At 44.3% G+C, this 72089-nt stretch overlaps 1 protein-coding gene and 1 long non-coding RNA gene across 7 annotated transcripts; one reads left to right on the top strand and one right to left on the bottom strand.

Annotated features, from left to right (window-relative positions):
- Nucleotides 1–30196: 30196 nt before the first annotated feature.
- LRATD2 (LRAT domain containing 2) lies at nucleotides 30197–37404 on the bottom strand. Of its 3 annotated transcripts, none has more exons than XM_055704720.1 (2): nucleotides 37266–37404; nucleotides 30197–36426 (listed from the first exon to the last, which is right to left on the bottom strand). In XM_055704720.1, exon 2 carries the CDS (start codon nucleotides 36419–36421, stop codon nucleotides 35519–35521), a length of 903 nt encoding a protein of 300 aa, XP_055560695.1. In that variant the 5' UTR covers nucleotides 36422–36426; nucleotides 37266–37404; the 3' UTR covers nucleotides 30197–35518. The 3 variants fall into 3 exon arrangements, with proteins under 3 accessions (XP_055560695.1, XP_055560693.1, XP_055560694.1); XM_055704718.1 differs by lacking the exon at nucleotides 37266–37404 and adding an exon at nucleotides 36939–37201; XM_055704719.1 differs by lacking the exon at nucleotides 37266–37404 and adding an exon at nucleotides 36628–36890.
- A 194-nt stretch (nucleotides 37405–37598) lies between these two features.
- On the top strand, nucleotides 37599–71531 carry LOC129735579 (uncharacterized). Of its 4 annotated transcripts, XR_008731336.1 has the most exons (7): nucleotides 37599–38052; nucleotides 38749–38832; nucleotides 40313–40445; nucleotides 44396–44537; nucleotides 49616–56637; nucleotides 65979–66079; nucleotides 66184–71531. It is a non-coding gene; the product is annotated as an uncharacterized LOC129735579 (long non-coding RNA). The 4 variants fall into 4 exon arrangements; XR_008731338.1 differs by lacking the exon at nucleotides 44396–44537; XR_008731339.1 differs by lacking the exons at nucleotides 40313–40445; nucleotides 44396–44537 and having other exon boundaries at nucleotides 37599–37828.
- Nucleotides 71532–72089: the final 558 nt, after the last annotated feature.

The following is a 72089-nucleotide window of genomic DNA, read 5'->3' as shown; positions in this document are numbered from 1 at the left end:
TGTATGTCCTTCTTGCATGAGAGTAAAATGAAGGGAACATAAATATATCTGACAAAGTCATCAGGGATTAGAAAACAGAATCCAGCAATAAATATGGTAATTAGGCAATTTGAGACTTAAAGCACAGGGTTCTTTGAAAATGCAATTTCAGGACTGAGAACCAGCACTGAAATTTTTACCATTAAGGAGAATTATGATAGAACTGAAACTTTTTAATGACATTTAAACATTTTTTATTGGGAATTTAATAACTTTTCTGCCCATGCTAGGGAAATTTTAATGATGAAGCTATGTATAGAGAGTTTTCTGTGCATACCAGTCCTCCCTAGTCTGTCTGATCTCCAGCAGCTGAATTTGGACTCCTCCAACATTCTTCTTTCTATTGCAATATGATAATGGGGGGCTACTTAGCAATGAGAATGTGGAGTTTCTTGATTAAAAGTGATTTTGGAAAGATAACACTATAACTAGTTTAATGGATTTGATAACTTTAAAAGTTTTGCCATTTTACAGTATTATGTTCCTCATTAATATCTGTACATATTTTTGTGGTTGGGGTTTTCCATTATGATAAAATGTTAATAAAGCTAATAGTTTGAGGATTTGTAAGTAGATTTTTCCTATTAAAGAAGGTATGATGACTTTTTGAAACAGAGGTTGAATGCCCAAAGATGCCTAATCTAAATGCATGATAACATCAAAAGTTTCTTTTCGTTCATGACACTTTTCTGCCATGTCGCTGTATTCCCTCCCATCCTCCAGACTACCGTCAGCTGCAGAACTGCTCCTCAGACCACAGGGAAATCTCTTGTTTTTTCAAGCAATGGCAAAACTCAAATAGGAAACCTGTGCATGGCACCTTTGGGGAATGTATGATGGCAATTTGGTCTTGCTGATGAACCATAAATTCTCTGGCACACTTGTGGGGACCATACCAAGTATAATTGCAGACTTACACCCCTTCAATACTCCAGAGCATGAAGGGGCAGCAGAGCCTTTTTCAACAGTGTCTGCAGAAGTGTTATGTTTAATTAGGACCCATTACAGATGATTAATAAAAGCATAGCTAAGCAAGCCTTACCATAACTTGCAAAATTATTAAAATGAGCCTTGAAAGCTGAGGCAGAGGGAGAATTGGTGGGCAATGATCTGTGCCATTCATCAGCTGGGAATGGGCAATGATCTGTGCCATTCATCAGCCAGGGAAAATCGTCAGTTTTCCCTGGCTTTGGCTAAACATAATGCAAGGTGCTTCAGCCTGGGGAACACTTGCACTCATCTTGGCAGGGCAACCGTATTCCCACAACACCACCTTACTTTTTGCAGGAACTGGTATCATATGCTAATGCAGGGGTTATGGTGTGAAATGTATGTATGTGCAGGTGAGGTGTGCTGTGCTGATTTTGAAACTGTGCAATTTAAGACAAACATTCTAAACTGCTACCTAGGCCCTAAATCTGTATCCAGAAAATATGCAGGTACTCAAGCAAATAGTTCAGGCAGTTTTGAACCCTTTTGCCAGTGACAGAATAATCAATATATCTGTCTCCCCCAAATACCTTTTCCTCCCATCTGGTTGCAGCGCAGGAGATGGGATGGAGAGAATGATGTGCTGGTAACAGTTAATGAATACTTTGTGTATGCCTCAGAGAACAGACCCCTATGATTTTTAAATCTCTTCTGTGTCACTTCAACTCCCCAGACTGATCAGTATCTCTCAGACAAGGCTTTGTCATCGGATTGCGGCCAAAGCATATTTTGGCGTACACAATACTAACAATCTGCTACTCTGTGGATAAATAAACATTTGCATCATTGTGTGTTTAAAAACTAATCCTGAAAGGCATTAGCTTGTATTTGCAAATGTCCTCAGTGCCAGTCTGGGTATTCCCAATGTCCTCGAGACAGTTATACACTTGAGCTCTGTTTCTTGGAATTTCACAGCGTGCCTGATTTCTTTCTGAGCACTGTATGACATTCTTCTTTTGCCTTTCTTTTTACATAAAAAAAGTCCAAACTGAACCACGACTGTGTAACTCAGCTACTTTCGCTGTCACCATTTTTGTGCAAAGTCAACACCAAGTTAATCATGATTTCAATGGGACAGCAAATCTACAGTCCACCAGATATTTCTGGATTGCTCTTTTGCATTACGGTGCAACCCACAGCAGGTGGAACAATGCAGTGACAAGAGAAATGTTTTTGTTGTGTATGTATCTTGTACCATTACAATTTCCAAAGGGGTAAACTGGTCTTTTCCATTAAAAGGCATCATTGACCCTGACACCTCAAAACCTTCTAAAACCCTAGACAAACCAATATACATTTCCAGCCTAAGTTGATCCATGAGTATTCCCTTGAAATCATGGTGCCTTGTTTTGATGTTTATAGGTAAATGTTTTACAGTAAGGGTAATGAACCCAGAAAGGAGGGAAGCAACATCAATCCCAGAGCACATTCAGCTTCCAGGAATAGATACTTATAAGCTGGTAGCACCGGGATCTTGTGTTGCTTTTTGTCCCTCAATATTCGCAGCATTGCAGTTTGGATTGCCATATCCTACTGTCTCTGTGGGATTGCAGGTTCATAAACCAGTGAATGAATTATATTCACCCATTTGTTTAGTTTTATCGTCTGTGGCAGATATGATAAGGAAAATAACTTTGTGTAATAAGGAAGCTGTGACTGATGTGGTGTAAGCTGGAAATCGTATAAGTCATGGCTGGTCCTCTGTGTGTAACAGAGCCCAGTTTGGTGTAAAGAATTCATACAAATGCACCTGATTTGTGGCATTTCTGCAGCCCAGAACCACAGTCAGGTTTTATGACTGTTTCCATGTTCTCGGTGCTTCCTAACTGCTTCCCCCACTTCTCTGATGCTGCTGGTTCCTACTTACCCTCTGACCACACGTCTGCATCTGCTTCCTGGATGTAGGTGAGGGCAGGAGCTGGTGCAGGACCCAAGCGTGCATGTCCCCAGCCAAGTGCCTCTTGCCCCAGCTTTCCTGTGGAGATGGATCCAAGAGCAAATGCCTTGTCCATGAGTAACTACACTTCTCTTGTGTTTTTCAGAAAGGGTTCTGCAGTGGCTCTGTGGTGCAGCAGGAATGGTCACAACTCATCCCTAGAAAGACTCTGCAACCGGGGGGAGCCCCAGGCCGCAGCTGGGGGCTCTTTCCTGCAGGAGCTGCGGCCCTGGAGAGCCCAGGTGGGATCAGGGTGTCCCTGAAGGGCTGCAGCCCGGGGCAGGGCTCATGCTGCAGCTATCTTCCCTGCTGCGCACCACAGATTACTTTTGTGTGTAGAGTGCCCTGAGAATAATCAGTGGTAACCAGTGACTGTAGAGACCGTGACATCTCCAGCAAGCAGCCCTAGTGGCATTTGGGACAGCTGTTTCTCTTCCTGATCACTCTCAACACACTGACATATCACACTAGTGAAAGAGAAAATATAGTATTTTAGAGAATGGTATGAGATTTGGGAAAATCTTGGGGGTATTTTGAAGGTTTTAGTGTCCCTTTGCGACATTTTCCTTCTAGTTAAAATTACTTAATTTCCTAACAACGGTCTTTCCATCATAGAGACCAACTGAGCCATGACAAGACAAGAAAATACACAAAGGTCTGAAAGTGAGGTCGGGAGTTTGGCCATTATACATTGTGAAAGGTAAGTGCATTGGGGGCATTTGGACTACCTTGTTTACATAGTTTTGACTCCCTGCATGGGATTTAATGTGAAGACAGGGTGAATGGTTCCTATTTGGCCCTGGACTTGAAAGGAAGTTGTAATGAAGTCAATGTTGGTCTCCTCTCCCAAGAAACAAGTGAAAGGATGAGAGGAAATGGCCTCATGTTGCACCAGGGGAGGTTTGTATTGGGTACGAGGTAAAAATTTTTATATAGCCTGTTAGAAAAAAATTTATAGTCTCTTAGAAAAAACAGGCTGCTCAGGGAAATGGTGGAGTCTCCATCCCTGGAGATGCTTAAAAGACGTATAGATATGGTGCGCAGGGACATGGTTTAGTGATGGACTTGGCAGTGTTAGGTCAATGGTTGGGCTCAATGATCTTAAGGGTCTTTTCCAGCCTAAATGATTCTGTTATTCTATTCTATGATCCTATGATTCTACGACATTGTGCCATGACTTTTCTGTTGAGGACTGGCTCAGTGCTGGAAAGTCAAACCTAAAACTCTAGTACTCAGGCTCTAAAGATATGAAAAATTTATAGGCTAATACAGTGTATTTTACAGCAGTTCTTGGAATATGAGAGCTTGGAAGCATGGTAGCCTGCCTGGAGGCCAGTATCCTTTTTAGTTCATATAATATAATTAATCTTGTGCATTTTGCCTGGTCTCTGGGAATTGCCTTAGCTGTTTATCATGAGGAGAATAACACTATCCCTTTTGATCAAGCTCAAATCGTCCAAGATTTTATAGGCTAAGACCAACACCTCGGTTTCTAACTACAAAGTAAATGGCAAGCAATGAGGACTGTGGATTTCTAATCTTACTGTGTCCCAAGCGAACCACTACATTTAATAATCAAGCTGCATTCTGCCTTCGCTCCAGTGCCTCAGTAGTCCCAGAGCAGGGCCCCACATGGAGCGTATTTCAGCAATCTCACTAATTTAGTTAAATTGGTGGAGGAGCTGGTCAGTTAAAAAAAAAAAGCACACAAAGCCCACAACACATACTGCTGTGTATGATTTGGATGTTAAGGATGGGATTAGAATTTACAACAGCTAAGACTCTTCAATACATTTACATATGTTATGTAAATGTCCTTGAAAATATATTGACATGTATTAAACATGTGAACTCTGTAATTTGTGGTACAGTCTCTCAGATGGGGAGAGTTTCCATATGGAAGCTAGTTAAGTTTAGCTTGAAAATGTGCATGGTAAATGTTTATTTAATTAGCCAGACACACAAACTGCGAGACTAATTATTTTAATTGATTAATTTCAGTTAGGTAGACCGATTCTTAGAGTAATTACTTGACAAATCTTAATAGACTAGTTTACTTTTTTTGAAGGCGTTATTAAAGCTGCCATCCCCTGGAGGGTTCTTCATTTGCAAGAGAAATATATATCATATATAGCTAATGTCCCAGGCACTGTCGCAGTGCATGCTGTTCAGGGACAATGCGCTGCCAGCCCAGGGACGCTTTCTCACCAGCCAGTATTAAAGGTGTTCAGCCAAACAGTGTGGAAAACAGCTGCTCCTGCAGTGAGTAATTCTCAAACCTCCAAGTGCCCATCTGGGCCTGGAAGTGGCTGAGCAAAGAGCAGGAGCTGCTGCCACATGGGTATGTGTGCAGAGGATGTGGTAGCAGGGAAGGCAAAAGCTGTATTTTCTGCGTAGGAGCAGCCTGAGCTGCATAACTTAAGATGTAAGGTTGTGGGGAGCTTCACCAAGGAAACTACTTTCCCCAGCAAAGTCAACAGGAAAATATTCCAACTATTTCAGTGGTGGTAGCATTTTGTGTGAAATCTTTGGGTCATGGCTGCATATCTTTATAAAATAAGGCTGTATATCTGCTTCGTGAGTATTTCTGTGTTTGTGCATATATACTAGCTAAAACTTCCAAAGGCAGGATATTAAAGTGTCTGGTTTATGTTTTCTGTGGTCATATTAGTTCCAAATTATTTTATGTCTTTTAATGTTCTAAAAGCATAGAGCTCAAAAGCCAGTGCTACACAGGAAGTTTCACGCTTTGTTCACAGTGGTTTTATTGTTTGTGAGATTGGCTCATGGATTAAAAGTTGTGAACCTGTTAGTTTAACTCGCTCCACCACAACCTTCTTACCAAAATGCAACACACTCCTGTCCCAAATGCAAAGTCCTTACATAAAGGAAATTAACATTAGGAAATATATCTATTTCTTTTGATTCTCAGAAGTATCAGAATAATTTGCGCTGAAAATCTGGGAGAAAAAAAAATCAGTCCGAGGCAAGAAGCAAGCATGAAATGCTTTAACCCAAGTGGACAAAATGAGATATAAGCAACTGAAAAAAGAGACTTATCATGGAAAACGTTAAGCAACCTTATCTTTCTCTGTTGCTAGCAGCTTCATCTGATATAAAGAGTAAAAATACTGAAACCAGAAAAGCAAACACAGCAACAATCAACTTTATTTATTGAAATAAAGATGCATAAAACAACACTTCTATATCAAAATGTCCTAGAGGAAGAAAACAAATCTTACCAGGCAAGGTTTCCCAGTACTGAAAGAACTATGAAGGGAATTGCTGGAGGCAAAGAGCTGCAGTTTTGTAGGAAGTGATACACCCTGAGATAGGGAGGATAGAAGGCTCTTTAACACAACAGAGGCTTCCTATAAAATATTCCAGTTTATATTTTCTATAGCAGTATTAGAGACCCTGGTGATTATATTCTTTTTTCTTGAAACAAGCTGTTCTGAAAGTATACTGGTCAAAACGATTTGCCCTTTCCCTAGGAGATTATGAAGTGGGAATCTGTTTTGATGGTTAATCATTAAATGGAGTCCCTTCCATTTTCAGGAACAGAACGTTTCCTAAAAGAAATGGTGACTGAAATGAAATGCTATGTATTCAAGCAACCTTGGTTTGCAAATAAGCTGACAATTATGCAAGCAATGGCACATGTGAATCAGGTAATGTCTGAATAAGCAGCTGGAACCATTTTGTTCACAAATAGTGAATTGGCACCAGTGGCACCTTACGAAACAGGAGACTGCTGTTGTGCAGGATATTATCATCTGAGTTACCTAAAGTATGTTTTCTGCTGTGATTGTTGCAGGTGACCACATTTTTTTGTTCTATGCACTCCTAGACAACTTACCTAAATTGGAACTCTGCTTACGATGTCAGTAATCATTCAAAAGTATAATTTTTTGTTTTCCTGGAAAGAAGAAGTCAACATTCTAGTTGAACAGACTGATTCAGCTCCCTGCTCCAGCATTGTTGAAATGAGGCTGCAGAAACTGTCATAAGCAAAGCATTGATACTTCCATTTGCACCATCTATTGCAGATTCTCTAAATCAAGGATTTAAATTAAATCAAAACTTTTCCCAAAGCAAAAAGCAATCCTACAGAGACAAATACATCATTGCATTTGATCCAGGCAACTGTCCATCTTCTGATAAAATATGAAAAACATCTTCCTGCTAACCAGTTCCTTTCTCACCCAGAGATTATCGGTGCTTTTATAAAATACTGTACATAGTTATGCTAAATTTTATAGCCATCTGCTTAGATGTAGCAGATTATGTATTTTTTGTGGAATTATACACCCAAAGAAATGTGTATGACTTAAATGTTTGCAGGACTGGTGCTCACATGCCGATGCTGGCATCCTTGTCCAGAAAGCTTTCAAAAAGAGCCCCTGAGATGATCTGAGTTCCAGTGAAACACACCAGAATATGCTGAATTAATTAGTTACATCACTAAGTGTGGTTGGTGTGTGTGGATATGTATGTGTTTGTAGGGAGCAATTTCTGTTAAATTAAAACCAGGAAATAACAAGGCTCCACCAAACAGCTGTCTAACCCTGATAAACCTGGTGATGACTCTGCTAAGTTTCAATGTAGAACCCAGGTGCAATCTTGCAGTCAAGGATCAGCTCCCCACACCCGTGGGATGTGTTTCTGAAGACACTCCGTGCTTCCACTAGTCTTCTGGCGCTGACTCATGGTCATCAAGACTCAAATACTATGTTGTGAATGAACTCCAACCTGATTTCCCTGTAATGTGATCATAGCTTGAAGAGGGTATAAAGCTACCTCAATGCTCATAAACAAAACAGTGTCATGGCACAGGGCTGTGCTCTGTTCTGCAGATACCCACAGTGTTAAATGATTAGCATGCTCCTTAGCATGGTTTTGGCCTACACCAATTAGTGGTTGCCCACAGATTGCTCTGGCATGGTTTGAGGCCAACATAGAGCAGCTGTTGTGAGCTTAAACATCTTGTGCTGGGGCCAGGGGCTTGGAGTGGAGGAATTAGCTGTACGGATATAAACTCCATAATACCACTTACTCTACTTACTAGGACCAGAGAATGGTCTCTAGACTGTTTTATTTAGAGACAAGATCTGAAAGATGTGAGGCCAGCTTTCATACATGCAGCTTCTGCATCACTAAGCCTTGAAACTTTAAAACCCACTTTAAACAAGAAAACCAGGGGTTTGCTCCCATAATATTACTCCTCCTCACCAGCGTGAATAAATCCAAAGGAACTCTTACCTTCCTTCACACCAACACTTGGGCTGGGCTCCCTTCCGTCATAATTCAAAGAACTGTTCTGTATTTTGGAATGAACACAGCTAATGAACTATCTCTCTTGCCAGGTTTTTGTTAATAATTCTCAGCTCTAGGAAGATACTGGAAAATGTGGGTGTGCCATGCTGCTCAAAAAAATTTTATGCTCACAGACTGCTCATGTCAAGTACCATGGTTGGTCTCAAGCAGCAAAGATCTGTCTGAGTGTGCACAGGTCATGGAGGTTGTTAAAACCATCACCTTGTCTCCCCGTTTCAAATGTGAAAGCACATTTTTTTTCATGTCTGCCTTTTATGCCTGAGCTCTACAGATAATCCTGTTGCCCTGACTTTAAGAGTTCGGATTATTTGTTTGATTTTTTTTTTTGTTTTCTTTTCCCAGCCATTATTGATGCCTGCTCACCATAAGAGAGAGAATCAAAGTTTTCCTGTGGGATTGGTGCTCCATGTAAATCTAGGAGTTCATTTGATTGAACGATTTACATAATTTCCTGCATCCACCTATGTATAGCCCACTCCAGTTTCATAGGGATTGGTTTAAACTTGCCTTGTGCATCCATATCAGAGGGAAATATTCCTTCAGATGTTGATGAAACTGTGGTGATAATTTAATATAAGTAACTGCTGTGGTGGGAGTGAGGTAGGCAGACAACTGAGGCTTGTGACTTTGCCCCCTTGTTGAACCTGTAGTGAGGTGCTTGGGGGGAAACATCTCCAGTGCTGAAAAGTGCACAGGATCCTGTCTGTCTGTAATGATAATAATCTCAAGTAAAATTTTAATGAATCTTTCCTTTTTCAGGGGTAAATTTCAGGTTCTTACAATTCCCCAGTGGTATGAATCCCACTTAGCATTTGCACAAGCAGGCTTCCTCAGCCCAGTTACCACATCCACTAAACTACATTATCAGAATTTTTAGCATTTACCTTTCATTTCCAGGAAACCTTCAATCTGGGGACGGCACTGTTTATCAGATTTATGGACCTTTTATTACCTTTGTCATTCTCACAGAGGTAGATGGTCTTGAGTTGCTCCAGGCTTGGTGCATGGAAAAGGATTGTAAATGGGTTTCTTCCTTTTCCACTGGGTTTAAATTTGATTTCTTGACGACACAATTAAAAGATACAGTATGATATTGGCTTTTCTGTCGTGATGGGATGAACACCAACACTTTTGCATGGAGAGCTTTCACCTGGGTAGGAACAAGTCTGTCTCTATAGCTGCCTGGTTCAATTTGGTGCTGCTGATATGAACATTTACTGGTGAGAGAAACTGCAGCTTCTTTAGAGCCCCAGTTAGATCTAATTTGTTCCACCACTGCTTTGCTGGTTGCAGATGCTTTTATGTACAATATAGGATACACTGACCCCTCTGCCTTCCCTCTTCACAAAAAAACCCTTGACTTTTTTCCTTTCCCTGTGTTCTCTAAGGGTGGAGACAACCCTCAAGGCAGATGCTAGTTAATATTTACCAACTATGGTCCTGCTCTTGACATCGATGTGATACTTGCAGATAATTTCCATCTACAAGTTCATATAAAATGAACTCTTAAACTAGAGACAGAAGAACCCAGACCAGGACTTATCATCTTCAGAGCTGGTTTTATGTTTTCCTTTGTTTAATGAGTCAGTCTGTGTGTCCCTGAATTCTGACTACTGCTTCTGGCATTGCTAACCCAACATCTTTTAGACCTTTAAAGGTCCAAAATTTTCAGTGGTAAATTTCAGGTTCTTATGATTCCCCAGTGGCATGAATCCCACTTAGCATTTGCACAAGCAGATGCTGTCACATAAAGCCTTTGAAGTCTTTCATCACTAATACCGTACAGCTGCACTGAAGCATGGTCTCCAAGACATTTCTAAATACACGTTCATTTTGCTTTTTAGCTGTGGTATTAATCTTCTGTTTAACTTCCTCATTCTATTACAGAATTTGGAGATGTCTACAATGTTGCCTAGCTTTGGGTATGCAATACTCTGCTGAGATCTTTTACAGGTCTTGTAGACGCATGGTTCCTGGTATCTGAGATTGCAACAAGGCACTTCATAGGATGTTGACTTTTACTGCCACAGACAGCAAGGAAAATTGCTTTCTGTTTATAATCTTATTTGTGAGAAAATAGTGGTGCAACCTTTTTAACCTTCTGAACTTCTGTGTGCTTTCAGGCAGCTGCTATGTTTCACTGTCTTTCTTTTTTCTAATCAACCTGTTCATGAAGTCTTACCTTCTGTTCCCAAACAGAATTTCATTCCTCAAATTATTGTCACTGTATCCAGAATAGATAATATTTAGTCTCTGTCTGTATGAGTAACAAACAGAGTATTCATCTACCACTGATCAGAGTGAGTGCTAAATATGCAACATGAGGGTCTCTTGTAAACAATGGATCTAGTTTGGGGAATGTGAAATATCTGTTATTTTCTTTTCACTCTGAACTTCTGCCTGGGGTCATGGTAAGTCAATCGACTTCATAGATTTAATGATGGAGACATCAGTAAAAATGCAAAAAAAAATTAGGCTTTACACAGAATTTACAGTAGGCTATAGTTAGGCTAAATTTTTTTAGTGTCCAGCTTTCATTAACCTGTTTTGCCACTCTGTTTATATAGTTATACATAAAATATTAACTAATGCTGTACTATGCTATTGTATGCTTGTGTACATCATAGTATATCACAGGCTAGATGCTCTACAGATGTACATCAGAAGAGATTCAGTGGCATTTACAGAGTATTATTGGTTTATTAATCAATATATCAACAGGAGATCTGTCACTTTATATGTAGAATTGTGTTCATACAGAAAAGAACTATAGATAACCCTAATATCTTAAATATCTGTGGTCATTGAGTAGTTCCTTACACTTGAAAAGGAGAGTTCAATATGAGGTGTGATGAGTGTCCAGGTAATTGGGTGGAACGCTGCTTTTATTTTGCAATTGACAGCACAGATCAAAGAAATTCAACCAAGACCTTGCTCCACAAAAAGTTCAATCCTGACAAGGTGTGTGTGTATATATATATAATATTATATGTGTGTATGTGTGCACATGCATGCACACAAATGTGTCTTTAGAGTGATGGTACGCATACATGTACATACATGTCATGCAATATATACATAATATCAATGAGAGTATCAGTTTCCCATACAGCAGAACTGGGAACGCGAACAGGAGCAGGAAAATGTGTGAAAACAGCTGTCTCCAAAGAATCCCTTGCCTCTCCTGACTGCAGGTTGCCAGTGTTTCCTAGAGACTGCACAAGCTACAAGTTTGTGCATTATTAAAGAGGAAGGCACATAAATCCCTCATGAGGATTCAGCACGAATGTGCTTTTTAAAGAGAGAGGTTGATGATGCCTGTGCTTGAATGTGTTATAAAACTGCGCATGTGTTGAAATCTGGCACTTTTCTGTGCCAGCACAGTACACGCACTGAGCAGTCATTCGATGCCTCAAAAACATCTGTGGCAAGATACCTCATTCAATTTAATCCTTCACCTTGCCAGGATTTTTGCAAAGCATTTCATATTAAATACAATGTGCCCTTCAGCTTCCTTCCTGAAACCCTCAGCCAACTCTACTGAATACTCCACTGCCCATATTGACTGGAAGGTACCAGCTATAATGCAGAATACATGAAAAAAAATACTAGAATACTGATCATCCACATAAAGCAAATGGGGACTTGGTCTGTTAGGAATCTTTAGCATCTGCCATATGCAGGGATATTCATGGTATCCCCCCAGGCAGTGTATGGAGGTGGAGGAGGTGAGATTGGGGCACCAGATTTAAAGATGCCTAGCAAAGCATGTTCACCACAGCCTGTTACAGACACAGCTATAGCTTAGCAGCCCTCTTTTATGGTGCTGTTTAACATGCTGATGAGAAAATTGCATAGCCATTCTGGGTCTGCTAAAACCCAAACTTTACCTTCAGGGACAAGAAGTTGCTTGACTTACAGGATCTCTTTGTAGCTAGTGTCATTGCTCCATAAGATGTGCAGCTGCAGTTATAAAGGTGTTTTCTGCCCCACAGTTACCAAGACAGTGGTTCCGCTGACTAATCAGTGAGTTTCTGGAATTGTGGTTTTTTTGTACATTTTCTGCTTGGAGATTAAGCTGAGCAGAATGACAGCCCTTGTTCTGCTCTCTGTTCAATATGAGGGAGGCAAATTAACACAGACGTGGGTGGAAAAATCAAGAACTGAAGTCTAAATCAAGAGGAAAGGCAGGTTTTGAGATAGGCTGATAAGAAGTGATACAGCAGGTTATGAGCAGTTAATGAAGGAGGATGAAGTAGCACAAGAAAAGCCATCTCACATCGGTTGGTGAGCACATACATGGTGGGGATTTTTTTTATTTTGGCTTGTTATGACCACCCCTTGCTGCTGCCTTGCTAGGACATCCCAGAACAGACATCCAGTTCAGTGTCTCCACCACTAGATTTCATGTCTTAAAGCCACCAAGCACCACCACAGGTCGTATCATGTTTATGTGCTGGACTAAACATCTCTGCGCCCTCTAGAAACTGATTTACCTGCAGAGGGAGGAGAAAAAAATGTCATTGCAAAGGTGCTAAAGGACTTCAGGAATAAATTAATATCAGTTGAGTGGAAGTGGATCAAGTCTGGACAAGCTGAAATGCTCCAGCAATGAGTTTGAAACATTAATGAAGACAGAGGGAAATGCACGAAACCAGCTGGAGTGAGGGAGTTAACAGAGAAGTAACTCACTAGTGACACAGAGATAAGCCACTTAGGCTGTCAGCTCATTCATCAAGCCATCTCAGCTTCGATATGCTCAGTAAACCGTTACCTTCTTAGAGCTTTTACCATCTCTGCAGTCTGTTTTGGCTGTTTTTTCAGCTCCTCCTGATTTCAGAGGAATCAGAGAGAAGAATCTACTCCAGTCTGTGACCTGGCTATTTATTTTGTAGCTAGAGGTCATCTTTATACCTGAAAAGCATCCTTATCAAGCTAAATGCTCTTTTTTTTCCTCAGGCATCAAAGCTTTGGCATGATAAGACAGCCTGAGTTGAAAGTTCATATTGAGGAGAATAACATAATGGGCAGTATACAAGCAGGAAAAATACATTGCATCTATTTTTTTCCCCATGATTAGAACCCCATTTTGTTTATGGTCACTGGAAGTAACCAGCACCACTCAGTGGTAATAGTAGTGATGTCTCTTCAAACATCCAAGTGCAGCTACTAGAGAGTAATACACACACCAGGGTGAAAATTGTTGTGGTGTCTATAGGTTTCCATAGCAGATATAGGCTTACCCTGCAGTAAAGCAAAGCGAATATATAGTTACTTAATAACCTAGAGCTGTCTCCTTCTGCTGGAGTGTATTAAAAGGATGAGGAGAACTGCAGCTACAATTAGTGGCAATAGTATTTACCCATGCTCCAATATTTACTCTTCGCTCTTTAGGTGACGCTCTGAATAGATGGTTGGACATAATCTCTGAGGCCCAGCAGTCATGTTCGTATGAAAGGATGAGGGGGTTGATTCTGGCAAGTGCTGCTGTGGCTTTTTTATATTCTGCCTCTCTGTTACAGTTACCCAGTGACAGTAAAAATAGTCAGAGCTGCTTAAAAATCACTGGCTGCCACATGAAAGCTAGGGACTGCGGTCAGGATGTGGAGATGACACTTTAGGGATATATGTGTCACCTAAAGTTAGGTGCTCTCCTTTAGCCAGCCTGCTTTGGATTTTTAGCTAGAACATGAGGGGAGGACAGCAATCACTCTAATGTAATATTAACCAGCCTTATTGCAATAAAATGTTGTGCAGCTACAGAGCTTTTTACTCAAGCCATCACCAGGAATTCCTTTAAAACCTGTGAGCTTCATTAGGTAACTGGATAAGTATTTGCAGTAAGATAAGCCTGGCATTGTTGGTGTTCATGGTATTTCTTATGCAGGGAAGAACTGCAGTCACAGAGTTTACCTGTTTATCTCTGGTTATATTTGGCAATCTTGACAGATCATGGAACTCAATGATAACAGTCACACTATGGTAACCATAATGTTACTACAAGGTAGCAAAACAAGGTTTTGTGTTTATCTGATTGAGATGGAGTGGCTCCAGCCCAAGCTTGTCTGTAATTAGCATTCAGCAGGATATATATTTACTTTCTGTCATAACTCTTGCAATGACCACCAAACAAGAGTCAAAATATTGTTCTCTGGCTGGTGAGAAACCAAGTCTTCTTCCCTGAGCACTGAGCAGGATGGCATGTGGCTCAGTAACATTCATGCATTTTACATCAGTAACAGCGGCGTTCTGTTTCCCCATGCGCTCAGAACAGAGCTGAAATGCAGCCACCTCTGGGCTGGAGAGGAGCAATGTGCCAGGGCACAGCCCATCCTGGAGGAAGAGACCTGTCTGGTCTAAGGGCCCTGCAGAAGAAAACCCCATGCAAAATGGTCCCACAGGAGCATGCAGGGAGATCCAAATGCTGACCAAGGGAGGCTCTGGCTGGTCCCTCAACTGGTCTGGAGGGTCCTGGTCTTGGGAGCTGTGTTAATTCACACGAACTGACTACATATCTCCCAGGTATGACATTTAGTTTGCTGAACCATGTCTTAACTCTTTAACTTCCAACTTCTATTTAAAGCCATAAAAATATTATTCTGATGTGCTTTATTCTTAAAACCTTACTCTGATATGAACTAAATCAATGTAAGTCAGAAGAAACTCCTTTATGCAACATAGTTGTAAAAACAATGAAAGGGCAGAATCATAATCTGCTCTGTCAAACTGCCACACTTGGATTTATCCCCTCTAAGTGTGGGTGAGGGTCCTGGGTTCACAGTGCACCTTGCTGGGAACAGTTAGCACATGCACACATGCTTGCATACACACATAAATGTGTGTGTAACCTGTCTACTCACAGAGACATATGTGTGTATATACATATAAATCTTTCCTGTGTGCCTGTGTTTATTTGTGTCTGTGTATGCAAACATATTTATTTAGAGAGAAAGAAAGAGATTGAGTACAGCTGAAAAAATAATACAGTTATCCTAAGATCTGAAATGCCCTCTGCATGTGCTCGCCTCTCTTTAAGTACAGAGGAAACCTAGGGAGACTGAAAAAATGCTATTTTTAGTAATAAATTTCCTAGCTTGTGCTGCTAATGCCATTATAACTTATTACACTGAAAGGTATTTGGAATTTAATTAACTTGGCTTTTAATCCTGATTGTTTGCTTTGTTCTTTTTTCCAATGCGAGCAACAAAAATGAGCTGTGTACTTTCACCTTTATTACCAATCAGTGCCCAATCACTTTCACTTTTACATTCTCAGACACGTACACAGTGTTGCTGTGTGAGAATACAGACATTTCTCCTGAAGTCAACAACTCTTTTTGTTAGCAGAAAGAAATTAGTAAATAAAAATTCAGGGAACCTTTTTGCTTCGTGAAATAATATATTTTTATACTATCTCTGTAGATCACAATCGATCTATTCCAGTTCAGTTCTGCCTTTGAAACTTGTTGTGTAAGATATCCCTGGACTTAACCTGGGGGAGAGGCTAGCCTAAGGCCCATGCGGAATACTTTGTAACTTTTCCAGTAAAATGGTTCTCATGACTGTGGCTCAGTGCTGCAAGCTGGAGCCAAACAAGCACATTCACACCACCCAAACCTCCTTTCAACTCCAGACTCTCCAGACTGCTTTTTGCACACTTTGGCAAACCCCAAAAGCAAAAGAACATGGCTTGTCTTTCCACAACAGGTACAGTGACCCTGGGTACACAATGGGGCGCCTTTTAAATGGCTCCTTCTAGTTTCCCAATTGTTAACATTTTCTTCTCTTAATTTAAAGTCTGCATCTGAGACAACTGCTTCTTCGAGAAGGAGGAACATTTTCCCAGTCCTTCCAACCTGTGCTGTTACTTAAAATAGGAAGGTTTGTATTGATAACATTGCCTAAACCAATGGCAGTGCATGCCTGTTGATAAAGCTTTTGTGGTAGTTTATTAAATATAAATAATAAATTTAATTTTTTTTTAAAAAATAAAGATTTTGGTAGTATATTGCCTTAAAAGAAAAGGAAAAGCATAATTGCATTTGGTGACTAACTGAAACATGAAAATAAGGGGGTTTAGTTGCCCCCTTTGCCTGGTCCCTGAAGGAGGGCAGAATCTCTGAGGGCTACCTACAGCCACAGGAGTTCAGAGCAAGGGGCTGAAGAAAGTGCTTACCTCTCTGCTCCTTATTCATAGCACTCAGCTTGTTATTCAGAACCTGGTATGTTTGTAAAAATACCTGTTGGTGATCGTTTCAGTTCTGTTGAGTTTTAGTCAGGTAAATTGTCTTGAATTTTACAGCTGTTAATGTAAAAGATGTACAGAGACAGCCCAATTCCTCCCAAATCTGAGTGTTAGAATTGCTTCTTAAGTGATTTCTATGTATGAATGGCACAATGCTGCTCACATTACCTGTGGAGACACTTCCAGGCAGCCACTGGCCTGCTGTGGAGGGCAGGCCTCACATTTCCTCAAGCCAAAATTCTATTTCTGTGTACAGTTCTGCCTCTTATTTGCTCCCCATTCCACTTTCCAATTTGCAGATGCTCCTTCTGCAAGGAACTGGAAAGAAGAAAACATCAGCTTCAAGACTGCACTGGATTTAGTTCACAAAGAGATGAAATAGTAAGCGCTGTTATACATAAATAATCATATATTCCAAGCACCCATTCCTTGTAGCGGTAGCTTCCACTTGGCCCCTGTTAGAACATACCACTTGTGTTTGGCTGTGGCGTATTTTCAGAGATACTGAAGTGTACTTTAGTGCTTGAATAGAAATCCCACTCAGCGTTATTTGAAAAATACTCTGTTTGTTAACTAAACAGTCTGTACTAGTTATCACAGAGTCTAAAAGGATATCAGACTTCTGAAAATTTATCTAAGGCAAAAAATGGCTGCTTGAGATCAATGTCCAGATCACAGACTTCATTCATTTTGTTTTTACGTACCAGGGATAATGACTCATACTTTCTATCTCCGTTTCTTTGCATGCATGTCAGTAAGATGGCTCATTTGCAGCCAAAAGACAATAAAGACCAATGAATGGTAAATTAAATTCTTGCAATTCAGTTTCATCATCCTTTCCTCAAATTTGCAAAACATTTTTGCTAACACAGCACTTTTAATTTTACAATATACATTGCAGCCCATTTGTAGGCAGGCTTCTTTATTAAATCACAAAACCCTAACTACAGTATCCTATAACGACAGTCCTAAGAGTGGCAGGGAAATTACTGTAATTTCCCTCTTTGAAAAAACAGGCAAAACCACCACTTATTGGCATTACAGATCTTGTTTTTCAGGAGCTATGTAATATTATAGTTTAAAAATATGAACCACGAGTTTTGTATAAATTTATTAATTTCTCTCTACTAGAACTACATTTCATAATACAATGCGATTGATCGCCCTGTTTTCATATTTCAAAGCAACATTGCAGCCTGCCTCAGCATTAGCCTGTATGAAATATATAGGACATCAGCAGAGCTGCCAAGCTGCTGGGGCCACGCTTCCTCAGTCTGCTTCCTTACTCTTTAAATGTTAACATTGCTTTAACCTTCACGCTTCTGCAAAAGTGCATGAGGGATTTGTAACTTCTCACACCCTCCACAACCACATCATGTCAACGCACTGAAGTCTCTGCTTTTCTGGTTATCAAGCTAATGCAAGAGGAAAGAGGGAGTGAAGAGCGGGTAAATGAGCCCTCTGCTCAGATTTGGATAACAAGGAAGAGGAAAATGCCTTGCCTTCGGAAGAGTTGATCTTGCCTAGCCTAGCATGACTGACTGTGTCATGGTGACTTCCTGTGCAGGACTGAAAAGTTCGACACCACTGTTTGTTTAGGGTTGCGTCCAAAAGCACAGTCACACCCTGTCAGGAGCTGCAAGTATCGACAGCCTTCCCTCAGTGCCGGCTCTGGCTGCAGCCCCTAGGGACCAACAGGGAGCCCAATACCCTGGTAAAGCAGAGATGGAGCAACAGCAAACACTGAGACGAGGCTTTATCACTTAATTGTTCATTTATAGACTTGATTTAGGAGCTTTGTTTTAAGGTGTAGGCTTACAGAGGAGCAGTAACTTCTGCAAAATGTTAAAGGGTGTTGCTTTCAAGTGTGTTTCCTTCTTTAACAAGCTTACAAATTTCCTGTCAGGTTGCTGCTTACTTAGCTCTGGAATTTGTTTTACTGTAACAAAGTGGAAAAATTAAATTTGCCTAAAACACAGCGCTTCCAGGCCTATCCACATTTTTAAGTAAGACCTTGATACTGTAGAGCCATGACTCCACTACTGCTGTTGCACTTTATCTTTACGTGCATGTTTCAGTGTTTGCTGAGCCAAGTTCTGTGTCGACAAGCGACCTGTTTTTCAAAGGCATGCCACGGAGACAAAGGTTGACACCCAAATCACTTCACAGCAGTCTGCAAGTCTGCCTCTCTCTTCAGAAGTTGTAAACGTGTCTAAGAAAAAAGTAACAGTTCTCCTATCTGTAAGTAATGGGTTTGGGTGAAATAGCTCAAATACCTGAAAAAAATCCTTGTTTAAAAGAGAGAAGGAAACTCTGGTTCTGGGCACCAGCCTGGAATACTTCAGGACCAGATTAGTATGCAGGAAGTAAAGAAATGAAAAGGCAAACCATGGCTTAAAAATGTCATTGCACAAACTTGCATGCATATTCTCTCAGGCCCTGCCTGGTGGTTCAGTAATGCAGCAGGCAACGATAATGATACAATTTCATAGCTCCACTAATGCCAGGGGATGCACAAAATGCTTGACAAACTGATGTTCTATATAAGCAATAGTCTGGGCCTTTCCTTCTCATCTGTAAGAGGAGCAGAAGAGATTACAGTACAAATATAGCAAATTCTATTTTATAAGCTCAGAAGCAAGTAGAAGCATAATATATTCTTTTCAATGAGCACATTAAAATTTGTGTTAATAAAGAAATTCAGACAACTTGACACTTAATTAGCAGACAAGCTAGAATTGTTCTATTTTGTTTGGGGCAGGGGGGGTGGGGGCGTGGAGCAGAGAGGTGTAATAGGAAACAGAAATAACCTAGTAGACACATAGGCCATTTGTGTGCATAAATCCCTAATTCAGAGGAGAATATGGACGTCTCTGATCTCATTATAAGGGAAAGAGAGAAAAATCCAGCCCTGGCAAACTTCATTTATGAACCTTGTTACTGAGCTCTAATTTCCCCTACTGTTGTCTTTGCTTTTTGCAGTTTGCTTATGATTTTATGAGTAGATGTGATCCTAGTTTATTAAGTGACACCAAGTTAGAATCATGTAAACATTTTTCTGAGTAAGGCGTCACCATGTCTGAGCAATGGGTTTTATTTGGGTGGAGAGCTGAGGCCTAGCAAACTAGGTGTTGTTCCTGGTTGAAGCCTCTCAACCATGTTCCTGGTTGGCTTTGAGAGGGCCTTGTTTGGGTGACTGGGTTCGTTCTAAGAGAAGTCTGTCCTTTTTCATAGATAGGGAACCCTGTCAGACCAGGTGTATCATTTGCCTGCCAAACATTAGGCTCACAAAATACTCTCCTACAACGAAAATGACCAAATTCAGTTAGCTTCTTGATTTGTATTAGAAAAATCTTAATTTTTAGTACAATGTAAAGTTGCATGTTACCAAGCCAAAAGTAGTGTTCACAAGCTTAATACATTGAGATATGTCAGCTGCTTAAAGAGAAGAACAAAAGATTATTTAATAGACCATCAAAAGCTTGCAGAAAACTTCCTTCCACCCCTTACCATCTTTGGAACAAAACAGTCCAAAAGCCCAAGACAGGACATCTTGTGCTTTCAAGACCTTGACGCAAGATGACACAGCTGCTTTGCAATGTTATCATCTGTTGTTTCCCTGTGGCATATTTCTGCAAGTACCTTCAAGAGGTGTTTATAATGTCAATGATAATTTCTTTTGAGAAAGAAAGAACTCTTAAAGTGTCCCTCATGGTCACATTAACTATAGTCTATTCCAGGAATATGAAGCAGCAGCTAACAAGCATCGCTATTCACACAGGAAGGATGCAGGAGTGGAGTGGTGGCACAGATCCCCATGCCCAGGGAATGGTATCTATGCAGAGGAACCTGCAAGACTGTGAGGCAGAGAGTGCCCAGTTCAGCAGTGAGCAAGGTAAGTGCTTGTGCTGGGTGGTGATTCCTCATCTAGCCCTCTCCCAAATGCAGAGCTGAAATCCCAGCAGAGCACACACACAATAGCAGCTCCACTCGTCAGGGTGGCTTAGCTTCATACCTCTAAAAATCAGGCTAAAAAGATGCATCATAGCAGTACCTGTGACAGTTCCAATGTCATGGATTATTCAAGGTCTATCAGATTGCAAAGGGACAGATGCTGTGGGCATCTGCAGCATTCACAAACTGTTCATCAATGTTACGAATTTATGTATCTCCTGCAGGTTCTGCCACCAATTGTATTCCCGGCTGGTTAAATGGGTCAGACAAGGAAGTGCAGTCACTAAAGGAACTGCAGTTTCCTAGACTTCAGAAACTTAAGCTCCAGAGGAAATACCCTATATTGATTTAATGTGGTTCAAAAAGGTGGCAGGGTGAGGACTTTGAGCTTTATAGCAAAACCAGCTTGACTCAGAAGAGGGGCTGTGTGCTGTGGATTCAAGACTCTTATGGGTGAAAAAGCCCTAAAGAACAGCAAAGAAATATGCTTGGCCTCCATATAGAGGTTGTTAAAGGTGTATAGAATGAGACATTCTGATAATCTCTTTATTATTTGGAGAACCATTTTTTCCATAATGCTTTTATTCCAGCAACAATTCTACTGTTCCAATAGCTCTGTCAGAGCTACTGAGCTGAGAGTTAACCCTGCTGTTGCCTCAAGAGAAGGTGGAAGCTGCTGAGCTAAAGGAAGGCCTGTGGATAGACCTTTTCAAGCTGCAGAAACCACCAGCTCAGGAGAGAGGAACTGACTGGAAAAGGAGTCTAACTGAGACCTAATAATGATTCCCTGAGGAAAACTGGTGGTCAGAGCAATTAGCTATGAATCTAGGAAAAGCCATAATTGAAAGGAGAATGAGGGTTTATTTTAATTCCTTGGTGTCTAGGAGCACTTTGGATGGGAGCTGAAGGAATACTTTTCCTTTCTAAGCAGATTCTTGGAAAGATCAAACCCCAGGATATTGGGGCTACTTGGCGGCCAGGGCCACCTCCCAGCTCCAGATCTTCGTTCCTCATTATGGCACATTATGGGACAACTGGAACATTAAACGCATTATGTTCATTGTGGAGCTAGGATCTATAAATGTGACTGCGTGAGATATCTGGTTTCTAACACAGGCTGTGAAGGGATGTCCCTTTTTACCATGATCAGGGAGGAGATGATGGTCTCATCAGAGACTTCAAAAAACCTCAGCCTTTCAGTTCGGAAGAAGTCCGGTGCTCTCATGTACCAAATTTGTTATAAGGGGAATGCCATGCAATATTGCTCAGAGTAGTTATAAGGCATTAGCTGACATCTGATTTCAAAAAAGTCACTCATTTCTCTGCTGCAGTTCACCAATGATCAGCTACACACAATACGTCCCCGATTAACTGTCAATGGAAAGTCTTCTTTTGATTTCACTGGGCTTTAAATTTAGCTTGTGAGAGGCCAGACCAGTTAATAATGTGCTTTAAAATGAAATGAGATCATTAGTGACTATTTTCCTCCTTTGAAATCAGCAGAGGACTTTACTTAATTCTTTGTCCTTTAATCAAAGCAGTAAAGTGTTTCAGCAATCTGTAAAGCTGGCCATATAGAGCTACAAAACAGGGAAAATTCACCATAGTGTCATTTTTCTTTGCAACTCCTTTAGCTCAGTGAAAGATTTTTAAGCAAACCTGTCACAAAACATACTGCTGTACAATGATGTATAAATTGACCAATGCTCCTGTTAGGAATTCTTGCCATAAGTTTCACATCAGGGGTGAAGGGCAGAGCAGAACCGTGTTGAAAAGCACTGGCATTGCTGGTTAAAAAATCACTGCTCCTTTTTAAAACCCCATCTTGTGTCTTTACTACACTGTACCATGAGACATGTACAAGCTGTGTTATATTAAAATGTTTAATTAGAAATGTGAGTTATGCCTTGCATGGTAACAGGAAACCACCATAAAATATCAAATAATGTATACTCTTGATAGTCTCAGACTATCAGAGCAGTCATGCATAAGTTCAAATCGCTTTTCAGTGGGACATTGATTAAATTCTTTGATGAATCTAGGCCCATGCATTCAGCAGCTTCTTCCCCTCAGCATGGGTTTAGTTATGTGAAGCCCGAAATGGCCTTTGTCTGTTTAGACTTCGGAAGCACATTGAGCTGGAATTTAGCCTTGCACCTAGGGCTAGTCCTCTGCAATAATTTAACTCTGCTTGCTCTGGCTCTGAGCAAAGACAAGCAGGGCTACAAAGTTACTCACTACAAGCTGAGGAATCAGCTTTCCATGTAGCGTTACCTTCCCACCCTCCTTCCCACAGGAGCCCTGCAATGCAAGTTAAGCTTGTACCTTTGCCATTATCTTGCTCTAGTGGCTCGGTTCCAACACACGGCTGTGTACCGCCTCATTATTTATATCCTGCTAGCATCTTATTTAGTACCTCAGCTTCCATCACAAACGTATTGGGATAACTGCTTTTTCCTGGATAAGAGACTCATTATAATTACAGCTTCTCTGCAGGGGTCAGCACCTCCTCCCCATGAATATGATAAGGTGCTCCAAGTGCCACCTCACCTGCAAATGGTGTTTTTCCCTGCAGAGTCACTTCCCATGGGCTACAAGCTGCTATTGAATTTCTGAAGTAATATTTTAATTTAATAACTTAATTTAAGATTTAACGGCTTTCTTTCCTGTGCTTGTAGTATAATTAATTCATGTGATGGGAACTCATTAGACTTGGGAACCTGAGATGCATCTGGGCATGCAAGGTCTGTAAACATGTAAACCTGCGTTAAGGCCTATTGAAGATGGGAAAATGCAGAGCTGTGCATGGAAAAAGTAAGCTATTTTGTTCTTAGGGATAACCAGAAAATACTTTGTTAATAGTTGGGTATGTCTTTTAATCATATCTGTAGTTTGTAGTAGTAATAATAATGGTAAAACCAACAAAAGTCTGGTCCACTAGCATTTAAGGTGGCTAAGTCCCAGGCTTTCTGGGCTAGAAGATCTGGCCCAACGCCTACAAACATCATCTTGGATGTATGTGTGCATGTCCAGGAGCTGTGGGCACTTCTGCCTCTTGAAAACGTAGCTCCAGCAGATACTAGAGACCCTTTGAGCCTGACACTGAACACTCCACCATAGGACTTGGTCTCCTTGGCTTACTCAGAGCTGTGGTGCTGTGCATATCACATGGAAGAGATAAGGGCTGTCACTGTCATTGAAAACCCTTAATTGCTGGAATAGCTGAAGCCTTGGTGCCCCACTCCTCCAGAGAACACTGTAACTGCAAGACTGCCAGCTACTTGAAGGTGCAGGTTCCTTGTTCCCTGCTGGTAGTGCTCTTCTGCTTTGATAGGATAGGTCAAATACTCACTGATCCAGAGAATGGCTCTGACCCCAGTGCTGGTTGGAGCATCTGCTCAAGTTCTGTGTTCAAGGCCATGCTCTGGATTAGGCAGAGCAGAGGTTTGAAACTGCTTTCTAGGGAAACACCTGAGCTGCCCACTTATCCACAAGTCTGGGTGCGGGTATCTCATATCTTCTGTTTGCAGTGAGGGCTGAAGAACCCAGCTCCAGGAGACAGGTTGTAGTGCAGAACACCATCGCTACGTGTGCACACCAGTCTTCCCCACAATTGTACGTTTCCTTCTTCTGCAAAGCTTTTTCATAGGTGTGTTGCTTTCTTGATGAGCTAAGGAACAAGAGCACAGAAAACACAAAGAGGAAAAAGCACAGCATCAAAGGTGTTTCTATAGAGTGACACCTTTGGGTCTCAAGGACATGTTCCTCACTGTCTACACGGTGCTGAGGTTCTCAGCAGAGCACCTTTTCCCCATTGGAAATGACCACCAGCTCTAGTGAAAGCTTTGTAAAGAAGAGTGCTGCCAGCTGCCTTCTATGAGAGCTGGACGAGTTGTGTATGGAGACCTGTTCTCCAAAGACATGATTTATATAAGCACTGCACACATTTCTCTGTGTGCTGTCAGGGTACCTTGATCCTTCCCTCTAGAGGCTCATCTTCCTCTGTACAATTTATGTGGTGAGCCAGGTACACTTGTGTACCTGTTTTGCTCAATTAAACATTTTCCAGGGATGTGAGTCATCGATTTCATGGTCCAGAACATCCTCATTTCATTTCCTCTGCCCTCTGGTGATTGACTTGATTAATACTGTGTAAACACCTTGAGACCTCATTGCACTAACTACTGTATCGAAAGAGCAGAGCTTGTCCCAAAGTGCTTGTTCTGAATAGGGCAAGATGGTAGGAGCTCAGGAGCGAGGAAAAATTAGAGTCCAGTCTTTCATATGATCCTCAGGTAACTTGGTTCTTAAAAGTCCCAGTTAATTTCTGCTGATTAAATTGACATGAGCAACAAATTCTGGTTCCAACACAGGGACTGACTACAGTCCTTAGTGACCCAGAGTGAGACGAGTCTCATTGAACATTTGACGTAAGTTTCCAACAAGCTCCAAAACCTTCCAACAAGCCCTGCCAGCTCTTCCTGATCAAAGGGTGTTTCCAGGTCGTCACTTCCCTCTAACTCCTGTTCAGAAGGGTTGAGCACCCTCTCAGCACATGTTAGGGAGAGGCCTACGTACCTGCTGCCCTGGCACAGAGCTAGTGGCATGGCCCACAGAGGCAGCAGTTTGCACAAACGGGGCCAGAAACTGCTGAGAACAACACAGGGAGCGGTGACATGCCACAGGGCATGGTCCCCACACCCACTGGAGCAACTCTCCCTGCAATATCAGGGCATCTCTCAGCCTGGGCTCCTCAGGGACTGTACAGGGTGTCCATGCCCAGGCAGTAGGGCTGGGGGGCGGCCTGGGGAAGGGGAGGGGGGGAGGGGAGCAGGGCTGCGGCCCACCCCCACAGGGCACAGCTTTGCCCCTCAGCCGAGCCGGGGGCGCCGGGGAGGGGGAAACAGGTTTGGGCAAGGGCCAGAAGCGGCCCAGGCAGAGGAGGAGGCAGCCGAGGGGGGAGCAGCAGCAGAGGCAGCCCCAGGCCGCAGCAGGAGGAGGGCAGGAGGTGCCGCAGGCCCGGAGCAGGGCTCCCCTGCAGCCCTGGCGAGCCCCCGCCGGGGCAGAGCCCCAGCCCGCAGCCCGGGGAGGGCCCCAGGCCGCAGCTGGGGGCTCTTTCCTGCAGGAGCTGCGGCCCTGGCGAGCCCCGGCGGGAGCAGGGGGTCCCTGAAGGGCTGCAGCCCGGGGCAGGGCCCGCGCTGGCGCAGGGCGACGGGGCAGGAGGCGGGAGCGGGGCTGAGGGGCTCACACGGCTGGCACACGGCCCACACCGGCACCAGCCCAAGCCCCACACTGCTCACTGCGCGGCAGGCAGTGAGGGGAAAGTGTTTTCTTAATTGTTGTCTGTCTTCCTCACCATTCAAATCTATTTTAATTGACGATAAACGTGATTCTCCCCAAGATGAGCCTGGTTTGCCCATGACAGTAGTTGGTAAGCAATCTCCCTGTCTTTATCTCAACCCACGAGCTTTGCCACCTTGTTTTCTCCTTCAGTAGGACTGAGAGAATGGCTGGGGGGGTCGGGCCCTTAGCCAGGTCACCACAGGGAGGATGCAGCTCTGCAGGTCTCAGGGTGCAGGGAGTTCCTGGGGCATTTTCCTGGGGCTAGGGGAGATGGGCTCCTTGTCTGCAGGTGTGTGCTGGGGAAGGACCCGTGTCACCAGGTAGAGGAACTGCTGCAGGAGGTCAGCAGACTGAACAGCATCAGAGGTGATGAAAAGGAGATTGACTGGACCCTCACTGGTACTTCGACACAAGGGGAGCCTGACCCTCCAGGTGTACTGAAGGAGCAGCAGGCGCAGTCTGGGCTTACTGGATTGGAAAATGGTGACTCCAGTGATGGTGAAGGCTGGAAACTTGTCACTCTTGGAACTGGGAGGAAGGCTGCTGCTTTTCCTGAATACACGGAATAGGTTTAGTGCCCTGGTGGCAGATGAGTGGCTGGAAGCGCTGTGCAATGAAGCACCTCAGCCTGGAGCCATGTGGCAGCATCAGGAGGGAGCAGTGAGTAACAACAGAGGGGGACTCCCTGCTGCTGGGGACACAGGCTCCCATCTGCCAACCTCACCTGCTGTCTGGCAAGGTTTGCTGCTCACTAGGGGTTCAGATCTGGGACACAAAGAGGCTCCCAGGCCTCATCCATCCCTCAGACTATTAACCCCTGCTGCTTTTCAACATGGGCACCAGTGACACTGCTGGGGAGGTCTGGAGCATAGCACAAATGACACATAACTGGTGGCCAAGAGCATGGGAGCCCACGTGTTTTTTCTCCTTGATCCTGCTGGTTGGAGGAAAAGGCTTGAGATGGACTGAACAGATCCTGCTGGTCAATGACTGGCTGTGCAGCTGGTGTCGGCAAAAGGGATATTTGGTTTCTATGACTGTGGGACCCTCTCTGAGGGTCAAGGACTTCTTGATGGGAAAGATGGGATCCACCAGACCAAGTGGGGAAGAAATCTTTGCCAGCAGGTGGTCAGCCTGGTGGAGGAGTGCTTTAACCCAGCAATGACGAGGCAGGGAGATGAAGACCCACAGTGAAGTGGCAAACTAAGTGGCTAAGCAAAGGGTGCAGACTGATGTGGATGAGAGAGGCCTTAAGAACAGCAGAAGCAGGCTGAAGGGCGCCCACCCAACACATACGTAGAGGAATACAGAAGTGCCAACGGGATAGCTCTGTAGGGGAAGCTCTTTGGGAAATCAGCATGCTAGGGGCCTCTCTGCAGTGCTTCTACATTAATGCACGCAGCATGTAGACTACAGGAATTGCAGGTTTGCATGCAGTTGCAGGGCTACAATCTCACCAGGATCACAGAGGTTAGAGGGATAACTCACATAACTGGAAGGCTGCCATGGATGGATACAGGCTCTGTAGGAAGTATAGACTGGGGTGATGAGGAGGTGAACTTGTCATTTACATAAAAGCAGCAGGAATACACAGAGCTCTGCCTGGGAATGGGTGATAAGCCTCCTGAGAGCTAATGTGTCAGGGTTAGCAGGGAGACCAATGTGGGCAGTGTTATGGTGGGTGGCTGCTACATACTGTCTGACTGGAAAAAAGTAGATGAGACCTTCTTCAGTGGAAAAGTGGAAGAAGCCTCATGACTGGGGGCCCTGCTCCTCATGGGGGCCCTGAACCACCCCAGTACTTGTTGGAGGGGCAACACACCAGGGCACAAGCAATCCAGGAGGTTTATGGAGCACGTTGATGACAACTTCCTGACACAGGATCAAGGAGCCAATGAGTGGAGATGCTCTTTGGAGCACACTTACAAGGAAGAACTGTTGGGAATGGGAAGGTTGGGGCAGCCTTAGCTGCATTTACCATAAGGTAGTGTGGTTCATGATTTTCAGCGGCAAAAACAGGCAAATAGTAGGGTCATAACCTGGACTTCAGGAGAGCGGACTTTGGCCTGCTCAGGGACCTGCTTTGCAGAATTCCATGGATGCAATCCTGCAGAAGAGGTCTGTAACACCTGTTGATATTCATCAAAAACCTCCTCCAAGCTCTAGTCTTGGTCTATCCCTACATGCGAGAAGTCAAGCAAAGGGGCCATGGATGATCAAGGAGTTCTTGACAAAATTCAAACATTAAAAAGAAAGCATGCAAAAGGTGGAAGGTTGCTTTGAGAGATCATTTCTCTCCATCATCGGAGTTACTAAAAATCCAGCCGGACACAGCCCTGAGCAACCTGCTACAATTGCACATGCTTTGAGCAAAGGGGTAGATTAGATGATCTCCAGAGGTTCCTCACACCTTTAAGGAATTTCCGTGATTCTGTGAGTCTGCTGTTCGCCCACACCCCACTCCCGCCCCTAGTGCCTGGGCACCTTACTTTTGGCTAACATGAACTCCCTCCTGCCACAGTGCACAGCTCTTAGGAAGAAAGTACAAGGCAACCACTCTTGCAAATTAAAATTTAGGCTGCCTCCCTTTACAAAGGCAAAGGGGGGTTAAGTGGTGGGCAGCCTTCCTTCACGCAGGATCCTAGAGATGTGAGCATAGTTTCGCATGGAGGAAGACTGAAAATTGATTTCTTCTTCTGCCTAGGGATCACAGGGATTCAACTTTCCTATCACTTCCAGACTTTTGTCAGGTGAGGACTTTCAGGAGTGCTCTGCTGGAAGTGAACCACAGTGCAGAAAATAGGGAACTGAAGAGAAAACCTCTTTGCAGAAGTCCAGTCACTCAGAGCAGCCAGCCAGGAGTGCAGAGACCTCATCACAGCCCATGTCCCTGTAAATGCATTTTACATTAACCTATTTCTAGCTCAGGTGTGTTCTGAAATAAAAAGACCGTGCAAATGCCCTTTTTAAGAAGCTCCTCTTTGGTATCTGAGGTCACACATGTTCTAGGAACAGCCACTAGGATGTGAGGCGGGATCCTGCTTGCTGGATCTCCCTCCCTGTGGGTACAGGCTGGGAGAGAAGTCACAATCTGCTTTATGTGCTTGAAGAAACTTCCCAGTGAGAAAAAGGCCCAGAACCTCAACATTCTGGATATGCTATGGTAAATAAATAAATAATAATAATAATCAAGCTTCAGAGTTTAGCAGCCTCCAGTGCTGGGTGGCAGCTGATCAGGGATGTTCAGATATTGATTCAGTCACCCAACTCACATTTTTACTTCTTCATGTTCTTTTTCAGATCGAGTATCAGACACCTGAAAATTCAGGCACTCTTGCAGTCACATTGAGCACAGCTGGGTGCCTCATACAGCTTGTTCAAAGTCACCTAAGTCCATGCCAGAGCTAGAAATCAAATGTTATGGTGGAATCCCACCTGCGGCCCTGAGTCTTAAAAGCTGCTGTCTCTGTTAGAAGATTTTTTCTCACTGTCACACCCGTGAGAAAGCTGTCAAGGATAGCTGCAACCCACGGATGAGCTAAGATCTCCACCAGTACTTTCAGCAGAAGACATATCTTGTTACAGCTAAATTTCCTCAGGACAGTTTCACTCAAAGTTTTCTTGCTTGAGCTGACTCGGTGCTTTTGCATGAGATTTAAATCACTCTTTCTGGTCAGGATGTCAGGGAGAAGCAGAGATTGTTGTATTGCTGTTTTTGTCATTGTGGATGTGCACACAATGGACGGCTTTGGTGAATTAAGAACTGTTACCCTATGGATATAAGGACCCTCATCACCTTCACTAAGAAATGTCCCTGCATCTGGTGCGGGTAGAACATAGATCCCACTCCATCCCTGCACCTTTCATGAGTCAAAACATCACACAAGCTGAACAGTTGTACAGATTTTCTATAAACTCCCCATGAGTTCTGATGTTATCTCATGTCTCTCTCTTGCAGACACTACATCTGTTCCTTTAGCAGTTGCTGGCAGACAAGACAAGCCCGGGTGCCAACTAATACTATATGATCTTCTGCTGAATCCATTTTCCACTTTTAAAACTAAATTACGGACCAGATCCTCATCAGATTTAATACAGCTAATGCCTATTAAGCAGCTGAGGGTCTGGCCTTGTACAGGGATTATTCCTCCTCACTCTTTGGAGCAAGAACACAACTGAAGAGTTAGGTTTCGATCTGACCTGTGAAGTCAGTGAAAACATTGCTTTGTGTCTGATGCATCCATCATGAGAAATCATTAGTTTTCCAAAAAGCTACAGGAAAACGCACCATCCCCCCCCCCCCCCCCCAAAAAAAAAAACACCCAAAACCCAACAAAACAAAGGAAAGAAAGGTTGTAAAAGATACTATAAATCTTTTATTTCTTTTTAGTTACTATGCAATGCCCTTCATTTTGAAGGAAATGGTACAATCAATGATCTGTACTTCTTTCTCAGGAAAAGAAGATATTTGCACTAACAATTCAACATTTACTGACAAAAGACAGCTTACAGAAAATGGTCATGATGGAAAAAAAATCATATTTTGTGATTACACCTGTTATTGTGGATGATTCCATGAAGTGTTACAAAGTCAGGAATTTCAAGTGTGCATTTAAAGAAAGCTTCTAATTCAATATTAATGCAAAAGAACCATCTAAACCACCAGTGTTTGAAGTCACCTGATTTCTTTCTATCCACAGTTTAAAAAGAAAGTCTAATGTGAAAGTCTAAGCCCATTATACAATACACCTGGCCTTATCACTGCACATTGATTATAAGAGTAGTCAACACATACTCAATGAAAAGTAGATTCCTTACAAATAGAAACTGCTGTTGGAAACAATGTATTCCCTACCTCTACTTAGTTACTAGTCTCTGACCCATTATATAAAATTAAAATTTTGCTTTCAAGAAAATATTTGTTCCTACATGGCTGTTAGAATTATGGTTGGTGCTGTTAATTGTCAGAAAAGCACAGGTGAGAAACCACTCGACAACACACTTCACGCACCCAAGGACAGACCTTTGGTAAAGCTTAACCAAAGGAAAAGAGAAAAAGAAAACCACCATTACATTCAAAATCTGAAATATATTCATCACCTAATATTACCTACTTTAGTACTGAGTGTGGAATATGGAATTTAAATGACAAAACTTAAGAAGTTTGCTTAAGGTTTCATTTATACAAAACAGTTGAAAGTTTACTTCCATAGTCTAGGATCCTTCAGTCTGAAGAATATAGTTTTCCAAGTAATAAAATATATTTTTTCAATTAGCTTTGGGATATCTTCCTTGCCTACCCTAGAGCTGCCTACTACATTGGCCAAGTGAGCTCTAGAGAGCTGCTGTAATCAATACTTTGCATTCATGCAGAATCAGGGATAACTTGAAATCGTCTTGAGTTTATGTCCTTGTTCACTGCCATGGAAGGCAAATGTCTAAATTGTATTTTTAAAATTACTTAATCAAGGACTAATTGTCAATTTCACTATAAAGCCTTTTCCAAGACATTGTTTGCATCAAACACACCAATACTCTGGGGAAATAAGAGCGCTTATCTACATTTCCTAGCTGGAGCTACATCTGCACATCTGGGGCTCAGTCTCGCCAGCCTTAACACGTGCATAATGATATTCACAGCAGTCATCCTATCAGTAGTGGTAGGTATGCCCAAATGAGTAAATTCATATAGATGATAAAGTGTTTGCACAATCAAAGGGCTTTTAAAACAAATTGTATTAACCTTAGATGTTAAAAATGCAAGGGGAAGTTCAAGCATGACAAGACAAAGATACCAGCCTGCAGCACGGTCATCAGCTTAGTTTACAGCTGCTGCATAATACACCTCTCACTGAATCAGTGCAGCTCCTGGATTTCCAGGGGGAAACTGAGGCCAAAGTTTGGGCTGGATTCCACATCCCTGTTTGGACAAGAGGCCCTTTGAGAAACAGCTTTCACAGCACTACTTGTTCTCCCCCAGCGATTATGCAACCTCACCAGGCTCCCACCAGAGACCTCAGATTGAAATTCCAGGCTCTTATTCACAAAGAAATGTAAATACACACTTAACTTCCAGCACGTGAATAGTCTTACTGATTTTCAAGTGGCTCAAGGTAGGGTCTACTCACAACTTCAAACTTCAGTATAGGCTTAGGACCTTTGCTGAACCAGAAGTTCTGCAGAAGGATCACACATGAATTTTTATATGTTAAAGATGCAGCTGCGAAGAACACTTTTATCTATTCTTACTCTCTCTCTTTTGTGATCTACACAAAAGTCTTGAAGTAGACGCACAAAGAAGTCTGTTTTCCTGGGAGATCTTTTTCTTTAAAATTAAGCTCTAGAAATCCCAGCCTAGTCTGCAGACAGTAACTGAGTAAAGTAAAGCAAAGACAAGAAACTAAGTCTTCGTGATGTGCTTCTACAGCAACTCCTGTTCTCACATCCAGCTCATTACAGGTCATGGCTTTAAAACTAGACTGCTTAGAAATATTTGCAGTGGTGTTTAGTAGCACCTATTAAATAACACTGCCTAATCAACAGGCAGGGAAAAAGGACCTGCATGTTAAAGATTCACAGCTGCATCTTTATCTGCTGGAACAAGAAATCCCTGCATAGAGGCAGCCCTCCTCCAGACCAAATACAAAAATTCCAGGCTTCCCGCCCACCCCCCCCCTTCTACTTTTACACATAAGGGAATGCCAGGAGACTGAATAAAACCCCAAACATAGCTTGCAGAGAGATTTCAAGATTCCAAATATTTATGTTTTAAATTCTGAACACCTGTATCCCAGGTGTCAGAGAGGCATATACATTTTCTAACACAGCATAACACATGCCAGGCTCTGCCTTGCTGTGAGGCAAGCTCCCTACCTTCACTCTCGCTCCCAGCAAGGCAGGGCAAGCTCTCAGATTCTCTGCTAAGGCCCTCTGCCTGTGTGGGAATTTATCCCAAAAGGCATGACCAGTACAGGGAAGCACAAAGATCGGCACAAGACACGACTTCAGTTGGTCAAAGCGGCTTTGCTCTCCATTCCCAAGCAGATTTGGTCCTTTTTATTTAACAAAAAAACGTGGAAAAGAACAGAAAACAAAGCCCAGACCAGGCAGGGTATCTCAGAAGGAGAGAAATGGCTAAGTGTCATAGTTCTGATGTTTCAGACACAAGGGAAAAATATTTTCACAACTAGTTTACTGTTTAGTACCCTGTGGGTACATAATATTTGACATTTATAGCAGTTTCTATACTTTACGACCTAGAATATACTTTAGATCACTAATGAAAAATAAACCCATTTAGAGGACTGGAAAATAATGTGCATAACAACTTACTTTCAAAAGCGAAGTTATGAAGTGATTAACTTTTTTTAACTTTCAAAAATATCTGTAAGAAAATATTATTTTACATACCTATATTACACAGTGAAATAAACTTTGCTATGTACAAGGTTTCAGTATGAAAGAAACCACAGCCAGACATTTACTCATGGTCTAGATAATCTCAGTTGTCTCATATCAGCTAGTACAACAGAGAGACTCTCCTTCACTCTTTTTTGGACTATTTCAGTGATAATTTCAGCTTTTAGGTGTTACTAGTAGTTGTATAAAACATGTGTGCAGACATTCACATATTAACCCTATTACAGTTAGGTATGGGTAGTTATGCTATCAAAGCAAGGTTGCACATCTTGACAACCACAGTAACTTGAGTATAACCCAATTGCATATTGAGGGGAAAAAAAAAACCAACACCATAAACCCCCACATAGTGCAGACACCTGAGCTATAGCATTCTAAGGGAGCTTGGTATTAAAACTCTCCATTGCATCTGGGTATTTCACAGCTCAAAATGAGAGCATGGGAGTCATTAAGCAAACAGTATATGGTGTATTTGCATAACTATAAAAATTATTTTCCCTCCTGAAGTGAGGATGAAGTAGTCTTTCACAGCTTTTTTCCTAGCTTGCATATTTTAGGCAGAAAACGCACCACCACAACCTATTTGGATCCCATTGGCAACGTCGCTTTGTGTAGTTATAACTAATCAAAAGCTGGTACCTAGCTATTCTTAAAAGACAAACTTTGCTCCCATCTCGGGGGGTCTCGGGGGTGGAAAGGACGTGGAGTACTTTGCTATTTGTGGTGTAACTGTAAACAGCTGCCGGGAAGACTGCATTAACTACGGTTCAAGTTTACACCACACTGTTAGTTTCCATTATTTAAATGAACTCGAGCTTATCTTCAAGTTCATCTCATCACTATTGTCCTTCAAGAGGAAGGAATTTTGCATTAGAAGTGTCTGCTCACACACTTCAGATCCCAGGACAAAGATCTGACAGTGCTGCCTGTGTGGGAGACCAGTTCAACAGCTGAAAACAAGTTCAGGGAATATTCAAGGCAGGCAGCACCGCACTCCCCCTCCCCTCCCCTCCTGTTTAATGAGGGAATTGCACAACTTTGGAGGCATGTCCTCTCCTTTTCTCTAATGCTATAGCTCAGCTGCATACCATAAAAATCAGCAAAAAAGGAGACATCAAATCCCTAATGAAGAGGAAATTGCTTTGCGGTAAGGAAGGAAAAAAAAAAAAAACCACCCAGAACCCCCAGCCTGCAATGCCTTCCAGCCTCAGCTCCTTCCCATCCCTTCCCAGTCACAGCTGTGTTTACTGTGGTGCAGAACCTGTGGCAGGCTCGTGCTAGGAGCGCCCAGCCAAGAGGCCACCCTCTCAAGGGACGGCTTACTCAAGAGATACTCTTGCACAAGAGCAACCTCCTTCCAAACTGCCTCACTGTGTATCACAGACTTAACCAGGAGCTCTGCCATTTGCTTTAAGAGAAGCCCGGCAGCCTGTAATGAGCACTGGCGCAGCTCAGTATCTGCCTGTAAGAGGCCCAGCATACACCAGTGTGCAGACTCCTTAATCAGGGTTGCAAACTTCCTCCTTCTCTGGGACCTGTCAGCAATAGAAACATCTTGTATCCTCAGAACCACACACCAACAGCAAAGGACGAAGTCCCCCAGCCCACATGCAAGTTCCTATCAATTAAGGTGGCACCAGGCACATCAACCCCATTTTATTGAAATTAGTGGAGATTTCCCCCTTACACCTTCTTGTGGGGCTGGCTACCAACCCACAAAGCCTTGCACCAGGCAAGCAAGCAGCTTGTTGCAATACCAACAGGAGCCACAACTGAAGAGAAACAGGGGCAGAGAAGGGAAAACAGTTATCTTCATGCTTCTGAGCTACCAACTAGTCATGAACTCAGAGCTACATGGTCACGTCCTGAAAGTTGTTGGCTCTTTCTTAATAGTATTAAATACTCTTAACTTCTGTGATAAATAGATGTCAAAGGCATTTAGCATCTTGTAGGGTCAGGCCTACTAGCAGATGGTTGAGGGAAGGGCTATGCAGTGAGGCAGGGAAAGAAGTGGAGAGGGGTAGAATTGCCCTGAGTTTTATCCTCTACAAATAAGTCAGGGGTTTTACCATCGAGCACTGAAGGAGTTAAGCACTAAAGCGCAGACACTTAATCAGCTTTCCCCCCCTTCCTTTCACATGTGATGGGAATGAAGCTGCACCGAAGTGGCCCAAAGGGCTTATAACAGCTCAATTTCGCAGCCTTCAGCTTTAATCCCCATCACCCAGGCTAAGCAGCATGGTGGTGCTGAGGCCACTACTCCACAACAGTCTGAGCACCTGGATGATGATGATGATGGTCTTCCTCCTCCTCTTCCTCCTCCTCTGCAGCCTGCAGGTGGCTGGAGAGCTCCTGGATCACAGCAGCCCTACCAATCTGGTCATTTCTCCTCTTCTCCATAATCAGATCCTCCAGGCTCTGAAACTCCAGCGTGTGGCTGCGCTTGTCACCCAGCCGGATCTGCAATCGGTAGGGCTGCTTGCCTATGCGCAGCTCCCCGCCGATTTTAAACTCCCTCTTGCCATACCGGCACCAGGCAGCGAAACACTCAGAGTTTCTCCAGCTCAAGTCCCGGTCCTTGCAACCCACCTGCTCCAGGGCATTGCGCACCACCACGGCTGGGCTGAGGGGTTTGTAGCGGTACAGCTGGTTGGCAATGCGGCCCCGTCTGCCCTGGCTGGCATCGGTGAGGAAGCTGTTCACCACCTCCAGCCTATGTAGGTGCACAACTTGAAAATCTCCGACATAGACCACCCAGTGTGGATACTGGGCCTGGCACACAAACTCCACCAGGTCACCTGGTTTGCACCTATTCAGCAGATTCTCTGGGGTGTAGGTGCTCAGATGCCCCCCACCTCCTTCATCACCCTCCTCTGGCAGTCCATCCTCCTCAGAAAAGCTCTTCTGGTAAATACACTCATCCCGGTAATAGACCGAGCACTCCACCTCGTGCAGCTGGGGATCGTAGGGCTGCAGGGCTGGGTGCTCACCCCCCAGGTCATGCACCGAATCCTGCTGCTGCTCCAGCTCATCATCATCATTCGAAAAGATGTAGGAGACCCCGATCCTGGGCCCTTCATCTCTGTCCATACCTGTCGGGTCGGCCGTGGGAACTTCCTTGTAGTTCAGATGGGTCAGCTTCTCCACCTGGTTCCCCATGCCCGCTGCAACGACAGACACACGCACCGCGGGGCCGTGAAGGCAGGCAGGGGGTGAGCGGCTGCCGGGCTGGCACCGCACGGCCCCCCCTCCACCCGCACCCCACCTCTCCCCGCTGCAACACAGCCCCTGGAGAGCCCCCCGGGGCTGCAGGCACCCCTGGGGGAGGGGCAGCGGCGGCCGCAGCGGGGTGCGGACCACCCTACCTGCACGGAGGGAGGCGAGGCGGCACCACCACCTGTTGGGCGGCAGCGAGGAGGAGGAGGAGGAGGAAGGCGCAGGAGCCGCCGGAGAGCGGGCAGGCACCGAGCCACCTGTTAGAGGGGGGGCTGCAAACGCCGGGGGAGGGCCGGAGGTCCGAGTCGGGAACGACCGAGTTGCGCGACCCGAGATCCAAAGCGGGCGCGCACCTGGGCGCCGCCACGCCGAGCCGTGCCGGGCCGGGCCGTGCCGCCGGCCGGGTGCGCCCCCACCCCCGCCCGCACCCTCCCCCGACACCGGGCGGCTGCAAACTTACCCGGCGGGGCCGGCTGCGCGGCGCCGGGAGCGGCTCTAGGGCGAGCGGGGGGCGGCGCGGCTGCCGGGGGTGGGCGCGCAGCGCGGCTGGATCATGGCCCCGGCCCCGCGCGGCTCCGCGCTCCCCGCGCAGCAGCAGCGCCCGTGCGCCGCGCTGCCGGCACCGGGGCTGTGCAGAAGCGCCGGAGAGGCACGGCCGAGGGGAGGGAGGCTGGATCCGGCTGCGGACGCCCCGGCGAGGGCTCAGCCCCCAGCATTTAAAGAGGCAGCTCTTCTTTTTTTTCCCCCCTGCACCCCCACCCCCCCTTCTCCTCCACCCCTCCCTTACCTCCTCCCCGCACCTTTTTCCCTCTCCTCTCTCCTACATGCCAAGCGCTTTGCTCCCCGCCGAGGCTGATTTGCCGGCGGAGGTCGGGCGGCGGGGCTCTCGGCGCCGCGGCTGCAACGCTCTTCGCGGCGCCTGGCAGCGGGAGCGGGTGTGCAACACGCTCACGCACAAACTCGCTCACACGCGGCCCCTTTAAGGGAACGGTGGCTTAAGACAGCCCAACCCGGCGGTTTGGTCAGGGGGGAGCCGCTGGGAGACGGAGTTTGACCGGGATAGCACCGAGAGACGGTGCAAAGCCCCGGTGCGGGCCCGTGGGAATCACCCTGCTGCAGCCCCGGGGCGCGGAGGAGGTCGCAGCTGCCCACGGGCAAGCGCTCCCCGGGCAAGCGCTCTCCGCGCAGCCCCTCTCCGCGCAGCCCCCGCGGGGGCGCCGGGAGGTGCCTCCCCGGGGCCGCCAACAATAACAGGGAAGTTGTAAAGCGAACAAAATCAAAGAGCCCGGCTCTCGAGCCCGGCTCTCCCGGGTTGACTTAGTGCCTTCGATTCCTCCATGAGCGGAGCGTGTAATTACTTTTATTAATTTCTTTTCTTTCCTACTCCAAGAGATCGTTCTCTTTTTCAATATAGAAGATTATGATTCTTTCCCCCTGGAAAGGCATTATCAGAACTGGTGGGAATATTTTTCTTTCTGTGTTTTGGAGAATGCAAACCAATATTTTGCTTTTCCATTAATGTCTAGTTAGTCTGCTAGGTGGGTTTATTATTCGTCCTATTTTAACATGCACTGGTAAGTTCATGCTGTTAGAATAGACTAGAGAGATAATTTATGGGAGCTAGGAGTAATGTCTTTAATTTTGTCTCATATATTCATTCCCATTGTCTGTTGTCTCGTAATTTATAAACCCAACTGCACGCTGCTGCTTTGAGGATTCACTTAACAGCAGCAACTGAAGGAACAAATATGGTGTTACTGGGGTGCTGGGCACTGACCACAGAATCAGAGAATGCTGTTTCCATCAGATTATACGCCTCTGTGGTTTCAAATACAAACCTGCCCTTTGGGGTGGGGAGAACTGCTGCCGCTGGGGCTGAGATGCAAGCCCTGCTCTGCTTGGGATGGTGGGGCAGTTGCAAGCAATTGCAGCAGGTGACAGGCAGCTGGATCAGGACCTTTTTGTTTTGAATTCACCTGGTGACTGTGTCTATGGGAGCATTTTAGAGAACTGAAAACGACAGCAGGGGTGTGCTTTTGAAATTAATCTCCCAAACACCCACCCCCAGTGCACACACACACACACTTCGGTTTGCATCCCGATGCGGTTTCAAACAGCGCAGACACATTCCTCTCACATTCAGCCAGACTAGATGTACTGCAGCTGCAGGACTGGACCAAGGCTAGTTGAGCAAACCTCCAAAATGTGTTTAATGTAGATGACATTTTTCAGCACTGCCTGTTTCACTCTACCATTCCTCTCCTCTATAGCTGCTGTTGGACAAAAGACAGCCCCGCTTCACAGTCAGAGCTTGGTGAAATGGTTTCAGCAATTAAGGATGGGCATGTGTAAAGGTGAGAATATCCTAAAAGGAGAAGCTAGACTGAACATAGAAGTGACCTTTTCGTGTTCTCCCATTTGTACTGGAAGCTGTGTCTCGATGCCATACCTTAATATCTTTGGAGCAGTTATATTTATTTCTTGGCTGAAATGGTTTGGCAGCCCTACATTGAAAGCCAAGTTTTCCTTTGAATCCGTTGCAATGTATGGAAAGTTGGGTCTGTGGAGGTGTAGATACTGACTATTGCTCAGAGGAGTCTCTTGTGTGTGCATGCACATCCACACATATTTGCAACTCTCTATCTTGTTCTCTCATTTTTTCCTGTCTGCTTTAACTCACCCCAGTGCTTAATTTTCTGCACCTTGTCAGCTGCTTTGATCTCTTTGATCTCTTTGAATTTCCTTTCAATGGCTGCTCCTCAGAATCCACATGCTCTGATCAATGGCTGCTTTCTAGGATCAGAAACCATTGGTGAGTATTTTTGTCTCTTAAAACACGTACATAATGGCATACTGCACATAAGGCATTGGGTAGAAAACCCACGAAGGACTTGCGGTGCCAATATATCACCTGGGCTGCTGCCTAAAATGATGACGCTTAAAACTTCTGTGTGCTTAACCTCTAAGCCTCAAAGCAGCTAACTCCACAGGCACAAGGAATGGGGGCTGGTGCCAGTGACATGCTATATCAGTGACTATGCTTTTTGAGAGAGCATTGACCTCTTGCATAGCTTTGCTTTTTTTTTTTTTTTTTTTTAAAAAAAAAAGGGACTTTGGTGCTTATCTACTAAAGATAATCCAGTCTGTGGGTATGGAGTGACCAGAGGACTGGTTGCGCAGGTGCTGAGCTGGGAGCCCACACTGCAGCAGGACAGTTGAAGACACGCCTCTGACCTCGCTATCAGAGGCTCCTCAATTAGGTGACTCCTTGCTCAGTGTGCTGACATTTGTTATCCAGTTTTGAGTTATTAGGTCTGTGCACATGTCACAGAGGGAACGCTATGGATACCACAGTTACAGCTGGGCTTGAACGCTTACAAAAGTCAACAAGGATGCCCACACTATTAAATACAGTACCTCCCTGAGGTCACTCCCAGGTCCCAGTCACTTGCTCATCCAGATTGCACAAGTATTTGTTCCTTGTAGATTCTCTTTTGGAGTGAAAACTCCACCCCAGACAAAACCCAGGTGTGGTTATGAAGCTCGTTCGCTCCAGGCAATGCCTCCATCAGAGTCCCAACAAAGACAGCGAGGAAGCAGGGGTAAATCTACATGAGTTCTGGCTCCCTCTGCTCTACACAGCTCTCCTAACACTTTCACAGCTGAGTTTTCAGGTCCATATGCTCTCAATCTATTGTTGAGTGCAGCAACACACAGTTTCACATCATAAAGATACTATTCTAGTGTGTTACAACATGGCTTGTAGGATATTTGAGATGCTTGAAACTTTGATTGCCCATAACACACACTCTAAATGGTAATTTCTCTTTCAAGGCCAAAAACACCACCATGTTGCAGAGCCTTCTGGAAACCCAAAGCTGCTTGGCTGTGTAGTCCAACTATGTATACAGACCAGAGAGGGGACTTTATCTCTTGACTTAGAGACTGTGGACCACCTATGGAGCAGGTGTGTTTATTAGTCTATCTGACTATGTAGCTGATGTGATCCAGGGACCTTTGTAGTGCTAGCTCTTGTTGCTTTAAACTGAAGCTCTCAAGTTTTGAGAATTAGGTGTCGAAGTTATTTTGTTGTCCTGATACTATAACATCTTGTTGCTCCAGTGCTCTTGTCCTTAATCTTACATACATCTTTCATCCAGAGATTAAAAAGGTGATGTTGATTTGAAATCACAATTCATCCTTACTTGGATGTGAAATGCTGTGTTCCTACTGTTATTAAGAGACATCCAGGATGAGAAGGAATGTCTTGTTGCTATATATTTATATTTTTTCTTAGAAAGCAACACTTCTGAGTAACACAAAGTTTAGTGTCATGTTCTGTAAGCACATTGTGTTTCACTGGTATTCAGCCAGCTGATGGCTAAGGCACCCTTGAATTATTTAATAGCTTCCATTTCTTTTTTCAGTAGAGTTTTATGAGAACTGAGATAAGCTGTGCTCCATTAGGAATGTAAGCACTCTACATCATAGACCTAGCAAACTAGAGTGCTTCAACACCATGTTGGAATTAGGGGCACTGGAGAAATAAACCACTTCCTAGTGAAGTCCGTGCAAATTCTTCCATGGAGTTCTGTAGAAATCGACAATGTCCTTAATTAAGGGAGATGTGTGGCCTGAATGCTCCTTGGTGGATTGTGTCCTTCCATGACAACCATGGCTAAGTCCACCAAGGAAATTTAGATTCAGAATTGTAACATTTCGTCTGTTGCTTCTTTGTCCTCCAGTGGAAGCTGCATCCCCGAGACAGGCACCAGTCCCTGTGAAGTCAGGAACGCCACCTAAAATGACGTTCATCAAAGCTGGCGTGCCTGGGGTAGCTGGTGGGGAATAGGACAGAGAGTTAGCATCCTGACAGCTGTTGGAATATGGTAGTTCCTTTCACTCATGTTGCACAGCCTAATATGCTCCCAAGGTTAAGTGCTTTAATGAGGTTGGCTGTTGCTCACACACAAGAGGAAATGGTGCCACGACAGTTAATAAAAAGCATTAATATTTCAGATTGCTTCCTTGGTGTATGAAAGACCAAGGTTGAAGTCTCTCATCTCACTGAAGGAACTTGAACCAATATCTCCCAGGAGAGTACTGAAACCCACTAGACTGTAGGCTATTTTTGAGCAACTCGTGCTCTCTCTGTCCCACTGAAACTGTTCAGCTTTGTATGGGCTCATTAAATACCCATTCAGTCATTTGGAAAAAAAAGAAAAGAATGACAACGGCTCTTAGATCAGATGCAGGAAGGAGATGAGAGTGCTTTGAGGTCCTCTCTAATGAATATTCAGATGTCTCACAATCATGCAGTATCTTCATCAGAAGTCATTCAGACAGACCCACCAGGAAAATCTGAAAGTTTAGCTTTTAGGATGTGCTCATGGAAAAGTTTTGTTCATGTCAGCTCAGGAGGAGATTGAGCCTCCGGGTCTCACGTATCCTGCATGACTGGTGTAACCCAGATGCTATTAGATATCAGCTCCTCTTGATTTCTGTTGTGTTAGAGCCGTACTGATACCTCTGTTGGACCAGGCCTCATGAAGTGGCCTAGGCAGGGACACAGCTACTTTGTGACTTGGGTTTGGGCTTATGTGTGAAATAATCATGGAGCCATCACTACTTGCTCGTTCTGCTTGTATCTTCAAGAGAAATATTGGGAATTCAGATAACCAGAAAATTTATATGCCTCAAAATGTTGACAAATATAATGAGAATCTTGGTATTTCTAAAACCTGAGATTCATAATATTTGGCATGAGAGATATAATGAGCCTCTGGTGTCAGGAAGGTTCTATCTGCATTTAGTCTATAAGCCTTTGATGACACCAACAAAAGACTAATGACTATGCACTTCAGAACATAACATTTTTAGTATTCCATAATTGGTATTCCATATGGTGTGGCATGGCCCATCATATATTCAGGACCTGCAAGTGAGGTGTACTGCAGATCAGAGAGAGACCCACATCTTGAGAAAAAAGCGTGGAAATTCTAAGTACCATGTTTATCACATCAGCAACCTGTTTTTTCTAAAGCTCTCACTGGAAGCTTACGGCTCTGTTAACTACTTTTAGCATTGTAATTTGTGACTAAATGTGATCCGTGGCAAAATAAATCGCCGAGATTGCCAAAGCCACAGAGTTTTTGACTGAGGCATCCCAGCTGTATCTCAGAAGAAGCTCTTCCACTGTAAGATTTTAATAGGTGCATTCCAACAAATGAAAATGAAGCAATTCATGTCAGTCGAGGCCTGGATTCTTAGGAATTGCTATCAAACTGACGAGAGCAGCAGGCAAAGCTTAATTAAAATGCAGTCTGGTTTGGGTTTTTTTTTTCAGAAAACAGCAACTATATTTCAAACATAATTTAACAAGGAAGGAGGTACAGCACATGCATCTTTCCAGCATGAGAACTACTAGTCCCTTGCATCTCTTCTCATTCTCTTGTGCTGAGCTTCTCCCCCAGAAGCTCCTCCTTTAATGTGTCTTTTAGCAAGTCACTAGGCTGCTGGCCGCCTTGGTAGCACAGTGGGTCCTTTTGTATGCAGCTAGGAAAGGGTGGGACTGCTTTGTTCAGTGGAGAAGCTCATGATGATTGCTGCTGGTGTGCATTACCTAAGCAGAAGCCACTAGTGAAGGGAAGGAGTCTTTTCTTTGGTGATTGCCATGCTGCTAACAAAACATTTAAGTATTAAAAGCGGTGCAAGGTAAATATATCTCACTCCAGCAAATCTATGACGTGACTACAGGTTACCTAGAGAAGCTGTGGATGCCCCATCCCTGGAAGTGCTCAAGGCCAGGCTGGATGGGGCTCTGAGCAACCTGGTCTAGTGGAAGGTGTCCCTGCCCATGGCAGGAGGAGTGGAACTAGATGATCTTTAAGGTCCCTTCCAACACAAACCATTCTATGATTCTGTGATTCAATGACTATGTGCTCATGCTTCCATTTTAAATGGGGAGGAAAAGAGGAACCAGCAGGCAAAGTGGCTCCTTGTGTGATGCCAGTAGTGTCTGTGCCAGAATACGAAGCTGATCATGTCAGAACATGATGGCCATCTGCAAAGTGGTTGCAAAGCTGGAGATCTATGGGGTCTGCTGTCTTTATCCCACCTTTAAGTGCTTGCTGATTGGACTCGTAAGTACTTGCCACAGCTGCTCCACACATCCATCTCCTCAGGTCCATGGCAGAGTAGAAGAGCAGGTGTTGGGCAGGTAATCCACCTTGTCATTCACCCATTATACTGGGAAAGAAGTTAGTATTTTTCTTCCCCCAGTCAATGGAAAGCCAACAGAGATACAAAGCCTCAAACCATGTGTGAAGGGTATATTCAGGGCTTTCTGCTGGACCTGTTCTAAATCCAGCAGAGCAGGACTGATCCCCTTGCTGGTCTCAGTTGCTGAGGCTGCAGTGCTACAGGGGGAGCAGCTGTGGGGTTTGTACACAGCCACCTGCACCGGGGAATGTCTTGGGCTCACCTGGTTCACAGTGTGTGGGTGTAGGGTGGAAAGGGAACGGTGCACAGCTTGTCCTCCGTGTGGGGCTCTCACAAGCTTCACGCCACATTTCTTATCACCCACAGCCCTCACCACAGATGGATGCACAGAGTGAACCTGTATCTTCCCCAGGTCTGTTTGGGGTGTGCCTATGGGATGGCGATTTGCTGAGCAAGACAAGGAGGGAACAGGCAGCTGAAGGATCTGATCTGGGGTGTTAGCGTTGAGGCAGGGCTTGAAGAAGCTCATGGGCTGGACGTTACATCAGTCTGAGGCAGCTTCGCACACACCACCCAGCAGACTGAGGCATGAGCAAGGTTGTTCAGAGCAGTACGACACCCTTGAGAGCACCGAGGGTGCTTTAGCAATGAATTTGAACTTCTAAAGAAATGAAATGTGGGGATCTATGCTTTCAGGTCTGTCATCTCCATTTGTGAATAGAAGCTACTCCTGCCTGTTGCACTGAAATGCTGCAAAGATAAATAAACTCATTAAGGTCCTGAGATGCTCAGAGTGCCTGCTAATAAGGCCCATGGAGACAGAGAGGAAAATCGCTAGGTAAGTGCTATGTTTTTCCAGGTAGTAGTAGTGTCTGAATTTGAATCAGCCTGCTGATGTCCACAGTGTTCAAGGAGGTCCTTCACTCCTTACCTGGGCCTGCCTCTGGAAATGATGTGCACCAAACTACCTGCAGCGTGTGTGCCAGACACCTTCCATGGAGGTGAATTTTGGTTGGCTGCAAGCATCCCTCTCCCGTAACTCACTAATGATGCAGCTGAGACCTCGGAGGCTGCAGGGGACCCACTGAGCCTAGACAGGCTGAAGTCACTCCCACGGATTCGTTCATTACTGCCTGCAACCAAGGACCATTTTCTACCTTGGTTAAATGCACGCCTTGAGACAGCTTGCTCAGCTTTGTAGGCAAATGACAGATATGGTGGCTGCTGTGTTAAACAATTCCTGCCCATTTGCAGAAGGCACATGAGCATGAGGAGATGCCAGTGTGCTTCTTGTTTAAGAAAGCATCGATATTATCCTTGTCTTCCACTAAGCCCTTTCTGTTAGTGCCTGTGGGAGAGGAGCAAGGACCAGATAGTTATTCCTTCAGTCCTGTGAACTAGTTAGATGAAAATCATATCCCTAGTAGAATCTACTGTCAAGGAAGCTTCTGGCCTGCTGGATGGCACTGCTGGGTTGGATTTATAAAGTGCTCTCTGGATAACGATGTGTGTGCTCATAATAATGACTTTAATACCTGTTAGAACAGACAGCTGTGTGTGTTTGCCTTTCTGGAGACATATGTTCTCCTGCCTGCTTATGTGGGTTGATTCCAACTGGGGAAAGAGGACAGAGTGAGCAATGTGCTTTTCATTGCTATTTCATGGCCTCTTTTTTTTTTCCTCCTTTCCCTCCCTCCCCTCCTTCCTTCCCTGGGCAGTCTGCTAGGCTGGAGTCTGACTGATCACATCAGCTGCTGCGGGGAAGCCCCTTGGCCATTCCAGTTTGCTGGCTTCTCTCAACTCAGCAGCACTCAGGGCAGTTTGATGATGCTTTCCATCCTCACATGTGATACCAGCTGCAGACTGGGCTTGATGCTCATGCTTCTAGGCAGCACTTAATTTCAGACAGTCCCTGTATATGTTAAAGTTGTCGGCTCCACACCAAATCCCTTTTCTTGGCTCTTTCTGTGCAGCATGGTGTTCTCTTGCTCTGATTTAAGTGTTTGATGCTTCCACATGAAGGAGATAACAGCATGAGCAAAGCTGTGGGTAAAGATAAATCATCTGTAGGGGAAAATATGAACACTCTATTTTTTGGAAAGCAGCAAGGACATCATGCCAAAGGACAAAACCACTTACTGTAGTAAGTGTCTGCAACAATCAGCTTAAATCTCCACTGCCTCAAATTCAAAGTGATTTCAATGCAAAACTATTTTGCAATGCAGCTTTTGTGTTTGAATGAGCCATATAAAGACACTCTTCTAAGGAAGATGCAGATTCCCATTTTTCACCTGGAATGTCGTTCATTTTTTGTTTTAAACTAAATCCAATTTGTAGTAGACCTGCTTTGCACAGTGTTGGATAAGATGACCTCTGCAGGTCTTTTTCAGCTCAAATTATGATTCTATGATTCTCACAGGACACAGTAGATCTGCTTATTAATAATGCCTACTAGATCCAGTGAATCCAATATACAACTTCTTTCAACTCCATCCTGGAGTCTGATTCAGTAAGAACTAGATAAAATCTTCTGCTTGATTTGAAACTCCATGAAGAAATAAAACCCCTGAAGGCTCTCCTTGCCTAAATATTAAGTTCTGATTTTCCTGGACTTCAAAGGCAGAAACACTTTTCTGCCTGGAAATATCTCTGCTATGGATGCTTGAGAAAATAATTTTTCTTATCCTTGCAGATATATTGGGCTGTCTGAACAGATGGCAAATCACAGAAATGCTTCCCTGATTCTCCCCCAGCTGTCTGTACTTAACAGGGCTGTGTGTGCACTCTGTCCATGGTGAATAGCACCCTCTTAGTTACTTTGCAGTGGTACCCAGGGGACCTTGTCACTGCCCCATGATGGGACTGACAGGCTTGAACAGTGATGTTCTTCTTCCAGTCAAAGGTTTCATGAATTCCCTTCCCCATTAGAAATTCTGATACATTAGTACTGATGGGCTGAAGTCTGAAAGCCAAGCTCAAAACAGTACTAAAGTAACTGCAGCATCAGGTCTTATGGAAGATATACCTTACAAATACCAATTATATGCATACCTTAAGGCCAGAGGTTGCCTCCCTTCTTTACTGATCTAAACAGGACTGTGGGAAAGTGCTACTCTTGTAAGCCAGGCTGTGAGATCTTGGCTTTCAAGGAATGGGGTCTCTTTGGTACTGTTGTATTCAGCGCTCACGAGGAAGGGCAACTGGGTGGCCTCTTCCATGCTGGAATGAAGTCACTGTGTGGCCATGCATGTTTGGGTCCTCTAGGGTTCTTGGAGATAACCTTATTCATTCCACAAAAGAGGCTTTGAGAAGTTGATTGCTTAGGTTTTAACTTTTCCAAAAAGGTTTCTTTGTTAAAAGCGTCTGGTTGGAAATACCAAACCCTGTTGTTGCTAAGATTAAGGTATTTGTTTCTTAGAAATGGCTTATAAGCAGGAACCAGCACATGGTTTACTGCTTCTTTAGCCAAGTGGAGCGAAGGTGCTTCATGTAAATTGTGCTTCCAGTAGGATCAGTTATGCATGTGATTTTAATAATGGCTTTGGAGAAGGTGGTGTCAGATCTAAATTTTTTTTTATTTGTAACTCGTATGGAAAAGAAAGAAAAGCAGTACTTACCACTAACATATTGGGGTTTTAGGCTGTTTTAAATGCAGATAGCAAAAACAGCTACTGTGTTTCAGTAAAATTTTAGAATGTGATTTATTTTTGCACACTAATGAAAAAATGCATCATGAGCAGATTTATGGGGTTTGCTTTTTTGGAACGGGATTTTTTCCCCTCTTTATTTCTGTGTTGTTTTTTTCCCCCAAGGTGAATGTCATAAGCAAAATAAAATCTAACTAATTAACTCAGTCTTAGGAAGATTGTAAATACCTGTCAGGAAACAGAAGATTTTTTGCTGTTGCTGGACAGTGACCTTATCTGTGACCTGGAAGGATCGTGCTTGTAGTTTGTGAATGAAGTCAGTAACTGTGCTGTGGTACTTCTGGCCCTATTATGAAATACACATCACAGATTGTGTCTAATTGCACATGGTGTTTTTATGACATCTGTAGCTACTGAGGCAAGACTCAGATGTCAGATATCAGCATTCTCACTGTAGTTAAATGCTGCTGCCATGTAATAGGTTCTGTTTATCTCTCCTCCAGCTTCCCAATTGCTGTGTCTTGGGTCAGTGCCCTAAGTTAATTTTTCGTAAATTCCTGGCCGAGGTTATTAACTCTCTCCTTTAAAAAAAAACCAGAATGAATTAGTACTGCATTATCTCTCATTCTGAGAAGCATAGCTGAGGCTTTTATCATTGCTGGGCTGACTTGTGCTGGGTTTCACCAGAAGGAAACTGGTGGAATTGCTTCAGTAGGGGGTATCCAGCCCTTTGTTTAAATGAAGAGAGGAGTCTTCTGCTGGTGTTCACAGAGGTTGTGAGATTGCTTTATCTCTTTGGAAACCTGGCAGAAGGTGGAACCATGACTGCGGAGAACAGATCCACCTGTATTTCCCCAGCTTCAAATTAGCTTGAGCTCAAGATATATTTACAAACAGAATGTGCAACAAATAATGGATATTCATGTTCTGAAAAGTTCAAGGGTGTGGTGCTGATGCCTCCAGCAGCATCGCTATTAGTGTGCCAACCTTAGTCCTCTTGGCCAGTCCTCCCTGTGCCTGCCAGATTCCAAACACCACGGTCTGTTTCTATAGTACAAAGGGGCTTTTTTCCTTGTGCCTAGATGGAGCTTAATGTAATGGCCTCTGCCTATCCCTCTCCCCTCTGACTTTCTCAGATCATGCATGATACCAGCAGATAGCAATAGTTCTGCAAGGTCTTTCCACCAGCAAAACCGTAAGTTACTTAGAAGTAAGATACTGCTGAGAGCAATTGTGTGGCACTCCGTCCCATATCTGTTTTTCAGACAGTCACCACTCCTACAGCCACGTTCTGTCTTTGGCGTATATGCTATCAGCTACCAGGAAAAGAACTGAAGTGCTGGGTTCCTCGCTGCATTTCATCTTCATGCAGCCCTGTACTGCTCCCAGTTTCCAGTTTCATAACAGTTTTTGCAGTGTGTTTTGTTCCTTTCTTATGCACTTGGTATTGGCAGTAAAATGTGGGTTGTTCTCAATGTTTAGCATCAAGTCCTACATATGGAAGTGATTTATCAACAAGATTACAGGCTGGAGGCCGGTGGAAATTGGACTCCAAGGTCCCATAATTCTTTGGAAAATGCCAGCCATGGTGGGTTTTACCTCCCAGCGGCTGTCCATTATTGATAGCCTTATTCAAATATTATGTTCAGATTGTAAACAATGACCAGTTTCTCAACTTTATACTTCTACAGGTGCAGCTAATTCAAGTCTTGATTATCATACTCATCTCTGTTCTTTAATGTTGGTCCCCTCTTCCTTTGCCCTCACAGTCTTTGTTTGCTTTTTTTTTTTATTTTATGCAAGAAAGATGATGCCTCTTCCCAAAAACTTTTTACATGCAAAGTACTTCCATAAGAAGTTGTCATCACTAAGATATTCTTCTGGAAACAAGGAAAAGCCAATGCCTAGAACATTCTGATGGGACAGATGAAACAGATAGGCACTTGGGACATTTGCACAGTACTAGTGAATCTCCACGTCTTTCATAGCTCGTGCTGCTGTTCAGTGACTGAGAGAAAAGGTTGGGGTAGTTCTCCTGGGACATTTTTAATTACTGGACTATGGCAAGGGAAAGGGAGAATTAGTACAAATGCCCAGTGCAAGATATCCAGCCATTGGGTATTTATTTCAAGGGAGGACTATGGGCTTCATCAAGAAACATGCTCAGTGCAGTACTGTGGCTCTTCTTGAGCCTGACAGCAAGGAATGAAGTGGTATTTACATCTATCTAACTGTCAATGTTTCCCTCTGCTTTCTCTTATCTTCTTAGCTCCACACCAGACCTTGCTGACCCATGAACATTGGTGATGCTCCTGGTTGCTAGACAGCCAGCCTGCTGAGCTGGAGGTCCTTAAACTCCCCTGGGCAACTTCAGAGGTCTCAGAGACAAAGTCAGCTGGAGGAGCAAAGAAACTGAGAAACTTGAGATGTGTCTCCTATGACCCCATGAAGCTTAGAAAAGTGCCTCGCTAAATTGCTTTTTACCTTTATTCTTTTATATCCTTTTATCTGCCTGTCAGGGCATTGTCTCTGTCCCTGAGGAAGCGAAGAACAGTGAGCACTGAACAAAATCAAAGTGGTTGATGATCATCTCATTGAACTGCTCAGAGACTGCAGTCAGTGGCTGCAGTAAAGCTGGCTGGTGGGGATGGAGCTATGGAGACTTCTGACTAAGACAAGCAGTTATCTAGAAGCTGGAATATCTGATAAATGATCAAGGGTAAAATTTACCCCTAACTGTGCCAGCCCCGTTTTGGACCAGAATTCTTTGATATCAAAATAGGCATCACAGACTATCCATAAATATTTTGGAACCAGCAAATTTAGGAGGCTGCTGTGATATAAATAAAAGAAATTTTGAGGGTCCTGAAGCAAGAGAGATTAGCAGAACTCCTACTGACTTCAGCAGGAACAAGTTTGTGCCTTGAGTTATTTGGCTCGTAACTCTTCAGCAAGATTGAAAGAAGAAGGGTCTGGGATTTTTTTGATCTAAGATTTTATTAATGTCCAACCAGGATGCTGTTTAATCTTTAAAACAAATACCAGCACTCACAACACATCAATTGTTTGGATTCTGAGCTCTGTGTTACACTTATTCTTGGGCAGCCAAATTACAATGAGAATAATCGTCAGAATACTAATGTGATGTAAACTAATGTAGAGATATTTATTCAATGGAATGCAATTACCAGCAATACTCTATTTTCTGAACAGTGTGACTGTAATCCAATTTAGGTTGTTTAACCCCTGGTGATTTGTTTCCGTTTGTATTGTGATAGGCTGAAAACAGGCAGGATTGCTGGGGGCAGCAAAAGGGAGAGTAAGGGGAAATAGCACCACATGTAATCTGAGATCTTAATGACTTTACTAAATCTACATAACCACAGGGCTGTTCATCATGGTTGTGCTGCTAATTGAATTTTAAGATAAGGGTAGATCCTGCACTCACTTTCTCCCAACATAATTTCATTTTCTGATGAATGCTTAGTCACCAGTTCAAAAAAATATTTCATGCTCTAACCCAAAGTTATATTAGGGCCTTGGATTTCATACAAGACAGGATTCTTAGGTACATGGTGGCAAGTGACAATAAGAATGTAGAAGGTGACTTTCATGACCAGCTCCTCTTGCAGAAGTGTTCTTGGCTGGAGGAGTTGCAGCAGGATCCCATGGGTAGAGGACACCTTCTCTTCTGCAGAGGGAGCAGGATCATGGGAAGGACAGAGCGTGGGGACCTTGCTGCAGGCAATTTCTAAAGAGTAAAAAGCTTCAGCTAGATACTGGTACATTCATTAGTGTGGAGGAGTCCCCCTGAAACTAGCACAGTTTCTGTGCTTCTGAAAGTAGCACAGGGTATGTTGTCAGCATGCACAGAAGTCTTGAGATCTGGTCCTTAAATAAAAGAAGTGCTAGAAAAATCTAGTTTTAAGTGCGGGGAGGTGTTTTGTAAGAACACAAAAATAAGTGGGCAAGGCCTCAGTGTCCATCTCGTGCAGAGTTTGCTCATGGTGATGACAGTTCTGACACTGACTGGGTGCAAGCATGTGCAGTCTGGACCCTGAAGGGTGGAGCTGGACCCAGTAAGGGGAACTGGGGGTCTGGAATATTCTTCCTTTCCCCAAACACCAGAAAGAAGTGTTGAGGAATGAGGATAACCATTACTGGCAGGAGGATGGGCCTAATTTCCAGAAAGCTACACACAGCTCTAATGGCTCTTCAGGTTGGAAGAGCCTAGGGAACAGCTATTCAAACCTTTAATTTGTACCACATCATCCCCCCACCAACACCTACAGTGAAATTAGGTCCGAGCACGTCATGACCTGGCTGTTCCGATGCTGGGATAACAGGACTAATAGTTTGGAATTAGAAAGTAGGGAAGTCAAGCAGCTGTGATCAATTTCTAGGAAAGGGGTATTGACAAGACAATTGGAAGAGGCACACAAGTCCTCAGCCTCTGGAGTTGACTCCTGTCAAGCATGAAGGAAAGGTGTCCCTCCAAGGAAGGTGTTGCCCAGGCAAGTGGACTGCAGTACAGAAAGGTATCCAGTACCTGAGGAATTAACAGGGCTAGAGATGATTTATTATGACCTGAACAACACATAGTTACCCACAGATCTAGACAAAGTCCAGTGCATACAACCCATGGTTATTCAGAGTGCACCATTGTATGCCAATTCATTGGCAGTAATGAGCTGGAGAGATGGAGCAGCCCTGACAGTGGATGAAGTGGCTCACCAGCTCCGGGAATATGAAGACAATCTCTCTTCCTCCTTTGTCTTGGCTATGGAGAAACCGGTCTAGTGATTTGATGAGGATAGTTCTTACTCCCCACCTGTATGGACCCATATCTCAGCTATTAAGACTAAGCATCCTTTTGGTCAAGAGGGAGGGTATGGAAGGTATGCACCACAGGATACCCTATGGTTTTACCTGTGGGAGCAGGGGCATGAAGAAGAGGGATGGAAAACCCACCTTGACCCTAGACGCACAGGTATGTGAATTGCAAGGAAAAACAGTCACAAATGGGGGTTCTTCCAGGAAGGTTGCTGCTCCAGTCTCCAGAGGGCAGTTTCCCAGACAGAGTGGAAGGGCTGATCTTGCTTCTGATCCTATGAAAAAGAATTATAATCCATTTTCACAAGACGTAAGTTGAGAACGTATGACCAGGGCTAGAGGAACCCTGCCTCCAGCCAGGTGGAGAAGAGGGACAATTGGATTTACTGGACCATGTGGATTTGATGGCCTGGCATGTCAGACCCACAGGAGTGTAAGGCTCTGGTAGATACCAGTGCACAGTGTACCCTAATGCCATCAAGCTATACAAGGGCAGAACCCATTTGTATTGCTGGAGTGACAGGGGGATCCAACAGCTAACTGTTGGAGACTTATTTTAGCCTGGCTGGGAAAGAGTGGCAAAACCACCCTGTTGTGACTTGCCCAGAGGCTCCATGCAGCCTTGGTATAGACTATTTCGGGAGAGGGTGTTTCAAGGACCCAAAAGGGTGCTGGTGGGCTTTCAGTATAGCTGCCTTGGAGATGGAGGAAATTAAGCAGCCGTCTACCTTGCCTGGTCTCTCGAAGGACCGTTCTGTTATGGGGTTGCTGAAGGTCGAAGAACAACAGGTGCTGATCGCTACCACAGCGGTGGACTGGTGGCAATATTGCACCAACTGAGACTGCCTGATTCCCACCCATAAGCTGATTTGTCAACTAGAGAGCCAAGGAGTGATCAGCAGAACCTGATCACCCTTTAATAGCCCCATAAGGCCAGTGTGAATGTCTAATGGAGAGTGGAAGCTAACAGTAGATCATTGTGGCCTGAACGTCATGTCACTGCTGAGTGATGCTGTATTGGACATCCTAGAACTTCAATATGAACTGGAGTCAAAGGCAGCCAAGTGATATGCCACCATTGATATTGTTAATGAGTTTTTCTCAATTCCTTTGGAAGCAGAGTGCAGGCTACAGTTTGCTTTCATTTGGAGAGGCATCCAAAACACCTGGAATCGACTGCCCCAGGACTGGAAACACAGCCCTACCATCTGCTGTGGACCGATCCAGGCTGCACTGAAGCAGGGTGAAGCTCCAGGACAGCTGCAGTACATTGATGGTATCATTGTGTGGCATAATACAGAAGAAGATTTTGAGAAAGGGAAGAAAATAGTCTGAATCCTTCCGAAAGCTGGTTTTGACATAAAACAAAGTAAGGTCAGGGGACCTGCACAGGAAACCCAGTTTTTGGGGATAGAATGGCAAGAGGGACATCATCAGATCCCAATGGATGTGATCAACAAGATACCAGTTGTGTCTCCACCAACTACTAAGGAAGTAACACAAGCTTTCTTAGGCATTTTGTGGTTTTGGACAGTGCACATTCCAAATTACAGTCTGATTGTAAGCCCTCTCTACAAAGTGACCTGGAAGAAGAATGATTTCAAATGGGGCCCTGAGCAGTGACAAGCCTTTGAACAGATTAAACGGGACTTATTTCAAGCGGTAGCCCTTGGGCCAGTCCAAACAGGGCAAGATGTAAAATATGTGCTGTACACTGCAGCCGGGGAGATTGGCCCTACCTGGAACCTATGCAGAAAGCACCAGGGGAGACTCAAGCTCAAACCCTAGGCTTTTGGAGTTGGGGATACAGAGGATCTGAGGCACTCTATACTCCAGCTGAAAAAGAGATACTGGCAGCTTATGAAGGGGTTTGAACTGCTTCAGAAGTTATTGGTACTGAAGTGAAGCTCCTCCTGGCACCCTGACTGCTCGCGCTGAGATGGATGTTCAAAGGGAGGGTCTCCTCTACATGTCATGCAACTGATGCTATGTCAAGTAAGTGGGTCATACTGATCACACAGTGAGCTCGAATACGAAACCCTAGTCATCCAGGAATACTGGAAGTGATCATGGATTGGCCAGAAACTGCTGGTCACAGTTGGTCAACAGATTGTTTGCAGAAACTGCTGAAGGAGAAGGTGATTTGAGTCAGTTTACAGAGGTGAAAGCTATCCCACGGGTTTTAGACATTGCTGAATGAGAAAAATGGCTAATACTTCACCTCTATACTGACTCATGGATGGTGGAAAATGCCTTGTGGTTGCAGCCACAGAAGCAGAGCAACTGGCAGCACAAAGGTAAACCCATCTGGACAGCCACATTGTGGCAAGATATTGCTGCCCAGGTGGAGGGCCTTGTTGTGAAGGTATGTCGTGTAGATGCTCACGTATCCAAGAGTCAAGACATGAAAGAACATCAAAACAACTGTTGGGTGGATCAGACTGCTGAGACTGAAATGGCTTAGATGGATCTGGATTGGCAACATATGAATGAATTATTTATAGCTCGGTGAGGCCTATGGCACCTCAGGCTATCAAGGAAGAGATGCGATGTATACATGGCCTCGTGATCTAGGGGTGGACTTGACCATGGACCCTATTGCACAGGATATCCATGAATGTGAAACATGCTGCAATTAAGCAAGCCAAGTGGTTAAAGCCTCACTGGTATGGAGGACAATGGCTAAAATATAAATATGAAGTGGCCTGGCAGACTGACTATATTGCACTCCACAGACAAGGCAAGCGCCATGTGCTAACGATGGTGGAAGCAACCACTGAATGGCTAGAAACGGCCTGTGCCTCATGCCATTGCCTGGAACATGATCCTGAGCCTTGAAAAGCAAGTCTTGTGGTGACCTGGCACCCCAAAAAGATTTGCGTCAGATAATGGGACTCATTTCTGAAACAACCTCATAGACACCAGGTATAAAGACCATGGCATAGAGTGGGTATATCACATTCCGTATCATGCACCAGCCTCTGGAAAGATCAAATGATACAATGGACTGTTAAAGAATACACTGAAAGCAATGGGTGGTGGGACCTTCAAACATTGGGATATAGATTTAGCAAAAGCCACCTGGTTAGTCAACACTAAGGAAACTGCCAGTCAGGCTGGGTCTGCCCAATCAGAAGTTTTATGTACTGTGGAAGGGGATAAAGTTCCTGCTGTGCACATAAAAAATACGGTGGGGAAAACAGTGTGGGTTGTTCCTGCCTCAGGCAAAGGTAAACACATCCATGGGATTGATTTTGCTCAAGGACCTGGGTGTACTTGGTGGATAATGCAGGAGGATGGGAAAGTCTGGTATGTGCATCAAGGGGATTTGATTTTCAGTGAGAATAGCCAATGAATTAAATTGTGTGATGCTGATTGCTACATAACACTGTATGTTGTCACCTCTGTAGCGGCTATGTGCCCATCACTGCATTGGGCATCTTGCAGCACCTGTCTCCACCACTCCAGATATGGGGATCTAAACCCTACTCCCTTCAGACTGCCACATTAATGAAGAATTAACTTTGATGAAACTGGACAAGCATAGTGGTAATGGAATCAAAACTGGCCTCAGTATGCAACAATCCAACACCACACACCATCTTTCCTGCTCTGAAAGACTGTTATGAAAGATGGAGCCCAAAGTCATGAACTAAATGAAGTCAGTGATCATTTCATAACATTGGCCCACAGACTAAGGGAATGATATCTGTGTGTATATATCAAAAAAACAGAAAGGTGATTGGGAAGTGTGGGACCTGGGCATGATATAAATGGTATAGAATAAGGGGTGGATACCATCCTGATTTCAGCTGGAACAGAGTTAATTTTCTTCCTAGTAGCTGGTACAGTGCTGTGTTTTAGATTTAGGATGAAAATAATGTTGATAACACACCAATGTATTCAGTTGTTGTAAGTAGTGTTAGTAGTAAGTCAAGGACTTTTCAGCTCCTCAGGCCCTGCCAGCAAGACGGCTAGAAGGGCACAAGATGTTGGGAGGTGACACAGCCAGGACAGCTGACCCACTCTGGCCAAAAGGATATTCCATACCGTGATGTCATGCTGAGTATATAAACTGGGGGGAGTTAGTCAGGACAGTTGGGATCAGATTGCTGCTCAGGGACCGGCTGGGGACTGGTCAGTGGGTGGTGAGCAGTTACATTGTGCATCACTTGTTTTTTGTTGGTTTTTTTTTTTTTTGTTGAGTTTTATTTCTCTTTCTCTTTTTGTCATCTTCATTTCCATTACAGTTATTAGTAGTAGTATTAGATTTATGTTTTACTTTATTTCAGTTTTTAAACTGTTCTTACCTCAACCCACAGTTTTACCTTTTTCTTCCCCAATTCTCCTCCCATCCCATCGAGTGAACTGCTGTGTGGTACTTAGTTACTGGCTGCAGTTAAACCATGATGCTTACAAAACCCAAGAAGGCCAGAGATGCAAGGTTTCATCACCGTGGTAGGTCATTATGGGATGGGCTAGAACATGCATACTGCCAAGCCTGCTATCTGCACAGAACAGGGCTCTGGGTGGGTTTCAGCTCTGCCTCCTTGGTCACCATAGCTGAATAACTCAATGAAGGACAGCAAATAAAGTGAGAGGAATGAGATAGGATGGAGGCTTTGCTAATGTTTTTGACATGCATTTCTTGAAGGCCTGCTGATCAGACATACCAACATTTGATTGCGTGGTTGGTTCTGTACAGAGGGATGTTTCACCCTGCAGCAGGCTTAGGGAGGCTGGGATCTAGTATATCTGAGGATACCTTTGCAGATGAGTTATGCTTTATGTCCCCTGTGCCTGGCCCCTGCAGGAGAGTTGATGCCAGTTCTTGAAGGCTCACTGATATAACCACCCATAACTGGAATCCCTAGCTCCTTAGCAACTGGTTTCAGAGTTCAGTATTATTAATGATGTGTATTGCAGCAGAAACCAGAGGCCCCAGCTTTACAGTCATTAGCGCAGTGTAAACACAGCGTAAGAAAACAGTGCAGGGCCAAAGGAATGCATGACTAAAGCCATGGTTATCCAAGGGTAACTTCCCCAGGACAGGAAACCTTCAAGCAGAAGTGGTTGCATAACTGCTTCCAGGCTACAAAGCACAGAAAAAGTTATCTCAAGAGAAATGGGCCATGGATGGGGACTTGAGCAAGATTTCCAGCTACCGGGCATTTGCACATTCATTCAGGTTTTTGTGTCATGTAAATACCTATCTTGGGGAAAAGATACCAGCTGGGGCTTGCCCATAGATGCTGTTGGTATGTCTGTGGTTTTGCAATGGTAAGAGGGAAGCAGAAATACAGTGAAAAGAGCAGACAAGAATAGCACAGTTAGGACAGAGTGATCCTAACTCCCAGGGATTCTGCATGCAAGATATGCCAAATCAAACCCTTAGTATTTCCAACAGCTATTCAACCATAAGAACTTAAGCTGTGAGTAAAAAGCACGCCGTGCAGCTATTATTCTTTCAAGTCCCAGTCGAGCTGTTTGCTTTTTCACTTTTAATTTTTAATATAATTTGTCTTGTGAGTTTGCATGAGGCATCCCTCCCCAGTCATTTACCACAAGTGCTGTGGGGACTCCTGACAGAATGCAGCGAGGGCACACCACATCAGTGAGCTAAGGAAGAAGGCAGTTGTGTTTCTTACAACCGTCCTTACTTAGGCCCGGTTGGATTTAAATTACACGCTGCTAGGGACTTTGTACAAGACATCTGTAATCGCAGAAACACCTGCAGAGCAGTGTTTCAGGATGACAAATTTTCTCTCTCTCTGGACTAGTTCTTTCTCTCATCTAAGCTGGATTCTCTCTTCTGGCTTGCACAGTCCACACTATTTACACTGGTGTAAATGAAAGAATCAGAGCCTTTCTTTCCTTTGCTGGGAAAAAGTTGTCCAGTACGTGGCTGCCAAACTAACCTGGCTGCACACTGCCTGACCACCTCCTCTTCAAAGTGTCATTCCCACTAAGCAGTCTGCTCAGCTTTGGACAAATCAAAGCCTTTGGCCTCTGTGAAAAGCCAGACCCTCGTCGCCACTTCTCATACTACTGAGCTTTGAAAGGCCAATGTTTTACAGTGAAGCTGAATATCGGTTTCTATTCAATACATACGAACTTTGAAATGAATCACAGTTTCATGAGCCATGTTCCGCTGATGCCAGACCTTCGTCATTCCTACAGATCTATGGTATGGATTTCACTTTGTGAAGATTCAATGCACAGATTCTGAGGCAGTGTTTTTGGCCATGAAGAGAAAGGCTAGGATTAAATTATCCTTATTTGGCTCAGATTTCTTATTCCCTTGATGTGCTTTTATCCTACACCAGCTAAGAAGGTGTTGCTCTTGACTCAGTACTTAACACACAAGAATGCTGACTTCATTTGATTTCTGCCTCCTGTTCCTCTCATTCTGACATGAAGTTTGATTCTGAACTTCGTCTGTAAGATAGAGATGGATGAAACCTGTGGTCTAGCATCTTCCATACATTTGTGTATGAGTTATCTGACCACAAGAGCTCATTCATTGTGTGGCAACCATCTTTAGCCTATATGACTTGAGACCACTGTAGCGGTTGGCACTGCTTTATTCATTGCTGCAGCTATGTAATTTTTTGTCAACTGGAGCCCTTGGCCATGATTGCCATTAAATGAACAGAAACAGATTACTGTATGCAAGGAAAGAGGGCCTTCAGGATTTGAAGAGGTAGGAATATATATATATATATATATATGTAAATATATATTTGCACAGGAGAGGGGAGTTCAGCAGGATTTGTTTCCCAGTAACTCCCTGTCTTTATCGAGCCTGCAATGACCATTTTGGAAAGTCCCTAGAATGATATGAAGGAGACCTGCCATGCACAAACATGTGCCAACCAGTAGTGTCATCTAGAGTATGGTATAGTCAATGGTAGACTGTGGTTGAGCAAGAGCTTTGGTTGAGAAAAGGCCTACAGTACCCCTAGACATCTTGCCTAGCCGTGGGACTAAGCATTTGATCTGTTGTTGTCATTACCCATGTAATGATTCTCTTTTTACTTGCCCTCCCTACTTCATTTATTTGCTATATCCACATGTTGTTGGTCATCAGAGCCCATGACTGGACACTCTTTACGGTTCTTTCTGGACAGTTCAAAAAGCTGAATGGTATAAGAATCATAGAATCATAGAATTGTTTAGGTTGGATAAGACCTTTAAGATCATGGAGTCTAACCATTAACCCAACACTGCTAAGTTCACCCCTAAACAATGTCCCTAAGTGCCATGCCTACACATCTTTTTAAATACGTCCAGGGATGGTGACTCAACCACTTCCCTGCGCAGCCTGTTCCAATGCTTGAAAGCCCTTTTCCATTTTTCCTAATATCCAATGTAAACCTTCCCTGGTGCAACTGGAAGCCATTTCCTCTCATCCTATTGCTTGTTACTTGGGAAAAGAGTTTGACCTCTAGCTCGCTGCAACCTCCTTTCAGGTAGTTGCAGCGAGCAAAAAGGTCCCCCATGAGTCTCCTCCAGACTAAACAACCCCAGTTCCCTCAGTTGCTCCTCATAAGACCTGTTCTCTAGACTCTTCACCAGCTTTGTCTAGTTGGGCTTTGGCCCCTCTAACTTTCACCCTGCATAACCTAGTGACATCCTTGTAGTCCTCCAGAGTTGCCTGCCCCTTCTTCCAAAGGTCATAAACTCTCTTTCTTTCCCCCCAAGTTCCAGCCAAAGCTCTCTCTTCAGCCAGGCTGGTCTTCTTCCCTGCAGGCTTCTCTTTTGGTACATGGGGATAACCTGCTCTGCTCCTTTAAGATTTCCTTCTTGATAATGTCCAGTCTTCCTGGACTCCTTTGCCCTTCAGGGCTGCATCCCGAGGGATTCCGTCAAGCAGGCTCCTAAACAGGCCAAAGTTTGCCTTCTAGAAGTCCAAGGTGGCAGTCCTGCTATCCTCTCTCCTCACTTCTCTGAGAATAGAAAACTCTTATTTCATGATTGCTGTGCCCAAGATGCCTCCAGCCACCACATTACCTACAAGTCCTTCTCTGTTCACAAACAGCAGGTCCAGTGGGGCACCTTCCCCAGCTGGCTCCACCAGCAGCTGTGTCAGGAAGTTCCCTTCCACACACTCCAGGAATCTCCTGGACTGTTTCCCCTCTGCTGTGTTGTATTTCCAGCAGACATCTGCTAAGTTGATGTCCCCCATGAGAACAAGGGCTACCGATCATGAGACTTCTCCCAGCTGCTTATAGATTATTTCATCTGCTTCTTCATCCTGGCTGGGTGGTCTGTAACAGATTCCCACCATGACATCTACCTTGTTGGCCTTCTCCCAGATTCTTACCCATAAACAACCCTATTGTCACCATCATCAAGCTCTAGACAGTCAAAACACTCCCTAAACTCAGGGCTACCCCACCAGCTCTCCTTCCTCACCCACCCCTTCTGAAGAGTTTACAGTCATCCATTGCAGCACTCCAGTTGTGTGACTCATCCCACCATGTTTCCGTGATGGCAGGTATAACTTAGTTTTCCAGCTGCCCAACAGTTTCCAGCTCCTCCTGTTTGTTGCCCGTGCTGTGTGCATTGGTGTAGATGTAATTCAGCTGAGCTACTCATCCTGCCACCTTTTTGGAGGTGAAGCCCTAATTCCTATGTGACTGTTCTCAGGTGTTTCCATGGTTTCTAACACATCAATAAACCTTGTGCCTTTGCTGCTGCATGGCTCTCCATCCCCTGCCTCTACTGAGATGGCAAACCAAAGCACCGCAGTAGCACACCATTCCTCAAACACTGAAGTGCTGCCTCTAGGCTTGTCTTTAGCAAGCCTGGTTATATACCTTTCCCCCTTCAAATCTAGTTTAAAGCTCTTTCAATGAGCCCTGTTAACCCTTGTGCAAAGATCCTTTTTCCCTCTTTGAGACAGGCAGAACCCATCTGTTGCCAGCAGGCCCGGTGTCATGTAGGCCAACCCATGATCAAAACCCCCAAAATTCTTCTGGTGACACCAGGCTTGGAATCAGGAAACTGATAGTGTCAAGCAAATATCAGATCTGCGAGCTCTTCTTTTTTATTTCCTCATCATTCCCGGCAAATGGAAGTGTAGAGGAGAACACTACTTGTGCTTCAAATGGTTTTCATACTGCAACCTTACTGTAATTTGCAGTGATGAATTCCTATTTTTAGAAGTAAACATAGAGGCTAAAATCCTCATTTGAGGGGATGGTAGGAGCCAAAGAGCCACATTTGGCACCCAGTCAGATCTCAAAGCTTTTGCAGTCCAAGCAGATTTTGCAGCTGGGCAAGCCAAGTGCTCTGCAGAGGCTTAAATGGGAATGTGTGACGGAGAGAGACTGTAGAGAAAGAAGTTACTAGGCAGAAGGGAAAAGAAATAGATCATTAACATTCAGCTTGTCCATGCAGAAGAAAAGTAAGATAGGAGGTGAGGGGTTTGTATACTATTCACCACTGTCATGGTCTAAAAGGTCCCCGCCTATGCCCCAGGCCATATGAGGAAGCTCCCTCTATCTGCACTCAGTATCCTTGTTCCAAGCACAGTTCGCCCTCATCCTTTCCCTTGTTGCTGATGGGCACAATGCTGCAGAAACAGATGCAGGGGAAGTGTTTGTCACTCATTTGGTGACAGGGTTGAACATGGAAGAATCCCGTACTTTTGCACCAAAAGGGCTAAAGAACTACTCTCGACCTCTTCCTTCTCCTCTTTCAGCAAAAGCAGCAGCTGAGGAAGGTTGAGAAGGGCCATAAAGATGAAGAATTACTGAGAATTTGTGTATGTCTGTGCCTTGATGCACACCTGTTTCCTGGAGATGTGGCCATGAGCTTTGGATCTTTCCTGCTTTAGCACTGGTGCACTTTTTTTTGACCTCCCCTCTAAGGCTCCATTCATAAATCGCTTATGGAGTGTGAATAAGCCATGGGGATACTTTAATAGATGGTTCCTCAAATAAAGTTTTATTCCCCAATAATAATTAGATTATTAGTAAATCCCTAATGGCATTACTAAGGAGGTCATTATCATTATCCCTGGTTTATGTCTGCAGAAACTAAATCAGAGAAAGGGAAAGTCACCCACTAAGTGAGATTTGTGGATGCAAACTCCTGAGTCAAGGCAAATGCTTTATTCAGTAGGTCACCAGACTAATGGGTTCTTGAAATAAGTGGTTAATCAAGTAGTGTAAACAGAATGTAATATGATAGTGATATCTTCATGGAAAATGTTTAAAACCATCTGGAATAGTTGCTTGTGTCTGTGATTGGTTGTCAACTTTTAATAGCAATAACTGTTCACAGAGGCCGTCTTAATATACACATAGCAAATTGCTGTAGCGTTCATCTTTAGGAGTCTGCATGGTTTGTATACCACCAAAATTTGTGCCATCATCTCCTGAATTGATAAAAGGAAACCGGCATGCAGTTTATCACATTTTTTACTCAAAGAGGTCCTTTTTATTCAGCTTATTCCTGGTCATTTTGAAAATCAGGCTAGTACAGTTGATTGTTTTCTTTAACAGTCCATTACCGGCCATAGAAGAATCTGCTGCTGTTTCAATACATAGGAAAACAAAATGCAAAGTGGAGTTAAATCAAAATAGATGTCATGAAGGCCACTGCAAAGATTGTATTGTACAAGGCAGTATGCAATTAATTTGAAAGACTCACATGCCTTTTTCTGACAGCAGCTAGGGTGGATTTCCAATATATAAGGAACTCCCTTGAAATGAAAAACTATACCACACTCAGCTATATACAGGGGACATAAATACTCCTTAAGCTGGAGAGAGAAGTTTGGACAGTCAGTGCTTCATGTCAGCATCGTATGATGATGCTGACACTGCAGCTCCTCCAAGTTGGCTCAGGCTCTGGGAATTTACAGTGTTTAAAATTCAGTACAGTAAAATTAGTGTAAATTCAGTACATTACTGAGCAACTCCTCATTTCCTTGTGTAGTGAATGATGGGGAAAACAGATGGTTAATTATGTGATTTATGATATCTTAATGTCCTGAGCATTGCCAACCAAGAGGAAGAAAGAAATGTGTAAAACTGTCATCTGGGCTTATCCGCCCTGAGACTCAGAGTCTGAAACCTCTCTTAAACTAAGGCTGTATCTTTGAAGACTTAGAATACTTCTGCCTCCATTTGGCATACTGCTGGAATGGTGAAAGCACACACTCAGGAGGTGGGATTTGAAGGTTTGCATTCCCTCTCCACCTGGGGAACTCTGAGTCTGTGACTTGTGCACTCCATGCAAAAGCTTTGAACATCAAGGTGTAATAGAGTCTAAGAGAGCAGTGGGGTGAGCAAAGGTGCCCTCTCCTCATCACCAAGTCGCAGAGTAGCCCGGGATTCATTGCTGCAATGGAAAGACAAGTGCAGAGATGGCAACTTCAGTAGCAGCCTGTGCCAAAGCTCCTGCCTAGTTCCTGGAGCTCTGCTTGCTGCTCCTAGATTTTTTCCCTGGTTTCTGTTTTTATTTTTTCAATCCAGGCTCTCTAATGAGGAATGTGTAAAGAGTTGTGGGAGTAGTGTAGATTCCTCAGACTGTCCCTTGCCAGCTGAATATGCAGAAAAGCTCACACACCATCCGTGTTGCTCAGGGGAGCTGGTTAAGGTAGGATTGTGTGCATGAAATGGGCATAGTTAATGCCTGTGGAGTAGTTTAAAACATCTAAGGACAACTCAGACTCAAAGCCTCCTGCTCCAAAGTGCTGCAGAAACCTGTAAGATCCTCTAGGGGAATTTTTACCCACCTTGGTCCAAAGTCTGCCTGTAAATTGATCCCTGCTGTTGGGGTTTTGCAATAGCTGACCACCCCCTGCAACACTGAACAAAGAAGTGCAAGGCAAATACCAGCACTCCAAGAGTTTGATGTGCTGATAAGGAAGCCACACATCCCCGTAATTACTTAAAATTCCATGCCTGGCAACGAAGTGCAGGGGGTTAATTAGGCTCATAAGCTGGGGGAGCAGGGAGACCTTTGGGAAAATCTTGTAGACAAGCAGCAAAGCATATGACCTCATTTGCATTTTCCTATTAAGTTTTCTGCAGAAATCTCAAAAGCATCCTCCGATCATCACCTGAAACTTTGTTTAGGCTTCATGTTTGCAAACACAAAGCATCTCCATCAGATTCTGAAGCTGTTGCACATGCTTTAAATCATCAAACTGACATGATTATGACAAGCAAATAGATCCCCTCCCCCGCCGCCTTTTGTTAGTCAGGACTAACGACTGTCCTGACTCCTGTAGAAAACAATCTCCCATTCCTCCTCTAGAGCCTTATGGTGCTGCTGGTTGGAGCTGAAATGGTTGAGACTGGCACTGCCGGACACCAGACTGTTCTTGTGTGAGGCTTTCTAGTCTCCAAAAAGGCTGTGATAGGAGCCTGACATGTGTCTCTGCAGTCTGCACCCCCTTTGGCTACAGTGGGCTTTTGCACAAGTGTTTGGTGATTCCCCCATTCATAACTCGGTGTATTGCTCTCCTTCCCCACCAGTCTTCTTCCCAAGTCACAGCTATGGCGCCAGTATACTGCATTTCAGTCCTCCAGCCTTTTTTGATCAGGTAGGGGAGATTTCTCCAGACTACACCAAGACTGAAGGACAGATAGTCTGTGCCTATCAGCCTGCACAAAGCTTTGCTGGAGAAGGAAAGGGAAGAGATAAGAAGGGGCCATAACCTGAAAGCCAGCACCAATCCATCTCCTGACCTCCCTCAGTCCTTCCTCCAGCTGATGCAAATGCACTGCTGCTCGTGGGGGTCTTTCCACTGGCTGTAACAATGACTGGTTTCACATCATCATTAGCTCTGGGGGACTGCAGGAGAGAGGGAAGGGGGATTACTCATTGCTGTGTGCAGCTGCAGCATGTCGCAAAAGAAGCATAAGGGGAGGCTCATTTGAATGCCCCAATGCCACCTGCCCCAGACATATGGTCAGCTACTGCACACTGAAGAAATTCTTGCTTTCAAAGGGAGCAGATCCCTAGTGTCAAGACAGGAGCAAGTAATAACCTTTACATCCGTCCAGGCAGAAATCATGCTTGGAATAACTCATTCTGAGGGTTACAATGAGTTTCATTATTACCATGGTACCTTTTTCTTGTGACAACAACATCAAGAAATTCACCTTCTGCCTTTTGGGCACTTGCTGTGATCCTAAGTAGCAACCTTCACCATGGATTGCATACAGCCCCCATGGAGCAGAAACGTCATGCTCACCGCACGCTGCTGTATTTCCATTATATGTGTGTAAGTGAAATCAAACCTGGGGGATTTCTTCCTAGCACTCCAGACACGCAACCGCATCGCAGAATACAAATGTGAGAGCTGGGCTGACGCACGCGCGAGGAGTTCAGCTCTCAGCCCCAGGGACTAGCAACAGGCAGGCAAACCTTGAAGGGCACGATAGCTCATTAAAGCAGTGCTTTAAATAGTAGCAGTGGTGGGGGTGCTGGTGATGTGTGTCCATGTAGTGTGTATTTGTATGTGTGTGTGGTTTGACAACAGGCGTGAAACAGCGCTTGCTACTTTGCTCCTCAGGCAGCAGCCCTGTGGAAAGCATCAGGGAAGGCATAGGAAAGAGGTTATTCATTTTTTTCTTGTCCTTGGAGATGTTGGACTGATTAAAAACCTATTTTTGCTAGGAAAGCAACAAGGAAAAAAAAACAACCCCAAAACCAGCCACATGTGGCAGGGATAAAAGCATGCTTGACTCTTCCGATAAGTACAATAGCATTTAATATGTTTGCTGCTTGGCCCAACATTGTATCAGAGACATCACCAGTGTTGTGCTTCACAGCATGCCCTAGCATTCCTTCAAACAAGCATTGGATACAGCAGAAAGTCCAAGAAAAGGCTTACTCCCTTGGAGGATCAAGAAGAAAGCAACAGTAAAGAAAGGTACAGTAGCTATTAATATTAATATTAAAGGGAACGGGGGGAAAAAGGACATAGAAGCAGTGAAAAGATGACTGCTTATGGCTTTGATGTGTTCATTTCCACAGGACCAATAGCAGCATGGAGAATACAGAAAGCAGATAAAGAGGAAAATTAGGAGGTGGAGGTGAGCAGAAGGCAGCTCAGAAAATTGCACAAGCTGTGGGGAGTTTTTTCGTCTAGAGACTTGCACGCAACAAAGGGAGTGACTGCCATCTGCATCTGCTCCAAAAAAAAAAGGAAGGGAGAAAAGGGACAGAGCTGAGACCAAAAAAGAAATCCACCTGCGTGCCTCTCCTTTTGGCTGTGGAATGGCTGATCCATGCTGAATGCCTGCTGTGGGAGGGGAGAGAAAGCTAATGGAGGTATTGCTGTGTCTAAGGAGGCACAACATCAGGGAGCGTGTGAATCCTCATGCATGGCTCTGTCCTACTGACACAGTGGGAAGAGGAGGGAGGGAACTATTTTAGTCCTGTTGAGGCTGCTAAAGAGTAAAAATGGAAGTAATTAAAGGCCTATTCCAGTCTCACTTAAATCTCTGAGTCTTCAGGCCAAGAGTTATTTTTGTTACATTGCTTTAATGGTGTTGCATTGATGTTTAGACTGGGTTGTATTTTATTATTTTTTTTTAACCTACATTTAGGAAATGAGCCAGCACTTTCTGTGGCAATGCATTCACTTTGATGAAATTTTTTTGCCTGCAGAAGGTTGTTTAGGTCCCAGCAGAAATTTTGCTAAATCCCAAGCAGCCCCAGCACAGCAAGTGTTTGGGCAGCTGGGTTGCTGCCTCATGCTGTGGAAAGGGCAGGCTTGAGTCCCAGCATTAGCTGGTCCAAAGCCAGACTGGAAATAAAACCCACTCCTGTACCTTAGGTAAAGTGATTGCTTGGTAAATAATGACCGTAAAGCCTTATTGTCCCCTATATTTTCACTGAAAAAAACCCCAACAAACATAACTTCAGTGGTTAAGAACAAGAACAAAATCCAGAGCAAGAGCAGGAAATGTTTGCTGTAACAGCACCACTGTTTGCTGCCCATCTCTTCCTTGGTGAAGGCTGCTGTGGCTGTAAGCAGTGACAGGAACTGCCTTCTCTTGCTGCCACGTTCATCCCCAATGAAACTCATCTCATCTCACCATCACTTCTAATCTTTCTGCTCTCAGATCCCCCTGTGCAGTTTATGTGGTGTCATGGGAGGTCTGATCGCAAGTCCCCTGAGCTTCTGAATGTGTCTGCATCTCCTTGGTTGGCACCTGTCCAGTGTGTGGGACTTAGCCCACATCTGCATCCTCACATGGCCTCCTGACAGTGCAGGGTGTCATCAGGAAGAGATTGGGCTCTTCTCCAGCACAGATATCTATCCTGTGCAGGCTGCCTGGATCTCAACACAGATCCTGCAGAGGAGTCAATATAAAGAGCAAAGAACCTGATTCCTGGTTTTCCAGAAAAAGCAGAATCAAAGGTCCCTTGCCTCCCTTGCAAGTGGGGGTGAGCATCACGTCCCTGCAGAAACTGGCAGCCTACCAAAAACTTCTCAATCCCTCACTCTGGAATAGCCGTTGAGGATCATTCCCCTGCAGACCAGTTACCCCAAGGAGGGAAAAGATGCATTTAACCAGTCCTACTGCTCCTGTTCTTGCAAGGGACACTGAAAATGCCCGTGGCAGCTGTGTCTTGGTAAGGGTACCATATGGTCATTTAGCAATGGGGAAAAAGCATCTCTCTGTCTTCCCAGAAACAAGCAATAAAGATTGGAAAAGACTGAGCCATTGGAGCAGTGGCTCAGATCAACAGAGAAAGAAATGTTTGGACACAGTGAGGCATGAGAGGGAGGATAATTTTCTGGTGTGTAGGGGAGGAAATCCGGTTAGGTACTTTGAACCCCAACTTACACATTTTCATCTGTAAGTGGTATTAACTGGTTATATTCATGTGCAGTGACTGAGTGCTACAGATGTATTTTAGACCTTAGATCATCATCATTATTCCACCCTCAATTTTCTTACAGTTTCTGTCTCAATTCCTGAAAGCTGTTTTTCCAACTGGATGTGGAAAACTGTTGAACTCCTCTGGCTCTGAGCAGAGCAAGAGAATTACAGACAATGTGTCTTATGGGCAATTCACCTCTTGATTCATCCTGATGGGAGGGTGGATTATGTTACATCTCAACATCCCTTCTGAGCCTATTTTCTACAGTTTATACGGTTCCTGTAACCCCTCCAGGGATACCAATCACTATCACGTAAACTCATCAGAGTTAGTTTCTTGCTATTGCCACTCTGCGTGTCTCATGCTTCCATAGGCATGTCAGAAATAAATGGCCTTGCTCTTTTGCTACAGCTGTAGTCTACAAACCCCATTCTAATTCATCTTCATAAGCACCTGGCTTGCAAACAATACCACCAAATTCCCATGGCTGGCCATGTTCAGGTTCTCTTTTCTGCCTGTGCATTGTTCAAGAGCACAGATGTGGCACGGCGTGGCAAGCATGTGCGGAGGTGGGAGCATTGCTGGGCCATGGATGCCCCCAGGCTCCCAGTGGCAGCAGAAAGGCAAGTGGGGCTGCTTGCCATCTCTCAGCAGTTGCTCATTCCAGTGGATTAAGGCTGATTATTCCCTGTTTTGGCTTGTGGAGTTACTTGTCTGTCCTCCCAAGCATGGGTATTTACAACAAGCCAAGTATGAGTTTGAAGAAAGAGGACAGCAGGGGCACTTCTCCTAGTGCAGGGAACTGCCTGAGTCAGTTTATTACTAATCAGCAGTTAGTGTCAGTTACCCACTGATGAGGGCACGTGAAGTACCCCCTGTGGACTTGCTGCTTGCAACAGCTTGCCCTTTCCATAGGATGAGACTCAGCAAGATGTTTGACCTAAGGCAGGTGAGTAATCATGTGTGTCTGTAGGCTGGGATGAATGATGAAAGCACGTGCTGGAATGGTTTTCTGAATCAGAGCTATGGCTACATTTGAGACCCTCTTTAAAATTCACCTCTGTCTGTGTTCAGCTGCACGGCTGATACAAAGTGGTCTGTTTTTCAGTACATTCATTAAAACCAATGCTTCTGTCCTGCCACTAGAAAAGTAAGACACAATACACACTCATCTCTTCTTTTTTTTTTTTTTTTTTTTTAAAGCCACTTTAGATCCCTGAATGTGCAAACACCAGCACCTCGTTGCCATCAAAACCCGATTAACATAACTGATGAGTGACGGGAAATCAAAATAAAGTCAGATCTAACAGCCCCAGCGTCAGGAATGTAAATTATACAGTTGAATATTTTTCTGTAAGATGACTCGGTTTGTTCTCTTTCCATTGTAATCAAAAGTGAATTACGATCTTGAAAGGTTCTATCTCTCCCAGATAACTGAAAAAGCTAATTAAAAACAAAAGGCACAGATGTAATCATTGCTTAATGCTGTAAGCATAACATGACCTAATGCTATTATGAGTTCTGAACAAATTTCAATTAGAACTCCAGCTGGTAAACAGATAAATGTGATAAGAGCATTTCAGTATTACATAATCACTTGTTAGTAAAAGTAATTTTTATTGCAGCCATTCATAAGTATCGAAAATGGTTTTAAGATTTAGGTATGTTTTTCAGTACAATTAGATGACAATAAGCATTTAAATTGCTTACATTTGAGAAGATCGTAGAATCACAGAATCATTTAAGTTAGAAAAGACTTTTGAGATCATCAAACCCAACCATTAACCCAGGACTGCCAAGTCCATCACTAAACCGTGTCCCTAAGCACTGCATCTACGTGTTTTTTTAAATACCTCCAGGGATGGTGACTCTACTACCTCCCTGAGCAGCCTGTTCCAGTGCTTCAACATCCTTTCAGAGAAAAAAGTTTTTTCCTAATATCCAATCTAAACCTCCCCTGGCACAACTTGAGGCCGTTTCCTCTTGTCCTGTCGCTTGTTATCTGGGAGAAGAGACCGACCCCCACCAGCCTACAGGCCCCTGTCAGGGAGCTGTAGAAAGCGATAAGGTCCCCCCTGAGTCTCCTCCAGGCTAAGCAGTTCCAGTTCCCTCAACTCCTCATCAGACTCCAGTACCTCGACTTCCCTCTTGCAGTGAGGGACCCAAAACTGAACCCAGCAATCAAGGTGCAGCCTCACCAGTGCCAAGACTGCTCACTGCCCTGGTCCTGCTGACCACCCTGTTTCAGATACAAGCCAGGATGCTACTGGCCTTCTTGCCCACCTGGGCACACAGCTGGCTCATGTTCAGCCAGCTGCTGACCAACACCTTCAGGTACTTTTCCCCCAGGCAGGTTCCCAGCCACTCTGCCCCCAGCCTGTAGCGCTGTGTGGGGTTGTTGTGACCCAAGTGCAGGACCTGGCAGTTCTGCTTGTTGAACCTCACACAATTGGCCTTGGCCCATCAGTCCAGCTTGTCCAGATCCCTCTGTGGAGCCTTCCTGTCCTCCAGCAGACCAACACTCGCCAGCAACTTGTTGTTGTCTGCAAACTTCCTGAGGGTGTGCTCAATCCCCTCGCCCAGGTCATTGATAAAGATATTAAACAGGACTAGCCCCCCCTGGGGAACACCACTTGTGATCGGTCACCCACCTGATGTAACTCCATTCACCATCACCCTTTGGACTCAGACATTCAGCCAAAGATCCTCCTCAGGGGTGTGTTTTATTTTTTTAAGTTAACAAATTTATTTTGTTTTACATTCACCATCACTTTGTAGCTTGCTAGTGATTCACACCATTACCAGATTAAAAAATTAATTCAAACATGTACTTCATACTCTGCACTGGGAGGAATCACTTCTAGGTTACACTGGTCTTTTGTTACTCAAAGTACTTTGTTATTTCTTGCCTCATTGAGCTTTAGGGAATGTGGAAAGTCATGGCCCATGACGGAGACTCAAGGGTATTTCAGAACATGTAGAAAAGCTGGGGGTACAAAACCACAAGCTCTTTGCAACAGGGTATGTATCGGTGTGGTTCTGAGAAGACGATAACCACGAGTCTGACGGGGTCCTTGTGGTAAGTAAGGGTGGTCCATAGCCAGGATGCTAGCTTGGCTTTGGAAAGCCAGGACCAGTTCTCTGCTCTGCCAAATTCACAGTGAGAAGTGAATAAAAACCTCCACTTATTTATGCCTCAGTTTCCCTGGGGAAAAAAAAGTACCAGGATAGTGACTTGAGGTGTCTCTCCTGGCAATCAGGAGTGCAGAGGGAAACCACAGCCAAACTCCTGCCTTTTTCTTGAGAATAAAAGGTGGAAAGCAGTGGCTCTGCAAGGATGCTCTCTCCTGCCAGGCCGGCATCACACTTCTCTGCTGCAACCAGTGCTCAGACCCAGCATTTCATTTTAAGACAGGTGTGGAGTAGCTGCCTGCTAGGATGGTGACAATTTATACACCTAATCAGCATACAATTCCTCTCTCTCTTGATTTAAAACACAGATAAAATTAATTCCATCACTGGAGGAGCATACTGGCCTGAGAACATTGAGGGAGGAAATCCCCTCTAAAATTAAGACAGTGAGGGAAGGTGCAATGCAAGGTTCTCCACGTTGTGCCATTAACCAGCCTTAACCTTCTCCTCACGGGACCACCTCTAACAGGGGGAGGACTCAGCATCCGCTGCTTGGCCTCTGTGCTGAGAGGACCAATCTGCCACTCTGATGAAGATGATGCGTGTGATATGGACACCTATATTTCATTTGACTTCATTTGCATGCAGCAGCCCTCTTGAGTTCAGAGTTTTTTGATGGCAGAGACAACAGAAGCTGTCAGTACTCTGAAATAAAATTCTTGCTATTTGTCCATGACAAGATTTTTTGCCTTCTTCCTTCAATTATCCATTTTAAATATTTATTACATACCCTGTAGGGTTACATTTACTCCGGAGAGAGCAAGGGTTAAGCTTCTGCTTTTTAAACAAGAGAAAACATGTTGAAATAAATCCTTTTTTCTTCAGCAGCAACAACAATAACACACAAAAAAGAA

This window comes from Falco cherrug, chromosome 3, assembly GCF_023634085.1.
Source record: "Falco cherrug isolate bFalChe1 chromosome 3, bFalChe1.pri, whole genome shotgun sequence".
Classification (NCBI taxonomy): domain Eukaryota; kingdom Metazoa; phylum Chordata; class Aves; order Falconiformes; family Falconidae; genus Falco; species Falco cherrug.
This window is presented reverse-complemented; position numbering and strand designations above follow the sequence as displayed.

Coding starts and splice junctions, on each gene's coding strand:
- LRATD2 (XM_055704720.1), bottom strand. CDS start 36,421: ATGGGGAACCAGGTGGAGAAGCTGACCCATCTGAACTACAAGGAAGTT.